Raw genomic sequence first — 72,089 nt, 5'->3', positions numbered from 1 at the left:
TCCACACCCACAACACCAGAGGGAGTGCAACGAACCATGTACAACCCAGATTCGGCACAAACAAGGGACTAAATTATTTTCGCTCCTATGCCACCAAAATGTGGAACGCCCTACCAACTGTCATTAAGACATGCGAATCCCTTGACTCCTTCAAAACCGCTCTCAAAGGGCACCTACGGATGGCTGCAATTCGAAACTGGCCCCCGTAAAATCTGAATCCCCCCCCCCCGCCCCCCCCCTTTTTTCCCCTCACTGTATATATTTCTTTTCCCTTTTTACCTCCTTTTTGATGAATTCCTGTTCTGTCTATAGAAGTGTCTATTTGTACGTCTCTAAATGTTTTGATGATTTGAACATGGTGGACCCTGTTGGAAACAAGTGTAATGCTTAATTGGGTCGTCCACTCACAGTTAACAGCCTTTGTATTGAGTTTGTGCTTGAAATGTACTGTAATTCTGCAAACTGTTAATAAATTCTTCAATCAATCAATCAATCAATCAAAACGTGTACTGTAAACAGAGCAGCATGAGGCCTGACTATCTTCCTTTTTAAACAGTTCTACTGCATAACCCGCGTTCCCCGCTATTTAATCCAATATTCTACGCTGCCGAGATTGTTACCTTTAGAGCATACGCCGAAGTATTTGCAGCTTTTAACCACAAAAATCAGGCGAAAAATAGTCAGATGGTTTGTTGTTGATCAGAAGAACCAGCGGCCATGACGATGCGAAACGAAACCACCCTGCACAGCATGTTGTAGTCTAAACAAACGGCCCGTTCACATGCATTGGGCTCAATTTCCCAGAAGCCCTTGCAGCCCAGAGGATGACTTGATTTCCGGTTTTGTCATCATAACGCGACGGCCTCGTCACCAGGTCCGGGACAAATCCGCTATTTATTTTTAATTATTTTAAAACGGCACAACCTCACCTGGCCTGGTGGAGAACTGTGCCCTGGGGGGCACTTTTTTCTAGTTTGTGATGTAATTCCATTAGAAAGTATGATTACATGGTCTTTTTAGACCACACAAATCACTGTGTGTATTATACTGTAGCTGATTTAGACCTGCAGTAAACACCACACCTTGTGTGTACACACACACACACACACACACACACACACACACACACACACACACACACACACACACACACACACACACACACACACACACACACACACACGCAACAAACTAGGGCTGGGCGATATGGATGAAAACAAACAATAATTAAGGCCAAACCGACATTTGGCATTTTGTGACGATAATATCGAATACATTTTTAAAGAGGGAGTGCCACAATTTTTGTATTTTTCCAGTTTTTCATGTGTCTATGAGGTGACAGTACTTCATTAGACACCCTGGAGTCGTTTTTATGTGCAATGGTGTATTAACTTTGTATTTAGGGTTTCTTCCTGGAGGCTGAACCCTTGACAGTCAAACGGGCCAATGAAATAAACAGTAATATAGTGACATCACACTATCAGCTCCTCCCCTAACCCCTCCCCCTTTATCATACAACTACAGCTGTGGGTGCGGCTTCAGTTCAGTTGGATCACCACCCACCAGGCAAACCAGGCAATGGCATACTTAATGAACTAGTGGGCGTGCCCACATAAAAACAACATTTTGACAAATACTGTACCCTTTTTTGAAAAAAATATACCTCCTTATATAACAATAAGACCTGATGATCATGTTTTAGGGTGGAAGAAAATCACGGCACTCCATCTTTAAGTTTTTGTTTTTCCGAAAATAGCCTAATCAAAAATCCGTTCTCCGTATCTTATACGTTTTTATAATGACACCAGCAATCTAATGGGCCCATGAGAGGGTAAGACACACTGTACTCTCACAGGTTGGATGAAGTGCACCCACGAGTAGGCTACAAATGATTTGGCAATGATGTCATTTGTTATTTTCCAGAGTGCTGCTGATGAGTCCAGTAGCCTTGTTAATTGTGATGCCACGTTTTTTTTTTTTTAAACGGCTTCATGCCTGATGCCCAGAATCTTCTCTATAGAGAATGAAGAAGAAGGTACATGAGTTTGTTTTTAGACTAGAAGCCTCAATTGACCCATCTCTGTGGGATGGTATTTGCAGCCGTGTAGAAACTGTTCAGACATTGGGTGTTCAGGTACTGCGGTAGATAGCTTGCCTGACAGTTAAGTGTAGTGGCGTTAACAGATTGTGGCTGGAGTGGAGTTTGTCCTCCTCGATGATGCTGATCTGATCTTTGACCAGGCACTGCTTCACGCATAATTCATGGAGGGAGGGAAGCGTGAAGCGATCACTTCCCACAATGCACTGGGATGTCCACACCACCCACAATGGGCACACAATGCCTTTCTTTAGTGAGATTTAGACTCCCGGCCGGCCAGACTGTTTGCTATGTGTCATCCCCATCCTCTCTGTTTGCCATTCTACCTCTCTCTCTTACTGTCACTATTGATATAAGGCAATATATCAAAAAAGAAAACAGTAAATTTACATCGCTCTACAGTATGTGTGTTATTTGACATACAACAATTGTTCATATACATTGGAGTGTCATGTACTACGTATGTTTGTAGAGAACAGGATTGACAGCGAATATTAAGAAAGGTGGGGTAAAGAAACCCCTGAAAGAATAAAATAAATAAAAATGTTCAGAAAGGAGAAGAGGAAGAAAAGACAGGAATGTTATAGAATGCAAGTGAGAAGAGAATGAGACTGAGGCTGTTAATTAAGAAAGAAGATAAAATGAGATTGACTTCCCGACGAACAGTGATGGATTGATGCTCAAATTCACTCTGACATGGCCTGTCTGATCTCCACGTGCTGTTATGAATCATTTGACCATCGACTAGTTAGTATATATGTTGCATACAGGGGTGAGATCGTTAATGCAACTAGAAAGGGCCATCCACGGAGCACATATCTGATAACCCAGTGCTGTGTAAAGCCCTATAACCACACCAAAGGGTCAAGACGGTTTTAGCGTTGTCCCTGCGGTGTGATATTGTCTTGTTGCACGTTGACCCATGTTGACCCTAGTGATTCAACGCGTGGAATTCAATGGCCCAAACCACACCAAAGGGTCGAGACGGTTTTAGCGTTGAGACTCAACGTTTGGACCCAAGGAGTTGCATAGTGACCCTTTGGTGTGGTTAGGGCTTTAGTCATCGGTTCTAGAGATCAGGACCTGAGGAAGCTGTGGAGGAAATATTGTTTTTTACGACATATGGTGCAACTATGCGTATTTGTGGAAAAAGTGGGTAAGTGGATATGCCTTTGGAGGTGCGCTTTGGTGCTGAAGTTGAGACACTCATTACTTGTTAGGTTATAGTTTCTGTTTGATCTGGATGAAAGAAAAAAAGGCATGATTGATGAAAAGGCATGAGAAAGGCATATAGTACATTCAAAGCGAATAATTTGAAATATTATCATGTTTCATGTTCAGTGTATTATTCCAAGCCACAACATCAATGAAACTCACCTAGGAGTGCAAAACCTGCCCACGCCAACATTTAATCTGCCTGGGGCAATATGCAGTACAGGCAGATGAAGTCTGGCTGCACCAGGCTAAGGCTACGATACAATGCCTTGATTGATTGATTGATTGATTGATTGATCATTTTCCATTCTTGATATAATGACCAATGACCTTCATTGCGAACTTGGCTTTTGATCTTTTCAACCCTATTATTTAGGGTTGAACCCTATACTTTGCAAATATTTTTTTGCAAAGATATTCAGCGTGTAATCCGGTGACATACTGTAAATGTAGGGTTTAAGTGGTTAAATAATCTCTTAGGGGCAGCCGACTGCTCAATGCCACAACGTTATTGCGTACACAGATGCAGGCAGGGTAAATATTATCATAATGGAGAACTGAGGAATGGAAAATCATCTGAAACTATAATACCATTAATGTAAATAAATTACGATTTACATTCCATCATAATTAGCTTCCAGGTTACATATTCCACTCTAATTGCCCACAGGAGAGATTGATTAGGTGATATAAGGCCATTACTTACAACAAATGATTCAGACACAGCAGAAGAAACATGAGCTCAAAGGAACCAATGCTTGTCCTTTTTATGGGAGAAAGTAAAGCTAAAAAAGAAGAATAAGAAAAAAAGCAAACTTCAGGGCATTAACCATGAATATTTGAACACGTTATAGGTTTTGATGGGAAATTATATTCACAAGAAAATGGCAGAAAAGACAAATATAATACGAATTGAAACAAATAAATGAGAAGGCTGACTGAGAGCAATCCCTGGAGCAACATATGGTGACAGTCAAAGGGAGAAAACAATAAGCAAATATTAAAGCTGGAATAAGTGGAATTACTTGTGGCCATTGAATAAACAAAAATATTTGATCAGGTAATGAGTGTGTACTCAGGTACAGGTGGAGGGATTATTATAGGAACTGTTGCCCAGGAATAGTAATGGCTAAAACCAACAAGAGACATGGAAGCAACCGTATAGTCTCGAGTAGTAGTGGCATAATTGTCCTTCAATCTAAATTCTGCTAAAAGTGGTCTCATTTAGCAATTTATTTTTTCTTCTTATCAGTTTCAGTATAATTGAAAAATAATACAAATGAACAGCCACTGTTACCACATGCTCTACTTACTGTACCTTGTTAATTGTATCCACTTACAGGTGTTGTTCTGCAGCAGAGGTTCTCTAGTTACTAGAGTCTAGTACCACTGGTGGTACTTGAGCCCCCCCTGGTGGTACACAGAGGAGTCCCCCCCCCCCCCCCCCCCCCAATAAAAGGAGAAAAAAGACAAAAGTGGAATGCAATATTTATATTACAGGTAGTCCTTCTGACCAAGCAATTGGTTGAAATAGGCTATCCAGCTGTGCTGAAATGAGCATGACGGCACACCTAGACGTTAATAGAAGATTTGAGAACGGATTCATCATATTAGAAATATCAATCAATCAATCAATCAATCAATCAATCAATCAATCAATACTTTATTTCAGACCCAGGGAGATCCATATCACAGAAATATATCATCAGTTATATCAATATATCATAATTCATCAGTTGTGCTGATTAGTGATTAGACAGAGTTTTGTCAGAGCAGCAGCATTATTGGTTTAGGAATGGAACCAAATGGGCAGGTATACGCTACTGTGTTTTAACATCAGTTATTATGGTGATACTTGGAGAGTCAAATATCTTTTGAGGTGGTACTTAAGAGGTTGGGAACCAATGTTCTACACATCAGAAGTGTGTTCCATGGCCTCTTTAAAACATTGCACTGCCTGCAGACTCCTTTTCTGCCAGATATATTGGCTAGATTGTACATTTATGCTATTTTATTTTGTTTGACTGTTATCTATATTCCTGTGCTTCATATACTTCTTGTGCTATGATACCAGAAATGTTTTCTCTTTGAGATTAAAAATGGTTTATCTTGTCTTGTCTTGTCTGTCTTGTCTTATTTTAAATGTATACTGTAGATGCTGTATATGCTGTTCCTGCATGGGCCAAACGTTGTTCGTCCTTTGAGACCTAATAACTTGCACTATATGCCCTAAAATAGGGCACAACTGCTCTGTGGCGTGCTGTGTTCATACACATTCATCGCCAACCTGTGCTGATCATTCTCTCTGACGACAGCTTGGACTGAATTAACTACTCACAGACAGAAACCCCATACTGTATGTTGTTGAGCGGAGTCCCTCAGGGCTCTATTTATGTATCTTTATATCACTGAAAATAGCGGTGATGAACACAAGCAGTGTGTGTTTGTAGATCTGCTATTGTCTGCTAGGTTTCCCCCAAAATACAGATGCTGGGGTTTAAGTGTTTAAGTCTCTTGCAATTTCTTTGTTTTTTTGTCTGTCACCATATACGAATACAAAGATATTGTAGGCCGATATGTTAATCAAAGGTGGGCACCTGACCTACATCTATTTTTTTTATCCTTTCCACTACATCTCAGAGGGAACTACTGCACTTTTTTACTCCACTACAAATATTCGATGGCTTTAGTTACTAGTTATTTTTCTGATTTAGATTATTAATAAAAAATCACACCCATGTGAAGTGAGTGGTGCAACTCTGTGTGGGGGTCCCCGGAAGTTACCATGTGGGGGTCCCCGGAACGTCTAGACCCCCAGAAACGCATCCAGGGGGCCGGGCCGATTCAGGCGAGCCGCCCCACGTCCGAAACGGTTGAGAAATGACAGTTACCGTGTGGGGGTCCCTCTACTGTACCCTGTACTGTCACTGTACTGTACTGGCACACCAGACATCATCATATATACAGTTAATATGTGCATGTGTGTCTGTGTGTGTTAGGTTGCGCACAGGTGGTGAAAAACAACCATGCGGTTTTCGTGCTCATACCCACCCAGCCACCCACTCAGCCACACACACAGCTCCGTAAGGGAGTGGTTGCACCACTCAATAATAATAATAATAATAATAATGATGATGTATAGGTTACACAAAGTAATTAAAATCAGTCCCACCTATAGCCTACCATCTGCAAGATTAAAGTAATTCCATCTATAATGATTGTGAAATTGGCTATATTCTGCATACTTTTTAGTAGGTTTAGTACTGAAATATGTTGATGCCAATACCACACTACTGTGCCTTTATTTGAGTAAAATTAGAAGGGCTTTTATGAAGTTTTTCTACACGGTATATCAACTTTTAGCAAAAAAAGTAAAAACAAAACAACAAACGAGAAATGACTCCAGCACTGGCAGAGTGTTACCAGTTTCCCTTTGGAGGAAAAAAAGACACCACTAAATATGGAGTTCCAGCTTCCCCCTTTTGGTCTGTCTTTTAAAATGTTGCAGAGCTAGAAAAGGCTTTTGTTGAATCAAAAGCAACTCATCTCCATTTCTCTTAAAATGTAGGTCAATGTGTTTCTGTATTCATGATTAAAAAAAAAAATGTCTTCCCAGAATCCTATTAACATTGAATGGAATCTGTAAAGTGAGTGACAAAACATGGCATAGTCCCAATCTGTTTTTAAATGTGTGGCATTGTGCCTGCCTTTTCCCCCCAAACCCCCAAAGTCTGATATTAAGTTGACCTATGGTAAATTAGTTTTCAGTGCCAGACTAAAGTCTGTCTTCTTGGCCGTGGCTTGTTTGCCCGACAGGTAGAGCGTGAGAATCTGGTTAATTTATTGATGTGTGACATTAATGAGATGAAGAGGCATGCCAACCTCTTCAACTAACATGTTGGCATTCCCAAAGGCCTCGGAGATACTGGCATGTCAGGCTGATTGTCATTATACGAAAAGTTTTCTTTATTTGTTCAGCACTGTAGAAGTTTTGTTTTTTTAAATGGTTCTCAAAGTGGAGCCCAGGGACATCATGATGGGGTTCCAGAAATAGCTAGAATAGCCAATCTGCAGCTCAACAACGTGTGGGTTATGAAATTCCACAAACATAATTGATCAGCTTGTGTTGCAGTTCCAGTTTGTCTGTTCATTTATGTGTTTCATCACTTACAGTTTCCCTTGCTTATCCTGTTTTGTACCTGTATGAGTTTTCTCTCCTAATGAAATTAATATCCCGACCTGAAAATGTATTTTCTGTTCACTACACTCACTCCTTTTAACAATGAAATAAATAGAAAGTGATAAACTGAGACGTACCCAAATCAAACCAATGCATATTGTTGAGGGGCGCTAGCCCCTTCTATAAACAGCTTTTGTCCCCACACGTCTCAAGATTTGCCATTGACCACGGTAAGAGAATTCCGGTCAAATGTCCGCTAAATTTTGTCCCCGTCCGTCTCAAGTTTTGCCATTGACGATGAACGGAGAAATGATGATGGTTTTCTTTTTTTTACATTTTCACAGCCAGAGACTCTGGCTATTTCATTTACATGAGTATGAGAACTACTGTGCTAACATACCATTTCTGTCAAAGGTTGAATCATGGCCTTCATTTCCATATGGCCTGCATAGATGAACATAAATTATGTACATGTTAAAGGTTATTCCCACCCAGCCTTTGTCCTCCACTGACTCATGACGAATGAACAAGGAAAAAAATACTTTTGGTAAAGTAATTTAAAATGTGAAGGCATAGATGGGGAGAAGATGGGGGCATTTTGTCTATGCAGACATGCCTCTGGGACATATTTAGTTACTGTTATCTCATATGCACTTTGAAGCTGTAAAGCTGTCTGATTGCCATGGGAGAAAAATGGAAACAAAGCTGCCTGTGCCCTTAACCACTTCAAAAGGGTCTCTATTGTGGACATGGTTTCCTTTTCTTTTTGAGTGGTGCAAACCACTCCAACAACTGGCTTTGTTAGTACCCGTGTGTGTGTGTTTGTGTACCTGTCCCTCAAAAGAATGAGCATGGTTACTATGGTCACTGACATTACATCAGACCACAGCTGATCAGGCTATATAAGACCTTGCACCACTCAGTTCACACAGGTGTGATTTTACATGCAGCAGATCTACATGTTCACCCTTACTACCAGCTCAGTGGGATTGTGGTTTGAGTGTCCGCACTGAGACTGGCGGGTCATACCAAAACAATATCAAATGGTACTCAGTGCCTCCCGGTCTGCATGGCTTTCAGCATCAAGGGTTGGATTGGGGGTAAATCCCTGGCTCCCTGCATACTATAGCATCATGTGACTGTCCATAGGATGTCCCTGGCTCCCTGCATACTATAGCATCATGTGACTGTCCATAGGATGTCCCTGGCTCCCTGCATACTATAGCATCATGTGACTGTCCATAGGATGTCCCTGGCTCCCTGCATACTATAGCATCATGTGACTGTCCATAGGATGTCCCTGGCTCCCTGCATACTATAGCATCATGTGACTGTCCATAGGATGTCCCTGGCTCCCTGCATACTATAGCATCATGTGACTGTCCATAGGATGTCCCTGGCTCCCTGCATACTATAGCATCATGTGACTGTCCATAGGATGTCCCTGGCTCCCTGCATACTATAGCATCATGTGAATGTCCATAGGATGTCCCTGGCTCCCTGCATACTATAGCATCATGTGACTGTCCATAGGATGTCCCTGGCTCCCTGCATACTATAGCATCATGTGACTGTCCATCCTGGCTCCCTGCATACTATAGCATCATGTGACTGTCCATCCTGGCTCCCTGCATACTATAGCATCATGTGACTGTCCATCCTGGCTCCCTGCATACTATAGCATCATGTGACTGTCCATCCTGGCTCCCTGCATACTATAGCATCATGTGACTGTCCATAGGATGTTGTCCCTGGCTCCCTGCATACTATAGCATCATGTGACTGTCCATAGGATGTTGTCCCTGGCTCCCTGCATACTATAGCATCATGTGACTGTCCATAGGATGTTGTCCCTGGCTCCCTGCATACTATAGCATCATGTGACTGTCCATAGGATGTCCCTGGCTCCCTGCATACTATAGCATCATGTGACTGTCCATAGGATGTCCCTGGCTCCCTGCATACTATAGCATCATGTGACTGTCCATAGGATGTCCCTGGCTCCCTGCATACTATAGCATCATGTGACTGTCCATAGGATGTCCCTGGCTCCTTGCATACTATAGCATCATGTGACTGTCCATAGGATGTCCCTGGCTCCTTGCATACTATAGCATCATGTGACTGTCCATAGGATGTCCCTGGCTCCCTGCATACTATAGCATCATGTGACTGTCCATAGGATGTCCCTGGCTCCCTGCATACTATAGCATCATGTGACTGTCCATAGGATGTCCCTGGCTCCCTGCATACTATAGCATCATGTGACTGTCCATAGGATGTCCCTGGCTCCCTGCATACTATAGCATCATGTGACTGTCCATAGGATGTCCCTGGCTCCCTGCATACTATAGCATCATGTGACTGTCCATAGGATGTCCCTGGCTCCCTGCATACTATAGCATCATGTGACTGTCCATAGGATGTCCCTGGCTCCCTGCATACTATAGCATCATGTGACTGTCCATAGGATGTCCCTGGCTCCCTGCATACTATAGCATCATGTGACTGTCCATAGGATGTCCCTGGCTCCCTGCATACTATAGCATCATGTGACTGTCCATAGGATGTCCCTGGCTCCCTGCATACTATAGCATCATGTGACTGTCCATAGGATGTCCCTGGCTCCTTGCATACTATAGCATCATGTGACTGTCCATAGGATGTCCCTGGCTCCTTGCATACTATAGCATCATGTGACTGTCCATAGGATGTCCCTGGCTCCCTGCATACTATAGCATCATGTGACTGTCCATAGGATGTCCCTGGCTCCCTGCATACTATAGCATCATGTGACTGTCCATAGGATGTCCCTGGCTCCCTGCATACTATAGCATCATGTGACTGTCCATAGGATGTCCCTGGCTCCCTGCATACTATAGCATCATGTGACTGTCCATAGGATGTCCCTGGCTCCCTGCATACTATAGCATCATGTGACTGTCCATAGGATGTCCCTGGCTCCTTGCATACTATAGCATCATGTGACTGTCCATAGGATGTCCCTGGCTCCCTGCATACTATAGCATCATGTGACTGTCCATAGGATGTCCCTGGCTTACAGAAAAGATAATACAATACAATACAATACAATACAATACAATACAATACAATACAATACAATACAATACAATACAATACAATACAATACAATACAATACAATAGGCACAGTATTAAGAGCACAGTGGTTAACAAAACATTCTTTGGGACTTTTGTGTCCACAAACAAACAAACCAAAAAATCTGTCTTTGTGACTTATGTGTCCACGATTCAGTGGTATGACAACATAGTCATAGAGCATGTCTGAACTGTATTTTATTTTTATTTTTTTGTTTTATTTAAATTTTATTTTGAGTGCGCACGATGCCACTAAAAAAACTCTCAAAAAATGCGTCTGAATAACTCCATAAGAGATGGGCCCTGGTGGAATGGCCAGACACGAAAATGTATCATTCATTTCATTTGGAAATAAAATAAATCATTCATTCTGTAGCCGTGTAGTGAAACTCATCTGCATATCTTAAAAGTGTGGACGTGGGTGTGAAACCGATGTGAGCACAGTTGACACGAACCAATTCAACCAAAGTGAAAGGATGGAATTAAATATTCATGCCAGAAACACTGTCTTGTTCACTTGTGTGATTTGAAGCACTCAAAAGAGCATATTCCCGATGAACAAAGAGAGTGTTTGGTTTTATAGCACATTTCCCTCTCTGCCCTTTACACTGCACACCATAGCTTACATAAGCGACACAGTCTCACTCCCAACTTGTCACATAATATAGGCAGCACAAGAGATGCTCAACTCCACCTCTGAGGACATCTCCAGGGATGCTTGGTTGGCAGCAGCGTGGAAGCAGGAGTGGGAGTCAGTCGGGCCCTGCTGCATGCATCGCTACATCTGGGAACTAAGAGATGGCGCCATAGGAGGAGACAACCTACCTCGCCAGCGATATGGACCACATTGAACCGCTTATGAACTGGGGTTGGGCGCTTCAATGCATCAATGGGGATTGGCGGACAGTGCGGCATGCGAGTGCGGTGAGCCTGAGCAGACTGCCGACCATATCATCAACACCTGCCACTTATACAGACCACCCTCGGAAGCCAGCCTCTTCAACCTGGGACCAGAGATCCGGGCATGGCACCACGACACCGAGTTGGACCTCTGACGTTACACAAAAGAAGAAGACATAATATAGAGAGTCACTGGGTCAATGCACTTGGTAAAAAAGGGTAAAATCACTTTAAGATCGGGTGATCGGAAATTGTCTCCAATCACATGATTTTCAAAAGAAAAGATCGGATTGTCTAATGTAAATCTCAAAGAAAGATGTATAAGCAATGTGATTTTGTAAAAACGGTTGTTTATGCTAGTTGTGTTCCTTCTGGTCCCAGTCAGAGATCATCAAACAAAGACTAGTCACACTCAGAGGTGTGAAAGACACCTATGATGAAAACAAATGAAATGCAACCCCCGCTATGCATGATGGCATAGGTGTCTGTAGTACTCTCTCTGAATAACAGATACTTTTTAAGAGTTTTAACTTGACTTCAGTTCTATAAGCAGTAGAACTGTATTCCTCCTTCCCCACCGCCCCCCCCTTTTTCCCCTCACTGTATATGTCTCTTTTCCCTTTTTACCTCCTTTATGATGAATTCATGTTCTGTTCTTTGACTATATAGTAGTGTCTATCTGTACGTCTCTAAATGTTTTGATGAATTGAACATGGTGGACATTCTTGTAAACAAGTGTAATGCTTAATTGGGTCGTCCACTCACAGTTAACAGTCTTTGTATTGAGTTTGTGCTTGAAATTGTACTTGTACTGTAATTCTGCAAACTGTTAATACATATTTCAATCAATCAATCAATCAAACTCTAATTCACCAATATATAATTATTTTTCTATGATTCCATGCTTTCATAGAAAAGAAAAAAACCACAATGACAGTCATTCTAATAAAAGTAGCCTATAGTCACATTTTGCCTTTCAATAATTGAAAGGCAACACAACAGACTAGACTAGACTGACATACATTAAGTTATTTGCTATTGTGATATGGCATAAGTGTTATATAAAAATATAAAGATCGGATCGGGAAAGATCAGTATGTCTCAAAATCACTATGTCTCAAAATCAAATGATCGGAATCGGATCGGGAGCAACAAAAACGTGATCGGGACATCCCTATTGATTAGTAATCACCTAATGGTCCTAATTGGTAATCTGTTGCAGTTGCAGGTTTGGATCTGCTGGGTTTGGGGGAATCCATGCCTCTGCTGTATCTGTCATTCATTTTTCATTACGCTCGCTCGCTCGCACGCACGCACGCACGCACGCACGCACGCACGCACGCACGCACGCACGCACGCACGCACACTCTTGGAGTCTCCATCACTGTCAGAAAGAACATACATTCAGAGAGAGAGAGAGAAGCGCTCCTGACAAGTCTGATGGTAATGCTTGTGGGGGGGCAGAGTTAGCCAGCTGACATTCAGTATTCAAGATTACACACTTTATTAACCATATCAATGGTTGGTTGGAATGTTCCTTATAGTGAGCTCACTTCAACAAAGGCAGAAACGGTAAGAAAACAATAAAGAATATAATATGCATAAAACAGGAAAATACAACCCATGTAATAATCATAAAAGCATAAAACAAATGGGTAGAGTAAAATAAAAATCCAACACCTATACTGTATAGGTTCTCCTTAGATTAAACACTATCAGGAAATTTGGCAGGAACATGAAATGGTCCACAAGATAAAATGCTGCATGTGCTTTGAAAAGCTGTTATTTATACCCATGGTTCCCAAAGTGGGGTCCGGGGACCCCCAGGGGTACTTGAGGGAGTTCCAGGGGGTCCCCAGCTAAATGATTGTTAGGAACCAAATTGACCCTCTGTTTAGATGAATGGGCTGTCACTGGGAAATTGCACCTAATAGCACCTTGCTGGCAAGATGGCCAGGGTCTGAATATCATCAATGATGTCTTTCCTTTGTATTTAGGGTTTCTTCCTGGAGGATGAACAGTGACATAGTGACATCACATTATCATCCCCTCCCATAGCCCCTCCCCAGTTCACGTGGATCACCACCACCCACCAGGCAAACCAGGCAATGAACAGGAGGGCATATGTCCACATAAAAACTACATTTTAACAAAATTCTGTACACTTTTTTTGAAAACCAAAACAAAATGTTCCTCCTTATAAATAAAATTATTATAATAATACCCGATGATCATGTTTTAGGGTTGAAAGAAATCATGGAACTCCATCTTTAACATCAGACCTGGAAAGCCTATACATTGTTATAGGCCTATACCTTTCAATCCGAGAAAGCATCTAATGTAATTTTCAATTCAAACAAATACATCTAATAATTCAGAAAACTTAGGATTTAGAAGGCGTTTTCTTTTTTAATCGCGGTCTAACCGGGTTAATATTCTCTTCTTGATGGTAAAATATCAAACCCCTGGACTGAAATAATAATGAATAATTGATGTGTCCTGAAGGAACATGAGTCACTGAAGGCTAACCCTGGTGGTCAGCGTTCAGTGGCTCGTGTCTGAAATACTTATGATGTGTCAGGCATAGAATTCTGGTTTATTTAGCCTAAATATAAATGCAGGGTTCCCTGCAGATCTTTGCGTCCAAGGCAGGCCACCTTAGGAAGATGTGCTGTCCGCTTCGGGCGAATACATTCACACACAAAAAAACGAATATGTCATGGTATTCATGAACACAGCAGCTATCCGTGACTTCTCCAGGCCAAAAGTGGATGGTGGGTCAGAGGAGGATGTGAAGTCACGGATAGGGAAAGCAAGAACAACATTCAACATATTAACACAACCAGCGCCGGGATTCCTTCAAAATAGAAGCTCTGGGGTGCCGGGAAGACATGGCCGCTTTTACTCTGTAAAGGCCGCCCCCTTCTGTTCCGGAAAAAAACTGATATTTTTTTGCTTGCTTACCTCGCTAATAATCCGATAAAAGTCGCTGATGAGCCCTCGCGTTCATATTTTTAAATGAGAGGCAGGTGAGAAGTCAAAAATGAAGAGCTTAGTATATCCATCAGATCAAAACCACGGAGAGCGCCCTAGATTAGGAGAGACAAGGCATTTTTTCTGCAGCGCTAAACAGGGAAGTGACCGGACCACGCATAAACGAAGAGCGAAGCGTACGGTGGCCTTGGAGTCCAACTCAAAAAATAAAAAAGGAAAAAATTCAGAATATTCTTCTCTCGTTTGATATCATTGAAGATGCACTAGGACGTGTACACACGTCATAGCAACCCGTCGGTTGGATTGCTTATGACGCGTGGGCACGTCGGATGGACGGAACCTGTTAAATAAGATCTGGAAAACTAAAAACATCTCACCCAATACAAAGCTGAAAATCTTCAACTCCAATGTTAAATCCATACTTCTGTATGGATCAGAAACCGGAGTGGAGGACCGCCAACTACATCACCAATAAACTGCAGACATTCATCAACCACTGCCTAAGACGCATCCTCTGGATCTTCTGGCCAAACCGCATCAACAACATCAACCTATGGGAACGCACCAAACAAGAAACAGTAGAGATATACAGCTGATGAGGAGAAAGTGGAGCTGGATTGGTCACACATTAAGAAAAATCACACCCGTGTGAACTGAGTGGTGTAAGGTCTTATATAGCCGGTCTGACGTAATGAAATCATGTCTGACGTAATGAAATCACACCCGGGTGAACAGGATGAACATAGCAACCATGCTCATTTTTTCTGCACAGACTAACAAAGCCAGTAAGACGTAATGAAAACACACCCGGGTGAACAGGGTGAACATAGCAACCATGCTCATTTTTTCTGCACAACAAAGCCAGTTGTAGGAGTGGTTTACACCACTCAAAAAAACAAAACGGCAATAACCAAACAGGCACTAACATGGAACCCACAAGGAAAACGGAGCAGAGGGAGACCCAAAAACACCTGGAGGAGGAGCACGGAGCTAGATGTCAAACAGAAGGGACTGACGTGGAAATAGCTGGAGAGGATGGCACAAGACAGACGAGGGTGGAAACTGGAAGCGACTCATGAATGGCCTCTGTTCCGAAAGGAATACAAAGCCCTAAGTAAAGTAAGTAAAACCGTGTGATACACAGCCGCCACATGTACTCCAACTACCTCCAAAGTAAAATAATATCGTATAATACCCTATTCACATGTACAGTATTGTACAGTACACTTCCCTGGGGAAACATTTCTTCTCTTAAACTGGTCACACTTCACTCCTTTTTGCTGTAACTACAGAAAGAGGCATTATAGGCAGTGGGTTTATCACCGGTTCATTTCATTTTTTTAGCCATCGAGAGAGAGAGAGAGAGAGAGAGAGAGACTATAACTATTGATCATGATGGCTCATTTGGGGACAGTAGCTCAGAACTTAGAAGGTCACACTTCTTAATTAACTCGGGGGAACTCTTGTGCCGCTCCCAATATCTACCTGTTGACAGGCAGACAAATGAATAGGGCAATTTAGAAGATGATGTTTTTTTCGTGCAGGAAAGGACACTAGACGTCAATAAAAAATAAATGACGAAGTTACACTATGGACTGAGACATGAGTAATACGAAACATTCCAGTCATCAAAGGGAAGATGGCATTATCTGTCTTAGAGGATATGGATTATTTTATAATGTCAGGATTAGGTTTGGGAGTGAATCGTTCGTGACATAATAATCCACACAGTACATTGTGAAAGAAATGTTGTTTTTTGCACTAGCTCACCAAAAATGACCTACTTACCAAAAATGTCCAAGCTGTTTATCAGTAAAATGTCAGTGCACCTGGGTGAGCCATCAGCACACCCAGTTTTAGGATAGAGTTTTATTTTTGAAGTCATATAATAGACAGTTCTGCTTCTGCTGACATGAGCGACTATACCCGGTAAGCCATGCAGAAAAATAACTTACATGTTAAAGTAACTGCATGGTAGATGTCTTATTAGACATGACAGGGTTTCCACTCCTCTCTGTAAAGTGAATTATATCAGTGGCTCTCATGCAGTGTTAGAACTTTGTCAATTGATCTTCATTTCAGAGACAGGAATGTCTCCTCGACTCTCTCGGATGTGTGTCTCCTTCGAGTCCTTCGGCCTCTGCCCAGCGCAACGCTGACAGTGAGAAAGATGGAAACACTCTTGACAGCCATTGGATAGATGGAGTATGACACCATGACAGTTTAGCCGGCCGTAAAACTGTGACAACGTTGACGTCTCTTGCAGGGCTGCCTGTGCGACCACATTACCGCAGCACCCGCTGCACCGCCCATACCTCTCTCTGCCTTATCAGGTTTGACAGATGCTGTTTTCTTAAATCGGTTTTGCTTTTGCAATGCACATTAATGACCTGTGTTTGCTTTTCTGACATAAACCAGTGCGTCAAAGGGTCTATTTAAAGGGCATGAGTCATCCTGTAGCCTTTGCTGAGCATAATGGTGCCTCCCACAGGGAGCAGGCATACAGTATGTGCCACATAAGTAGCATGAGGCTGATGTCATGGCTTTGAACCTTGTTCAAAGATTGACAGAAGTAGAATGGGTCGCCTGGGTATCTGAAGGCCCTCGGAAGCTGAACACTGCTACCAATCATTGGATTAGTTCGTTAACCACTTACACCTTATATACAATACTTCATTGACCAGGGTACTCCAGGGGTATGTACTTCATCCACCCAAAATCTACATGCTCTCAACGCATTTGTGTCCTGACCTGAACATGAATGTTCTAGCCTATGTAATAAAGAGAGAGATATGGGACACCTCAGTTACTGAACAAACACATCAAGAGCAATGATTACTATCTATTGATATTCGTCTTTTTGACAAAATACTTTCTTTCTTTCTTTCTTTTAAAATACCTTTCTTTCTTTATTTAAAAAAAATAAATGCCACTTAGGCCTACAGCAACTTTAAACTTCCCTTCCTTGTCCTTCCCGAACAGGTCATACAAAGACAAATTGGCCTTGTCCAGTGAATCCAGCCTGTCAGGGTCACAGAGTGGGATAATCTTTCCGCCTAATGGATCTCTCTAATTGCTATTACCATTCACACAAATGTTAAAGGAAAGCAGTTTTCCAGCTAATTACTGGTTCCATTGTAGTGGAATTGTCCGTGTCCGCGTGCCGACTGCCGAGATCACTCTGCAATGAAACAAAAAAAAAGAAAATAAATGAATCATGTTTTCCAAGATGCAGAGAGAGAATGAATTAACTCCTCCATTATAGGAACGATATCTTCAGAATGTGGTTACAGCCATTAGTGGGCGAGGATCCCACTGCTGTGCGAAGCATTTAACAAAGCACTGCAACCACACAGAATCCCAAATGCATGCATGTTGCAATTGCACGCTATTTGAGTGCTACTGGAATCAGTGGAATGGTAAAATTCACCTGGCTCCAAAACCTAGTTGCTGAATTGCCCCCAGAATCCCGGATTCTGGGGGCAACATTTGCCGAAAATAGCAGATCTACAAGCTCACAATTGGTGTCACACCCACCCCACAACAATATATACATTGTATTTTGTATATAAGAAGGTAATAAGTATAACACAATCATTTCTATTTGATTTAATTTCTTCTTTCATGTTTAACATTACATGTTTTAAAGACGTATTTATGAGTGCCAGTGTTGCCTCACCGAAGATTGCATGCAATTAGATTAGCTGCGATTAGCTACTCAAGTGTCGGTTTTTCACCATGAATAAGAACCAATTAAAATAATAAAAATAACCTTTGGTTATGCGTCCGTGACCAATCAATCCAACTGTCAATCTGCAACAATGGACAATTTGAAACTGATGAGGTTAGGTGTTAACAAGGGGTTGTACTGTACACTTCTTAGTTTGAAGCCATAGCCATACCATAGCCACCACCGTAGCTATGGTAACTAAACATGATGGCACCTATAGTATATCTGTCTGGGTGACCTCGGAGGTTTCTGTCACTCATGTAAGTACATAATGTATGGCTGCCATCAATGTCACAGTACTGAAACAAAGGCTGTTTTATTTCTATTTTGCGTTTGTGAACGACAGTCGTTTCTGAATTCACTGTATCTAAAGCTACCTGTGATTAACACAACTCACATTTTGATTATAGCCACGGCGAGATATAATGACGCACGCACGCACGCACGCACGCACGCACGCACACACACACACACACACACACACACACACAGACACACACACACACACACACACACACACACACACACACACACACACACACTTGTAGATCTGCTACTTTTGAATTTGAATCCTGAAAAGTAAAACCTTTTGGACATCATGAGGTTTCCACCTGTACGCGTGTGTGTGTGTGTGTGTGTGTGTGTGTGTGTGTGTGTGCGCACGCGCGCGCGCGTGTGCGACACGCACGCACGCGCTTGCTCGTGATGATTTGATTAATCTGAACCCCAGAATAATTGGTAATGCGACAATCGATAATCGCAGCTCTGTTCACATATGCACGCATCGTGGCTGTACGAGGACCAATATACACCCGGCCGTCACATTCTCACAGATATGGTACGGTATATGAGTCACTAGCACAGTAATGAGACATTCACAGACTCTCCACCGTTGTGTGTGATAAGAGATAAGCTTCGCTGATCCACAAAGACCTCGTCGAGTGAACTGAAGCACATCTGAAGTACCACCAACCACCCCCCCCCCCCCCCCCCCCCCCAACCCCCCCACCCCGCCACGACTTTGACGTAGTATCTTCCAAGAGAATGGCTCCATACAGTATTAACCCATTCAGGACGGGAAGAGCATTTAACCACATCAACCATTATTTTAAACGTTAGCTGTTGAAAAATAGCAGCTCTACAAGCTCGTAGCATGGCACTCAGTGCCGCGCTACGGGCTTGTAGATCTGCTATTGTGAAATCATGTGCAAATCTTTGAATATATATTCTTTCACAGCGAACGTTTTTAACTCATATCTTTGCTTCTGAGGGGGGGGGGGTCTGGTCTGGAACTGGAACTAAGTATTTTGAGATGGAGGTCAATTACATAAAATGCTAGGCGGGTTTCTTGACATGAAATAGATTGAGAATCAGAATCACTGACACAGGTTTTTCAGAAAAGTGTCATGATTTAGAAGACATTTTGTAGAATCTGGTCTCAGTTCTAAATGCGTTAATGAAGTGTGTGAGTGTAGAACACACCAAGAGGACCTCTCTCTCCCTCTGAAGGCTTATGAAGCGTGGCTGGGTCACATGCATGCAGCTCTCTTTTTCACACTCACATATATACAGGTCCATCCCAACGAATTAGAATCTGAAAAAGTTCATTATTTGCCATAATGTAATAAAAATAAATAAACTTGCATATATTTTAGATTCATTACATTCATACACATTATCAATATTAAAACAATAAAAGGCTTGAATTATTTCAGTTTTTCAGATTATTCTAATTCGTTGGGATGGACCTGTATATGCACAGCACATGCACACGCACGTGTGTGTTAATATTAATATGTGTGCACGCACGCACGCACGCACGCACGCACGCACGCACGCACGCACGCACGCACGCACGCACGCACGCACACTAACTAATAAACTGTATGCAACAACTATGTTCATTTAAACACCCATGCTCTCTACTTATAGGAGTATAGGCTATATTTTAGCAGGATATTCCATTTAATTTCATACTCTACTTGTAATTGAGTATAGGATACATGATTTTCCCTCCTTTCCAATAGCTCTTTCTTCTTAATTGTCTCCACCAGGCCGAAGGCATGGGGAGAGAGTATGTTTTGCACTCCGTCCGTGTGTGTGTGTGTGTGTGTCCGTGTGTGTGTGTGTGTGTGTCCGTCCTTCCGTCCGTCTGTTACCAGCTAATCTCCGGCACCGTTAACCCGGTCGATGCCAAACTTTGCACACACACTCCCTGGATGCCAACGATGAACCTCTGCCCCACATTTTCCAGAACGGCCTGTTATAGCGCCACCATGAGGCAGCTTTTCACATTTTTTACCTAAAACTGCACAGATCTGCGTGAAACGTTGCATGCACACTCCCTAGAGGCCAAGGACAAACCGTTGACCTGCATTTTCCGCATCTGCCTTTTATAGTGCCACCAGGAGGCCCACATTTGTAAAACAAATTTTTTGATATTACTCCTCCAGATTCTGTCCAAAAATCTCACGAATCGTTAAACACTATCTCTATGGTCATGTGCTCAAGTCGGATCTGTCCGATATTTCATATTCCATCCTAATTGGCTATTATTAGCTTTCACAGTTTGCAAGATTGGCCCGTTTTGAACAAAAGCCTCAAATCATGAACGCAGCATGCAATTTACGTGAAATCTTTCACACATTTTCTTACTAGGCTGAGGAATATATCCCACCCTTTTCACATTGGCCTGTTATAGCGCCACCAACAGGTTGATTTTTGCAAAACACATTTTTGGAACAAAATGCCTCAAAAACATGTTTATATTAATCCTAAACATTTTGCCAAACATCTCACACAGTCCTATCCTCCTGGTGGAGACCTGTGCCCAGAAGGGCACTTTTTCTAGTTCTTAAATGTTTTACAATGTTTTTGTTGAGTTTCAGATACACACACGGGTATGTGTGTTTCCACAATGGGTCTTATGTGCATTCTGAACCTATACTTAACAATTAAGTTGCCTTAGCTTAACCATTATTTTAAACTTTAGCTGTTGGAAAATAGCAGCTCTACAATCTCATAGCGCTCCGAGTGTCGCACTATGAGCTTGTAGATCTGCAATTTTTTGAAAAATCGTGAACATTTCGCGTAAATCTTTGAATATATATTCTTTCACAGCAATTATTTTTAACTCATATCTCTGTTTCTGGGGGTCCCTGGAAGAAGATATTTTCAGATGGGGGTCGGCAGCCGATTACATATATTTTTGGGGCTCCTTGACATGAAATTGTTTGAGAACCACTGATATAGAAAGGTTTTTTTTTGTTTTGTTATGATTTAGAAGACATTCGTAGAATCTGGTTTCAATCAGGTCTAAACGAGTTAAAGTGTCTCCTTGTTATCGGACTTGTTTCCTTTGTTTCTTTACCCTTAAAACTCTTTCTTGGATTAAACGTTGGGAACATGTTGGGAGTTTCACCCATTATTTTACTCCGGTGTGACAATAAAGTTGAAGTTGAAATGAAAGTGTCTGTCTCGAAACAGCTATAGATGGAAACAGCTAGGCTCTAACTCTGAAATGACTGATGTTGCGTTCACACCAGCAGTAACATGAAGCTATAACCTACAAACTGATGCCCGACACTACAAAAAAAAAAATTAAAAGTTGAGCTGGCTACAACGTCTTTCAACGCTCCAATGACACAGTGAACCATCAATCAATCATTATGTTTTTGTTTCACCTGCTCCATCCATTCCCCTGCTGGCTCTCCACAAATGTCTGCTTGTGATGGGGAAGGGAAAAGGACGAAAATCCATTTCATAGCCGAATCATAAAATGGGCATTTAATTGTATTAGGGTTTTGGTAATTATTGTTGTCAGAAAAAAGATATGTTAGGCTACTCTCCCCTTCTGACATTTTCCTAACGTCAAAAGACTTTTCTATTCATTCAATTGATCAAAAAAAAAGAAAATACAAGCAGCTGTCAGAAGTGCGTTTCTGAAGCGAGGTGCGGTCGGAGGAACGTTGTGGAGATGAGACGTGGATCCAATTTGCCACTCTGCCTCTCTCTCTCCGCTGATGGAATTCTAAAGCGGTGTGATATGTTATGAAATCCTTATGAATAAGTCATGCTGCTTTTGAAACCATAATCCTCAGAAGTGACAACACTCCGCAAGTTTGTTCTAAATGATGAAGAGGAGCTGCCGGTATTCAATCAGCTTTGCTAAAAGAAAATATTTCCGTCTGTTGGCAAATTTTTATTCAGAATTAATAAATAATTTACTCCCAAGTGTGTGAGGCTATAGAGCGTCGCAGTCCCGCCTCCTACCCGGGACCAGGAAATGAAATCCAATGCATTATTCTCATAGACATTTCGTAAAGTATTTATTTAAAGACGGTTACGCCGCGGACAAAGCCAACTCGAGTCGTGACAACTCATGACAATACAAACAATATTTTGGACCAAACAAATAATTAGAAAGAAGAAAAAAACGGCAGGTTACAACACTTTTTTTGTTGTTTTTCTTCTTTCTAATTATTTGTTTGGTCCAAAATATTGTTTGTGTTGTCATGAGTTGTCACGACTCGAGTTGGCTTTGTCCGCGGCGTAACCGTCTTTAAATAAATACTTTACGAAATGTCTATGAGAATAATGCATTGGATTTCATTTCCTGGTCCCGGGTAGGAGGCGGGACTGCGACGCTCTATACTCTGTAATGACTGCACCTTATTGTGAGGATAGCCGGAGCTAATGTAGTAGCTGTGAATGATTGCACCTTAACATCCTGAGTAGGCCTATTCATTTAAGAGAATAATCTATTGCATTCCTTCCTGGTCTGGTGCTTGTCATCTTCTTCTTCTTCTTCTTCTTCTTCTTCTTCTTCTTCTTCCTCTTCCTCTTCCTCTTCCTCTTCTTCTTCTTCTTCTTCCTCTTCCTCTTCCTCTTCCTCTTCCTCTTCTTCTTCTTCTTCTTCTTCTTCCTCGTCGTCCTCGTCCTCGTCCCCGTCCTCTTCCTCTTCCTCCTCCTTTCCCCAGTAACAGGGGTCTCCCACCTGTCCAGCTATAGGAGAGATAACTCAGGATAAACAGGTGAAATTGGAAATTATGAGCAGACACAATTGCAATTGCAACACTATAAATTTGAAGCTGATGAGCTCTCCCTCTCCTGGTTAGATTAAATTGGTGACCCACCGGAAAATGTAGTGCTTGAGAGACAGAGCGAGCCCTGTTAAAAAGCCTCTAAAAGCATTGGTGGGCCCTATTCACCAAGCGCGCATATATATATTGGACTTTCAGGGCGACTCCACGATGTTAACTTTTAATATTGACCACATCACATGAATGCAGTCTTACTCCGTTCCACAGATAAATCAAATCAAATCAAATCAAATCAAACTTTATTTGTATAGCACATTTATAACGAGCGAGGTTGAACCAAAGTGCTTCACATTACAGAGCATAATAACACACCGAGGCAAACCGAGAAAAAAAGAGGATAGAATATAGAAAAAAGCAAAGAGGAAGGACAGACAGACAGACAGACAGACAGACAGACAGACAGACAGACAGACAGACAGACAGACAGACAGACAGACAGACAGACAGACAGACAGACAGACAGACAGACAGACAGACAGACAGACAGACGGTTCATTTATAGATAGATTTCCTCTTATTTACTATTTGACAACTTGGTATTAAAAAAAGGTCTTTAAAGTCATTAAATTGGAACTTCAGAAATGGGCAGATACCCTGTGTACATAAATACCTATAGCCTTTATGTCTACAGTATGTTGTATGTTGGTTTGTTTACTGTTGAGTGAGGACAAAAAACATGTGACTATGGATATGACTATGGATTTGATTTGACCTCCCAGACAGCTCAACAGCATAATCACTGGAGATGCAGCATACGGCACATGGGTTACCAGAGGGGAATTCTTTCGACATAAAATGCTGCAGTCATGTTCAGGAGGAGAGTAAAGAAAGAGGGCAATTCTCTTAAATGCTGCCTTCGAGTACGTCAGTACGACATGGTGAGGGGGCATTTGTGTGTTTTTTCTTTCTTCCATATAGTAAATGCTGCATCCACATGGTCTGGTGGAGAGGAGAGGGCACTTTTTACCAATGGGTAACAGGGCAGGGGCTCGAGCGCACTTTCATGACTACTGCATGTGTGCACGTGCCTCATGGGATGCAGGTGAGAGCGACACCGATGTTCTGTGGACTTCTTTGGACCAAACATATGACTATAATGAAATAACATATAGTGTAAGAGACCGCAGAGTAATTGTTTTCCAGAGCAAACAGCAGTCTGCAGTTTACTCCTCACCATCTCATTAGTAAAGTGCTGCAACATTAAGTGTGAATTAATGAGCCATCATTTTGTGTGGTTGCCCACACTCTCTTCTCAAAGGCTGTAGACTACATGGAGGGCACCTTAAATTAAGCATCAGATGTACATTACACTAAGTGGGCCACTGAGCTCCTTTTTCATTATGAGTATTTAATACACACACACACACACACACACACACACACACACACACACACACACACACACACACACACACACACACACACACACACACAGACACACACACACACACACACACACACACACACACACACACACACACACACACACACACACACACACACACACATACACACACTTTTCACTTTTCAGGATTCAAATTCAAAAGTAGCAGATCTACCAGTGTGTGTGTGTGTGTGTGTGTGCGTGCGTGCGTGCGTGCGTGCGTGCGTGCGTGCGTGCGTGCGTGCGTGCGTGCGTGCGTGCGTGCGTGCGTGCGTGCGTGCGTGTGTGTGTGTATACATAGAAAAAGGTCCCCAGGACTTTTTGTGTAATCATTTTAGCCTTAACGCCTGACGTCTGTAAGTTGTGCTGTTTACATTTATGACTAATAAAGTATTCAATCAATCAATCAATCAATCAATCAATCAATACCCGCTATATAGCTACAGTACAACTACAAGTATTGTGACACAGATGCTGTCCCGGATTGAAAAGTATGAGTAAAAGTATCATGCCTATGCTTTAACAAAAAAAAATGCATCGCATGGATGCACCTGGGTCGTATCCTCAGTGATGTATCCCAAGGTCATCAGGGTTTCGGGTCTTCCAGCATCATACCCCTCACTCAAGTCCCGACTTACGTCCCAGTAGCTACCCTCGATCAGTCCCACTAGGGCAAGACAAGGCCACACAATCCGTTGCTCCGGAACTACTCTACCGGGACTCGGAGGATCAGCAATCTGGTGCATGGAAAGACTAGGCTCTGTGGGTTGACTCCTGTCCGGGCCCCTCCTACGTCTCACCAGGTCCACTCCTTCTCTCACCAGGCCCAGGACCTGTGCGTTGCACCAGGCACTTAATTCAGGAGTGGTGGATTATAATGGCCCTCCTAAAGGCCTCACCGAGGGTTTGTTGGGCTTCCTCCTCACAGAGGACACAGGCTGGGGCGCTAACCCATACTGCCCACCCGGGTACCGTCTACATTCTGGCTGTCACCCATCTCTCCGGGTGTCACCAGACTATACCTGGTTGTCTATTCCTATGAGTCATTATAAATAGAATAACTATAACGAAAAATGCATCGCATGGATGCACCCGAGACGTATCCTCAGTGATGTATCCCAAGGTCATCGGGGGTTTCGGTGCTTAGTACTTTCATCCTACCATCCATGGTGTCGTGTCTCAATTTATAATAAGTCCAAAGGATTGGCCTGCTCAACTCACATAACTTAGATTTATGTCGGGTGCATATTCTTAAACACACATCATCACAAAGAGAACTTTAACACTCATAAAATAAGTTTCAAGCATATTATAATGCATTGCCAGCAGTCACAGAACATCCACATTCATTTAATACGTTTCAAGCTTAGAATGCAGCAGCAGTCAGTCACAGAAACAAGCTCATTTCAGTCTGTCTGGCCTTCTGTCAAGCTAAGAAACATTGGCACATATACGTGATCCTGTAGTGTAGGGGGACAGTGCCTTTTCCTCTCCTCTTAATGTTGCTAATAAATCTCAGATGGACAATGTCAATGCCGTATAGAATAGAAACAAACTTTCGGAAGAATAGGACAGAACTATACAGATAAAATGAATGGTCACCCCAGATCACAAGGTGATGGCTTATCCAGGAGGACAGAACTATACAGATAAAATGAATGGTCACCCCAGATCACAAGGTGATGGATTATCCAGGAGGATACGCCATCCCTAGAGCAGTGGTTCCAGTGGCGTGCACAGATAGACACTAGGTGGTGCTAGAGGCTAGAGCACCTGCCCTTTTCCATCTGGACAGGAATACATGTATAATGTATTATTTATGTTATTTATGCCCCAAAATCTATAAATCTCAACCGGCCGGTTCCACGCGCTGCACAAGGTGCCCTTTTTCACTTGAGCACCTGCCATGTCAAGGACCCCCAAAATGATACTCATTAGCCCACAGACCCCCATTTGAAAATATATTCCAAGGACCCCCATAAGAGAAGATTTTTACGGCTCTAGCAGTTATTATCAACCATTTTCATTTCAAGGGCCCCCGGTTTGACCTGAATTAGGCTACGGAGGCCTATTTAATGGAATTTCTATCTCTGGGACCCGAATGTATATTGTAAAATCAAAGTTAATTTAACTCTGAGAGTGTACAAATGGAACCAAATGGAACAATTATACACTCTCTGAGTTACAGACCCATATCTATTTATTTGGGTCTATTTGGTTCCTAATTATCATTTAGCTGGGGACCCCCTGGAACTCTCTCAAGGACCCCCTGGGGGTACCCGGATCCCACTTTGGGAACCACTGCCCTAGAGAATCAGAATCAGAAACAACCAGTGAAAAAAATAAATAAGCACATGTACTTAAGTGTACTTAAATACAATGTTAAGGTATTTTTACTTTATTGTAGTGGGCTAATTTTCAGTACTTTTCAATTGTTTGAATATGTTAGTCAGGCCTATTTGTTATATTGTAGATTTTTGATTATTTTTACCAAACGTGCATTGACCACTTCAACACTTTGGCTATTTGAAAATAGCCGATGTACAAGATCGCTACGGGTCGCGATGTGACGTGTTGTGAGCTTGTAGTTCTGCTATTTTCAAAGCATTTGGAAATTTGTGAAATGGGACATTCTGCAAAAATGATTACTTTTACTTTCAGTACTTCAGTATATTGTAATGCAAATACCTTTGCAATTTTACTCAAGTAAACACCAGACTTGTATTTGAAATTTCTACATTCTAGGAAAAAAATAATAATATTAATAATAATGCAAAGCGAACCAGTGGATGCTATAGCTTCCAGAGAGAAACTAACATTTAGCAGAACCATCCTGAAACTGTACTCTGACCAAGGGCAGAGTGTGATATAAGGGGCAGCAAATACAAACCGGATTATGAGGCTGTAAATAAATACAAGACAGTTTTCACTACTGTCATGGTCCACATTAGAGGAGACGTGGTTCAGACAGCCTCATAATGCCCCTCACCAGTGCAGTCACCTATAGGCATCTATCATGACTGACTGACTGACTGGCTGACTGACTGACTGACTGACTGGCTGGCTGACTGACTGACTGACTGACTGGCTGGCTGACTGACTGACTGGCTGGCTGGCTGGCTGGCTGACTGACTGACTGACTGGCTGGCTGACTGACTGACTGGCTGGCTGGCTGGCTGACTGACTGACTGACTGACTGACTGGCTGGCTGGCTGGCTGACTGACTGGCTGGCTGGCTGGCTGGCTGGCTGACTGACTGACTGACTGACTGACTGACAGATACACTTATTTATTATTTCATTTTACAGAAGTAATTTTAATTTGGCATGCTGCTACCATGCATTTAGCCACTTCGCTTGAATACAACAATATACTATTGTGACAAACCCCTGTTTTTGAGGGGCGCTATCCCCTATACTATGCCCGGTTTCGTGTGTGTGTGTGTGTGTGTGTGTGTGTGTGAGTGAGCGTTTGCACGTGTGTGTGTGTGTGTGTGTGTGTGTGTGTGTGTGTGTGTGTGTGTGTGCACACCTGTGTGTGTGCATGTGTGTGCACGTGTGTGTGTGTGTGTGTGTGCGTGTATGTGTGTGTGTGTGTGTGTGCACGCGTGAGTGTGTGCACGCGTGTGTGAGTGTGTGCACGCGTGTGTGTGTGTGTGTGTGTGTGTGTGTGTGTGTGTGTGTGTGTGTGTGTGTGTGTGTGATGACTGATACCATGCGCTCAGTAGGCTAGAACCTGCATGTGAACCATGAAATAAGAATTGCCTAAGAATTGCCTAAGAATTGCCGAAGAATTTTAAATGTTTTGCCATTGACAATGAAAGGAGAATTTACGTCATATGTAGATGAGCATATCGGCTAACCATTAACATAAATTCAGTTATATCTTACATAATCATGGTGAAAAGATGAGGGGGTTTTTCAAACATTGTATCATGGTTAAAATATAATAACATAAGTTGACAAATGAATTCATGAAGAAGTATATTCATTTTTTGAGTGGTGTAAACCACTCCTACGACTGGCTTTGTTAGTTTACGTGTCTGTCTGTCTGTGCAGACAAAATGAGCATGGTTGCTACGGTCACTCAGTTCACACGGGTGTGATTTTTTATTGAATGATGTACGACAACAAGAGCACCCCTCACTTGACACAGGTGTGATCTTTGAATAGCAGATCATCTAAAATGAGACAGATGCTTTCCCGGTTTTATTGGGCTAAGAAAATAGATGTTTCAGTATAGGCACATAGATATAAAAAAATATATATAGATGCCTCATTGGCCGCTGCAGTTCGTTGGAGCCACGTGTGTCGACAAAGCTCCTTGTTTGACCATGTCCACTAACCACACCTCCAGTGTATTTATGGTCTCTCGTTGTTTATAAAAGAGACACTTGTATGGAGCTCAGGAGGCTGCTCGGAACAGCGGCCCGTCGGAATTATGGGTGGACCCTGTCCCGGGCCTGGTCTTTGTGAGAAAAGTATTATTGGCATGGAGGCAGACTAGCAAGGTGAAGTGTACATGTTCGTATGAATGGAAGGTTTTTGTATTTTTTGTCTGAGCAACCACCTGATAAAAGCACAAGCTCTTATGATGTGTTTAACGAACCATTCGTTGAGAGCTCTACCATCTTTCAGCCCAGCAGGACGCTATATTTAGGATGAAAGAAACATGAAGATGAAAGGATGGACAACATCCACTCAAAACTAAAACATATGAGCTTATGGCTACCGATGGAGAATTCTGTCTTTGATGTAACGAGAACACAGAAATACAGTAGCTATAAAATGTCTGGATTGTAACCAATCACTATAGCTTTCATTCCCAAATGTTTTTCATTGTCAAGTGAATAATAGCTTAGTAGGAAATAATGTTCCAAAAATATACCTGCCCACCACCAGCTTCCATCACCATGGCACAGAGCACACAACTGTCAAATCCAAGGGACAAATAAAAGGGATATTGGATTTGTCGTTTCAACACTCGTCCACTGATAATATCAGGCATATATAGGGCCGTGAATGGCTGTGAAGAAGAGCATTACTTAACATTGCCACATGAAATATAATTCACAGTGGTGGAAAGTAAAGCACTTTTACGTACGTTTTTAAGTAGGCCTACTGTACTTAACAAGTTGACTGCCACCTGGTGGACGCAGAGCCAACCGCAGACTGCCGAGCCGGTTGTAATGTGACACACGCTGGATTCACATCCTGTTTGGGCGGCCATCTTAGATGCTAAATAAATAGCGTCAATGCTAGCGAGCTAAAATGAAGCCATCCTTGCTCTAGAATGCGCCAATGTTCCAATCGGGATCACCGGATAATCAACAAAGACCTCCGAACATTGCACGTTTTATCCGAACCATGGAGAGCTCTGTAGATTTAGAGTTATTCAGCTTTTTAGTCCGCCTCTATACAAGAAGTGAACGGCGCTGCGGATGCGCAAACCTGTCTACCTGTCTAAATCAGCAATCCAGTTTGATATCATTAATAAAGCTTATCTGACGGAAACGTTGCGCCAATAGCAGTTTCCGGTTGGATTCTAACTGGCGGAACGTTCCGTCACGAGCAGTTAATTGGTTAAGAAACAGTGCTGTACATCAGGGTTTAGGCAACCTTAGGCACCAGTGCCAACACTGGCACAAAGGAGGGTGATCACTGGCACACTGGCAAGTGTGTGAGAGAGTATTTTTGGTTTTAAATAAACTATTTTAAAAATTAGTCAAATCCCTCACATCTGTGTGTAAATTACATCCTCCATTCCACATTCATTAAAACTGAATTCTGTTATTACCCTGGGTATAATGATCATTATAACAACGTGAAAGAAAATATTTAAAAAGAAGGAAAACGTTTATATTTGTGGTCAAGCAAAATATGTTTTTCACGTGGTGTCATTAAAATTAATGAATGTTGATATGGCACACTGACGATCTAGAAAATAAAAACATGGCACTTCATTTAGAAAAGGTTGCAGACCCCTGCTGTACATCATTTATTTATTCCGAGCACATTTGGAAATCATCTCTCATAGAGAAACCGAGAAGGTGTAGGCCACATGTAAGAGGGAGATAGATAAAAGAGGAAAATCAGTAATATTTTTAAATTAATCTGAGACCTGCGTGTACAGCCGAATCCAATCAAGCTGAACAGATGATTTGGTAAATTGAATAAAGGATTAGTGTGTGCACACATATGGATGAGGGAGATGCAAATGAGCAGCAGAGGGTCCAGGATGAGACACATGCATGACTCAGTAGCTCCTCTTGTCTCCATATAAGGCCAGGAACCGGCAGGGCTGTCAGATGGAAAGGAGAGGGAAAAACTAACTCAAAACTAAAGCTACTACTTTTCGTGTAACTCATTATTGGGAGGGAAGCTGTACAATCAATCAACTTGTGTAACTCGTGAATGGGGGGAAAGTGTTAAGACTACTTGTTTGTTGCCGGTATTTGTGACAGTGACTGGCAGGCAGGCAGGCAGGCAGGCAGGTACGCACGCACACACGCACACACGCACGCATGCACGTCAAGAAATTGTGATAGGCCTAATTGTCTTCCATTATGACATATTTCACCCGATGCCCTCAGTGCCCTCATACATGACTAACTACCTCAAAAAAGTGAGCGACACCCACAGCCACAATACTAGAGGGAGCGAGAACAACGATCTGGTACCGCCCACTTTCAAACCAAATTATGGGTAAATAAATTCTCCTTCTACAGCACTGCCACGCAAGCGTGGAAATGCAGATCGTAACTATGTATGTTTATGTAAAAACGGTGGTGCCGGGGGACAACACCGACATATGTGAATGACGTAACCAATTGTAACCCATTGAACCCGCATTGTAGTGGTGAGAGATAAGTTGCACGCTCTGCTAGACCAAATAGCCAACTTGTGTGCAAAGCGCAAGTTGGCAGCTCGACAGAGTGCATTTCTAGTTTTTAGTGTGATGATATTGCATTTTGTTTTGGTGCTATCCTTTTGGACTAAGTGTTTGACTGTACTCTGTTGCTGTTTTTAGTACATTTCTGTCTAATACACTATTCAATGAAACAATCAATGGGACGGGCTGTGGGGTTCAAATGGGCTGCTTTGTCCAGACTGAATCAACATTTTGCCATGGAAGAAGAGAAGAGACTGCGAGGAGACGGAGAGAATAAGACCATGCTACTACCTCATGCTAATTGGCAGCACAGCCTCATCGAACACAAATCAAGACATATAAATGTCACAACACAAACTTGGACTGCTATTGAATTCCGCCTGCAGGATTAGTAAAGGTCTCTATCTCTCTCTCTCTCTCTCTCTCTTTCTCTCTCTCTCTCGTTCGTTCCATCTGAGCATAATTCATATTTTTAACCACATCACTTCATAATAGGCTAGCTAATGTCAATGGTGGAAGTTAAACCAACACAAGTCATGGGTCGCTAGCTAAAAGCTTCAAGTGCCCTATAGTGACTCACCATCACAGTACATCATTTCCCCCACACAGTCATGAAGTATACACCAACAAATAACCTTGTGGACAAAATGATGTCTGTGATACAAAACAACACACTCTATATGTTTTTGTTTTGGAATAATACAGCACAACGTACAGTGCAATAAAACGGAGCACAAAGATGGAGAATTGGTAAATAATTCTGCCTACTCTGTCTGTAGCAGTTAGAGATGTCCCGATACTGTATCGGATCGGCCCTTATTTGTCATATCACGTCATATCGGTATCTGTGAATATGCCAGTCTAACCACCGATCCGACACAGGGGTAAGGGGTTGACACTATGGCAGGTAAATACAATGTTGGGGCATGTGGAGTTTGCTTTGGAGTTGCCAGAACTGCAAGTGCACATTTGAGTGAGGAGTCTGCTATAAACACAACACAAGATATCTATCTAGACAGCTATAAACACAACATGAGATCACGACACTATAGTATCGGTATTCGGTATCGGTATCAGCTAAGGCTGTACCTTAGCCCTTTTTTTAGGACTCGAACTTCGGCAGGAATTTTCGAGCGAACATCCGGACCATTTGTTTCTAATTAATTTAAAAAATAACCTTTGAGATATCCGTCTCGATCAGAGCGCAGCGCGTCTCCCCTGCTCTTTATCAATCTCTCTCGTCTCTCCCAACACACACATACACACACACACACACACACACACACACACACACACACACACACACACCGTCAAGTGGCTCCGCAAAAACAGCTAATCTGCAAGCTCATGTGAGCTTGCTGGCAGGCAGCTAAGACAGCGTATATTGCGTATAAAAGCAGAACCTCCGTGACCGTTTTGCTTAACAATGATCAGAGTTCCCTGCTTTTTGTGATGTGATGCTAGAGAGCATATGCTAATATATCATGGCTGCTAAGAACGGTTCCCCCTGTCAGCGATCATGCTGGTGTGTGTGTGTGTGTGTGTGTGTGTGTGTGTGTGAGAGAGACGCGTCAGACATTCCATTCAATGGAACTCTTTTGTTCTCACAGAACAAGGTGAGAAAGGTCAATCACCTCAGCTGCAGGCCAATCACCAAATGAATGTACACGGGAGATGGGACAGCAGAACTAGGAGATATTTCTTTAAAAAATCATAACTTCTGACAAGAATGCACTAGAAACTTACTTTTTTTGACATGCTCATATCGCATTCTCGCCGAGATATATTTTCGAGTTAATAAAAAAAGGGAAAAAATAATAATATTTTTTATTTTAAAAAAAAGCCCATTAATTAAGATTCGAGTGCCAACCCTAACGAGCGAACATTCGAACCTTGACTGTTTGGGGACAGCCTTAGTGTCGGCTAACACAGAAATTGAGATATCGGGATCGGATCAGGAGTGAAAAAAGTGTATCGGGACATCCCTAGTAGCAGTGGTGGATAAAGTACTCCAATGTTTTACTGAAGCAAAAGTATCAATACTGCAATATAGAACTACAGCGTTATAAGGCCTGACTCACACCTTTAAAACATTGATGCATGCTTGTTGTATGAATGTTGTAAGTGTCATGGCCGCCCCAATGCATTTCCAATGGAAGTCACATGGTTTGATACAACATTTTGGACTACAAGCTGTTGTATGGCTTTCGGCTGTGTTTCGACTGCCCCCCTCCCCCTCATACAACACAAATGTTGTGTCAAACCATGTGACTCCCATTGGAAATTCATTGGGGCAAGATGTACCACACCCTTTGTATACAACAAGCATACATCAGTCTGTTGCGAAGGTGTGAGTCGCCCCTAAGTCCGGAATTCAAAATGAACTTGAGTAAACGTACAAAAGTATCAACATGTACTTAAAGTACTCATTATGCAGTAAAAATAGCAGATCTACAAGCTCACCATGCGCCGCAATGTGACACATTATGAGCTTGTAGATCTGCTATTTTCAAATGGACAGAAAAGTATAGTGGTTACTGTATTTTAATCTACAGAGTAACTAGTAACTAAAGATTTCAAATAATTGTAGTGGAGTAAAAGTACAATATTTGGATCCTAAATGTAGTGAAGTAGAAGTAAAAGTATTGGAAATTGGAAATACTCAAGTAAAGTACAAATACCTCAAAATTATAAGGCCTGACTCACACGGTCGCAACAGATTGATGTATGCTTGTTGTATGCAAAGGGTGTGATACAGCTTGCCCCAATGCATTTCCAATGGGAGTCACATGGTTTGACACAACATTTGTGTTGTATGAGGGGGAGGGGCGCAGTCGAAACACAGCCGAAAGCCATACAACAGCTTGTAGTCCAAAATGTGGACTACAAACCATGTGACTTCCATTGGAAATGCATTATGCATACATTCAAACAACAAGCATGCATCAATGTTGTATGCTAGATCGAAAGGTGTGAGTGAGGCCTAAGTCTTAAGTAAAATGTATACAGTGACTTTCCACCACTGATGTGTAGCAGTGTCTTTGACATTTACATTCGTCCCAAAGTGTGATTCTTATAGTTTGCAACTACTTTGCAACCACATACAAAATAAATTCCCCATTTAATTTTAAACCACCTCCACATAGTGCTAGACTGCTAGTCAATGAAATGAGGCTATGTTGACATTTTAAGAGCATGGAAATAACATTTTTTATTGGAAATGTGCTGACCTATGGTGGTGAAATGTCATTACATGTAGGAGTAGGAACAAAACAGCCCAGACCTACACTCTCTCTCTCTCTCTCTCTCTCTCTCTCTCTCTCTCTCTCTCTCTGGGTGCAGGCACATAATACAATAATACGCATCAAGAGGTTGTACTGTTTGATATCTTTCTTACATCTGCTCTATATTGTGTATTTATAGTCGAAATGCACACCTTCATTTTCATCTAGACAATTATCTACTTAAATGTGAAAAATATATATGAACCAATTATTGCTGGCTGTGTGACATTTGTTAATTGAAGGGCCTGCCCCCTGTACCATGTGTTACTGTACGTGTTGCCCCCTCGGGCTATGACCTGACGAAGATGTGACTGATACATCGAAACGTTGTACATTTGTACCTGCACCCTGTGAATTGAAAAGGGCTCGAACTGTCTGTGATGCTCCAGTGTCTTCCTTCCTATTCATCAGTCCTGCCTCTGAGAGGCACCAGGCGATAAGCTACCTCAGGCTTGAGGCGCGGTGGAGCTACAGTATATTTTGGGGCATCAAGAAAACGCCTATAGGCCAAGCGTCTCAACAGCTGGTGGATGGAAATGACGCTTGATCGCGTAGGGATTGATTAGTCATTATTTGAGTATATTTCCTCTAATATTCCTTGGTGATGAGTTCCAGAAACCTAATTTAAAAGTTGAGACGAAGAACACTAATAATTATCTAACTAATAATTTTAGATGTTGTATCCTCCATTATATTTAATGGTCACTGATTGGTTTCCAAATTCCACAGCCGTAGGGAGTTTATTATAGAGTGACATTTATGAGACAATTTGTAGACGAAATTTAATTCTGTCATTCTGCACTGTGAGTGGCTGAGCATCGCATAATGGGTGTGCCACATGAGTCAATATAAGTGGCAGAGAGAGAGAGAGAGTGGGTGTAGAGAGAGTGAGATAGAGTGAGAAGGGGGGAGCTGAGAGATTGGGGGAGAGACTCGAGAGAAGTAGGGAGAAAACTCTGCACATGCTTTGGTTATAATTCACAATTATAATTATTAATTATTATATCCCCGAATGGTATGGACTATAGTAATTTGTAAATTTTAGGGTAAGGGTTCAGGATTTGTGGATTGTGCAGTCCGGGTAGGTAATGAGGCATTACCCCAGGTGAAGGAGTTGAAGTATCTCAGGGTCTTGTTCACGAGTGAGGGGAGGACGGAGAAGGAGATCAGCCGGAGAATCGGAGTGGCAGGGGCGGTATTGCAGTTGCTGTACCACACTGTTGTGACGAAACGAGAGTTGAGCCAGAAGGCAAAGCTCTCTGTCTACCGAGCAATCTTCGTTCCTACTCTCACCTATGGTCATGAAGTGTGGGTCATGACCGAAAGAATAAGGTTGCAAATACAAGCGGCTGCAAATTCTTTGACGGGTGGCTGGCTCCCTTAGAGATAGGGTGAGAAGTTCAGTCACGCGAGAGAGACTCGGAGTAGAGTCGTTGCTTCTTCGCTTGGAAAGGAGCATGGTGGTTCGGGCATCTGGTTAGGATACCTCTCGGGCGTCTCCCTAGGGAGGTCCTCGAGGCACGTCCCACTGGGAGGAGACGCCAGGGCAGACCAAGGCGCAGTTGGAGGAAACAAATCGACTCACTGGCCTTGGAACATCTCGGGATCCCCCAGGAGGAAGTCACTAATGTTGCCCTGGAGAGGGAAGTCTGGAGCTCTCTGGTGGAGTTGTTGCCTCCGCGACCCGACTACGGATAAGCGGTTGAAGATGGATGGATGGATGGTTCAGGATTTGACTTTTGGGGTAGTCCACTACCTGGCCTGTAGAAGACCTGCTCGCAATTTGGTGTTGGGAACATTTCTCACTGGAACTGAGTCAGTGGGTCCCTAGACATAAAACAATCACAGAGGTGCTTGTCCACCATAGTGCCACGAATGGCGCAATTAAGGCCAAATAAAAAAATGGCCACCATATCGGCTATGATGAAAATCCAACTTTTTTGTTTTGTTTCTGAGTGTATATCGACATGCAGGGGAGACCGGTTGTCACACAGGTATAGGTTGTTGTCACAGTGCTTATTACAGCCAAACTAGAGGGCGCTGTTTCACCATGCTGATATCAGCCATGTGACACGACACCGTGGTCATTTCTACCTTGACATTGTTTGGGAAGACACCAAACACATTAATGTGAGAAGATATTTTGTATTTTCTTAAGGTGACATTTCAAAACCAATCACTTGTTAAAAATAAAGTAGATTTAATTGGATACGATATGCTTCAGTTCGGGTGACCTGTCACTTGTTTAAATGCCATTGTTCCAAGAGGATATCGCACCAGAGGAGTCAGATTGCGGTGGTAACAAAAGGTTTAGGCGAAATGAGTGACGATAGCAATCTACAAGCTAAAAGAGGGAAACAAATTGCACTATATTTTTGCACCACACTTGTTGTGTGATTAAATATAAAATAGGGCTTAAAGATGTGCTGAAACGCAGGACATCGAATGTTCATCCAATGACTTTATGACCATGAGCATGAACGACAGCCTCTATTGTAGGAGGAACACCAGTTGTCAGGGCAACAGGAATCAATTAAAGACCCTGTTTATCGCCTTCTCTCCTGTGTATTTGTGTCTTTGTTTACAGGTTGACAATCTCAACACGTTAGCCGAGTGGAAAGAGCAAGGCTGTGGTATAATGGTACAATGACACAATACCTGTTTTTCCTATAACACAAATTGGCATGAATTATATTTTTGTCACTGTACTGTGCAGTGGTCCTGTTTACAGTTAAGCAGTCATCATGGAAGGCATATTATCTATCTATCTATCTATCTATCTATCTATCTATCTATCTATCTATCTATCTATCTATCTATCTATCTATCTATCTATCTATCTATCAATCATAATGTGTGCTACAATATTGTTTTGGGGGTCCTGGATAGAGAAAGGCGTGAAAAGCGTGCTAAGGCCATGGATAATACAGAAGCTAATGGCTATGTGGAAACAGAAACAGTGCAGACGATGCCCTATAGCAAGCGTCCCTAGTAGCGACCAGAGCGAGCGATTCCAAAAATGGAAAATAGCGAGGCTACCTGTGCATAATCAAATCAATATCGCTATCCCGTTTATGGCATCAAACCTGTTAATTATGGAATATATTAGGCAATAGAAACCCTAAAGAAATAAAGAAATTCCAGCAACGTTTATGTATAAGTGGTAGACTAGCTGAGCTCCTATATGCAAAGTGAAGTCCAGCCTCTTAGGGGAACAATCTCATTGATTTGATGTGCTGCTAATCTCCCTTGGCTGAGAGAGGGGGAGTTGGGCCACGGCTAATAATGCTCTGCTCAGAACGGAACCCTCCGGAAGTAGCAGTCGTGGAAGAAGTTTGAGATATTTGTAATTTACTTGAGTATGTTACATTTTCAGTACTTTTACTTCTAGGCCTACTTCACTACATTTCAGAGCCAACATTTTTACTTTTACTCCACTAGAACAATTTGAGAACTTTAACCACCTCACAATGTGTCGCAGATCGGCTATTTTCAAAAGATTTTGTACACATTTTGAACTTGTAAATAAATGAAATGAAATGAAATACGGGACATTTTGAGTACCTTTACTTTTAGCACTTTAAGTACATTTTGATGCAGATACTTTCGTACTTTTACTTGAGTACATTTTGAATACAGGACTTCTATTGTAACGGAGTACATCTACATTGTAGTATTGGTACTTTTACTTAAGTAAAACATTTGAGTACTTTTCCCACCACTGCATGAGACAAGTAGAAGTTGCAATACCACAATGTAGAAATACTCTGTTACAAGTTAACAGGGCCTACATTTTTACTTGAGTAAAAGCTCAAAAGTATCTACAAGCTCCTAGCAGACACAGAAGCTTGCTGTGAGATTGTCTATTATATAGGTCTTTAAGTAGCAACTCAAGTTTTCAAATAATTGAAGTGGAAGCAATATTTTTTCTCTGAGACACAAAAACAATTAAAGCACTCAAATTCAAGGAAAAATTGCACTTAAATGCAAGACCTGAATAAATGTTACTTTCCAATATACTGGGGATAAGACAGCTGGCTTTAAAGCTGCTATAAGCAATAATATGTCAACATTTTAATGACCTTTTTTTATTTAATTTTTGGTATTGAGACAGCCAGCAATGAGTAAAACGCTCCCAAAATAAATCTGCATTCAAAGATTTTCCTAGAAGCTTAGTCATTGGTCGATTTGCCTGTCTACTTCCTGATTGGTTAGTCATTTCGACGGGTTTTTTTCGACCAATGACAAAGCTTCTAGGAACATCTTTGAATGCAGATTGTGGCCCCTAGATGTGTCACAGAGACTACATTTTTGGGAGCGTTTTAGTCATTCATGCTGGCTGTCTGAATACCAAAAGAAAAGGAAAAAAAGTCATTAAAATGTTGACATATTATTGCTTATATCAGCTTTAAGGGAAATGCCATGGCTCTCTAAGCGGAGCAAACCATCATTAAGCTCTATATTAGCTGTGATGACTTCCACCCTACACTTTAACATAAAACTTTGAAAGTATATGCACCAGCTGCTCTGTGTTATATGTCTCCTCAATTAGGTCAAATGGAAACGTATTTCCTTTCAACCTTTAAAGCTAAATTAATAGAGTGATCTGGCATAAGCAATCAAAATATGCTTGAGTGCAGGGTTTGATATATTTATATATAAAAGATGAGTTTTTTTCTTAATATAGCCTACTTCTTCAGACGACAAATAGCGAAAATAGAATACCCCGCCAGCACATTGAACTCTGACAGAAATAACATACAGAGTTTTGCCATAGTGAGCTTGAGCTGTTATTTCCTGAATATTATTTCCTAGCTAGTATTTGACACATTCTATCTTCTTTTCGTCTCAGGAAAGGTATAGGGTAAAAAGAAAAAGTGGCCACGAAGAAGAAGGGGAGGAAAAAAGAAAAGAAAGAAAAAAAAAACTGGCAGTTTTCCATTGTTGGTTTAGTTTGATTGCTTCTCTTCACACTTGAGTGCCCTTGGAGAGTGGGCAAACAGAAGCTGTGCTTCAATTGGCTGACAAATAGAGGCTTTAATAGAAATGGGAAGGGGAGAGAAGCAAAGCAGACTCCCCAGGGCTTCTCCCAGAAAACACGGTGCACAGAAGAAAGACACACAACAACAATTAACAAATTTACGAAAACACAAGTATAGGAATTATTATTAGAATTCCTTTGGCAGAAACTGGTGCCAAGCTGAGTCGGCAGTCGGCATGCAGTCCTTGTCACCAGAGTTCACCTTTAGGACAGGAGGTGCTCTCTAGATTATCCACATGATCTTAGATAGCTTCAGTTCATATCATAATAGGCAAACCTTCTGTGAAAATGTTACAAATACAATGCGATGAGCTTGTGAGAATTTGTGAAAGGGGGGAAAGGGAGCCCTGTCATAGGTATGTCATTTTTTTTTTAACTGGGCAATCCAACTGAAACCTAGGATAGGATTAAATCCACTCCTCATTCCATTAACCTATACGCGTGCGTGCGTGCGTGCGTGCGTGTGTGTGTGCGTGCGTCAACAACAACATAGCACTCCCTTAATGTGTTGGTGAACAGTACTGTACACCGCAGTGTTGGAGGGATTCACATTTCAAAATCAGATTCCAAGTCACATATTTACTGACATGTTTGAAAGGAATTTCAAACATATTCTGCATACAGGGGGAAAAAATAAGTAGAGATAACACTTGAGCCTCTACAGACCTAGGCATTACGCGGCCTGGGGGCCAAATACGGCCCTTTGGCTGACTCTTACCAGCCCGTAAATGGTTACCTGGACATTTCCGTAGAAAGTAATTCTAATTTTACCTTATGTGTAGACTAAAACCGCATCGCTTTTATTTTGAAGCATGTTTATTCACGTGCATGCAATCTGTTTCCTGCCGTGAATTGCGTGTGATTGACAATCTGTTCCCTTCCTTGTCACCCCTCAATAATGACAAAAATAATGTCCGCTCATGACAAAAAAAGAAAGGTGGATGCCAAATGCAGAGGTTTCAACAAAATATACTAAGTATTTATTTACTGAAGTCAGAGGTAATAATAATATAATATACTCTTACCAGCTTGTCAAAACAATGCTATCCTACTGCTTTTTATATATTAATAAAAATATTATACAGAATTGAGTTCAGCCTTTTGGCCCGGCCCTCCACAATAATTTCTGTTTCTCATTTGGCCCCTTTGGAAAAAATAATTGTCCGCTAGTGAATAAACCACTGACTCCAGGCAATGTACGGTATTGTAATTAGAAAATAAATGTGTCTCTGCACTTGACGTTTGAAAGCCAACATCCAAAACAATAATTGAAGTGCTTGTAGTAAGTAACGCTACTTACTACAAGCACTTCAATGCTTCAACTATGCTATGAGAACAAATGTTTCTAAGAACTTGAGGTTTAAGTCTTTCTGCTCTTGTAGAAAGCGTAAATAAAAGGCACATATGAGCCCAAACTCAATTAAGGCTAAACTATGCTCTTAAACTGAAAGGAAAGTAATCAGAGACTTGTTACAAGGATGTTTGATGGAAAGAACAAAACAAATCATGAATACCGCTAAGAACGGAATTAAAATGACATCAATAAGATTAATTGAATCACATTTTTAACTTTTTCTTCTTCTTTTTTTACCTGACAAAGTGACAAAGGTTACCTCCCTCTCTTTTCATGAACAGCCACAGCAATCTGGAATATATAAACTTTCATATTTTCCTAACAATGAAAACAGCAAGAGGACTTATAACCGATTATAAATGTATGATTGACCAACTGTGAAATAGCATGGCAGGGCCTACTGGCTAAAGAGAAGCAGTTTCTTCAATAGGCTTCCTGTAATTGCAACACAACTCATTCTTTTCATATTAAAATAATTGCGGAATCAAATGTATTATCTGCATGAGAGGCCTTTGAGTGTGTGCTGCATTGTATTGTATTCAAACACAATCGTCTGAGCAACGACGTACAGCGGAGAAGGAAGGAATGTCCTGCAGCAATCACCACTAAATAAACCCTGGGAGACGTTTCCTAATAAGAGGCATTCATTTTCCACCAGCAGAGTAGAATCAAATGGAAATGACATGAAAGCCCGGGGGACACAAATCCCTGTTGTAAATGAGAAAATGAAATAAGAGTCACAGTGCATGCCTTCACATACTGTACAGGCACCAACTCACTGTCGCTGCAGCAAGATAGGAGGCAGGGTTAAGGGCCAACCTAATAATAATAATGCCCAGGATTCAAAACCCAGGTTGTATCCCATGCAGGATACAACCTGGAGCCAAACACCACTAGCCTAAAGGGGAATTCTCCCTTTGAGGGGGTCGGGGGAGATAGGTTTTTGGTCTTCATGACATCACGGGCACTTTGAAATACTACAATATCTAAAAACACATATTACTTACATAAAAACCCAAACATCATTAAAATAAGATCTGGTTGCAAAAGGGGTGAAGTGTAGTCCCTTTAACTTTTGTCTCCCGTCCCGTATTCACATCCAGAATATGAAGAGATTGTGACAGCACACACGCACGCACGCACGCACGCACGCACGCACGCACGCACGCACACACACACACACACACACACACACACGCGCATGCACGCACGCACAAACACACGCACAGTGCGAAGGAATGAAGCACACTCATCACTTCTTCTGTCCACTCTATGTTTTCCACACAGCTAATATTGACTGATCCAGCCATCCATCGGTATGAGTGAACACAGCCGCCCAGCTATAGAGATCCATGCATGCGGTGGGATTAAAAAAGCCCCACAGGCTCCACGGCAACAGCAGCAGCAACATCATCATCAGAGCTGCCTTTCAGACCAGGTGTGAAATGGTCCCCGTGTAGCTGCAGCACCTCTGGGAAATCTACTGCCCTTTTATATGAGTTAATGGCAATGTTTGTACTGTCAAATTACAATCCTATATTAAAATTGGTTTAAGGCGGGCGGATATCGACCTCTGGCGTGACGCTCATGACACCATGACTCAGCCATAACCATATAAGGAGTTCCCAATGGAGTGTGTAACCTCAATGTGTCGTCATGGCATCAGGTGGAAACAAATTGAGTCAGCTCCATATATGGCACAAAAAGAAGCATGCCCATGTATGGGCATACTGATGACATCAGCGATCTGCATATATGGGCATAAAAGGTTGAGGCCTCACAAATACAGAGATCTGGTTGTCCAGAGCCACAGCTCATGTGTGTTGCCCACTGACTTTCAACAACCCTGTAGTAAATTGTTTGGATTGTTTATTGTAATTCCTTCAATTGCTGTAACCACCTGAGGACTTTTTATTTTTTTGTAGGATAGGCATTTATAAGCTTTCAGCTTCAGCCTATTCCTTTTGATCACCTTTTTTTGTTATTGTAACAAATACGTTGTATTGTTACTGTGAAGATGATCAAATAAACTAAACTAAACTAAATTATATTCCGTTCAGGACACCACTGACCGCTGTTTGACAAATTCTTAACATTATTTTTTGTAATAAATTCACAAACCTAAAATGCTGATCCTGGTCTCATTTTCCCAGGATTGAGGCTTTTTATCAAAAGATACTCCACGGAGAAGAACGTGAGCCGCAGACAGTCCTGGGGATGACGGCTCGATGCAGTCTTCAACAAACAGTCAGTCTTCAACAGACAGTCAGTCTTCAGACAGTCCTGGGGATGACGGCTCGATGCAGTCTTCAACAAACAGTCCTGGGGATGACGGCTCGATGCAGTCTTCAACAAACAGTCCTGGGGATGACGGCTCGATGCAGTCCTCAACAAACAGTCCTGGGGATGACAGCTTGATGCAGTCTTCAACAAACAGTCCTGGGGATGACGGCTTGATGCAGTCTTCAACAAACAGTCCTGGGGATGACGGCTTGATGCAGTCTTCAACAAACGGTCCTGGGGATGACGGCTCGATGCAGTCTTCAACAAACAGTCCTGGGGATGACGGCTCGATGCAGTCTTCAACAAACAGTCCTAGGGATGACGGCTTGATGCAGTCTTCAACAGACAGTCAGTCTTCAACAGACAGTCCTGGGGGCGACGGCTTGATGCAGTCTTCAACAGACAGTCAGTCTTCAACAGACAGTCAGTCTTCAACAAACAGTCATGGGGATGACGGCTTGATGCAGTCTTCAACAGACAGTCAGTCTTCAACAGACAGTCAGTCTTCAACAGACAGTCCTGGGGATGACGGCTTGATGCAGTCTTCAACAGACAGTCAGTCTTCAACAGACAGTCAGTCTTCAACAGACAGTCAGTCTTCAACAGACAGTCAGTCTTCAACAGACAGTCCTGGGGATGACGGCTTGATGCAGTCTTCAACAAACAGTCAGTCTTCAACAGACAGTCAGTCTTCAACAGACAGTCCTGGGGATGACGGCTTGATGCAGTCTTCAACAGACAGTCCGTCTTCAGCAGACAGTCAGTCTTCAACAAACAGTCCTGGGGATGACGGCTTGATGCAGTCTTCAACAGACAGTCAGTCTTCAACAGACAGTCCTGGGGATGACGGCTTGATGCAGTCTTCAACAAACAGTCCTGGGGATGACGGCTCGATGCAGTCTTCAACAAACAGTCCTGGGGATGACGGCTCGATGCAGTCTTCAACAAACAGTCCTGGGGATGACGGCTTGATGCAGTCTTCAACAAACAGTCCTGGGGATGACGGCTTGATGCAGTCTTCAACAGACAGTCAGTCTTCAACAAACAGTCCTGGGGATGACGGCTTGAAGAGAGAAAGAGAAGATGGTAGGGAGAAAGAGAAGAGAAAGAGAGAGAAAGAGAAGATGGTAGGGAGAAAGAGAAGATGGTAGGGAGGCTACAGAAAGAACATCCACGCTTGGCCATAACACTGGACTGAACTGCCAATAACTAAAGAACGGAAGTGACACAGACACTCCATTCTCCCCCACTGGAAGTAGAGACTTTTTCTTGTTCATCACAGAAAAGAAATATTCTGTTTTTTTAGCGTAAAAACGCTCAAAACCGCTATCAGTGGCTGCAGACTGTTCTAGAGAAACTCCCGCAGACGGCAGTAAATCAGTTAATATCTTCAACAAACAGTCCTGGGGATGACGGCTTGATGCAGTCTTCAACAAACAGTCCTGGGGATGACGGCTCGATGCAGTCTTCAACAAACAGTCCTGGGGATGACGGCTCGATGCAGTCTTCAACAAACAGTCCTGGGGATGACGGCTTGATGCAGTCTTCAACAGACAGTCAGTCTTCAACAAACAGTCCTAGGGGTGACGGCTTGATGCAGTCTTCAACAGACAGTCAGTCTTCAACAGACAGTCAGTCTTCAACAGACAGTCCTGGGGATGACGGCTTGATGCAGTCTTCAACAGACAGTCAGTCTTCAACAGACAGTCAGTCTTCAACAGACAGTCCTGGGGATGACGGCTTGATGCAGTCTTCAACAGACAGTCAGTCTTCAACAGACAGTCAGTCTTCAACAGACAGTCCTGGGGATGACGGCTTGATGCAGTCTTCAACAGACAGTCAGTCTTCAACAGACAGTCAGTCTTCAACAGACAGTCCTGGGGATGACGGTTTGATGCAGTCTTCAACAGACAGTCAGTCTTCAACAGACAGTCCTGGGGATGACGGCTTGATGCAGTCTTCAACAGACAGTCAGTCTTCAACAGACAGTCAGTCTTCAACAGACAGTCCTGGGGATGACGGCTTGATGCAATCTTCAACAGACAGTCAGTCTTCAAGCCGTCCAAGCCGTCCTGATGACGGCTTGATGCAGTCAACAAACAGTCCTGGGGATGGCGGCTCAATGCAGTCTTCAACAGACAGTCAGTCTTCAACAGACAGTCAGTCTTCAACAGACAGAGAGAGAAGATGGTAGGGAGGCTACAGAAAGAACATCCACGCTTGGCCATAACACTGGACTGAACTGCCAATAACTAAAGAACGGAAGTGACACAGACACTCCATTCTCCCCCACTGGAAGTAGAGACTTTTTCTTGTTCATCACAGAAAATAAATATTCTGTTTTGAGCGTAAAAACGCTCAAAACCGCTAACAGTGGCTGCAGACTGTTCTAGAGAAACTCCCGTAGACGGCAGTAAATCAGTTAATATTACAACTTTCATCCCAGGGCAAATTCAATCCTGTTTAGGACCATGGGGATGGACGTTTTCAACCTGGGCTAAAATAATGTAGCATCCAGGGTTATATACTGTAGTCCTGCATTGGCCTGCATGCTTGCAACAACAGCTGGGATGTTATTATAACACACAACACAAATCCACCAGTCTTCTCCCTGGCTACTTGGCTAATTAATCATGGTTGGTTAAATAAACACGTCGAGAGCAATTAGGTATGATGGTGAAATTCACCAACCAATTAACATCTGCGGAGAAAGGGAATTGATACAACAGCTTGATGGAACGTGTGTGTGTGTGTGTGTGTGTGTGTGTGTGTGTGTGTGTGTGTGTGTGTGTGTGTGTGTGTGTGTGTGTGTGTGTGTGTGTGTGTGTGTGTGTCCATTAACCTATACCTCAAATTAGCCCACATTTTTGTTGTCCTGTGAAGCATTGTGAGTGAGTTTTGCTGTCTGATAGGCATATGATTAGTGTGTGTGCATGCGTGCGTGCGTGTGTGCTTTTTTACTTGACCATTGAACATATAAATAAAACCGTTTTTGGCCACCAGATCCATGGATTATTGAACTGATGGCCAACGACCACAACCTCAGTATTGTCATCAATGTGGGCAGGAGTGAGTGAATGAGTGAGCGAGTGTGAGTCAGTAAGTGAGTCAGGAGTGAGTGAATGAGTGAGCGAGTGTGAGTCAGTAAGTGAGTCAGGAGTGAGTGAATGAGTGAGCGAGTGTGAGTCAATAAGTGAGTCAGGAGTGAGTGAATGAGTGAGCGAGTGTGAGTCAGTAAGTGAGTGGCATTTGCTTTTCCAAGCCGGTCCCCAGCTTCACCGGTTTGTTTGTTTGTTAGTTTTTTTTGTTATCAACCCCCAAATTAATATTGATTTATGTAGGGTAGGCCATGCATAGGCCCCCATATCAAATGACTGTCCTATAAGGGCAACTGCTTTGAAAAGATGTCTTGGCTTTTATCTAAATGTCATAACTGTAGCCTACATGAGAAATAAATTCATACTGTTGAAACATATTATTAGAACCACTGTATAGACACTTTTTTTTAAATACAGTAATTCCAATCTGTATCGTTTGGTGTTATTGTACAGTTTCATCCTATATTTTTGAGTAGGCCTGCCGTATTTATTTTGTAAGCTGATTGCTGCGTGAAACGCTTCATGATCTGTCAGGGATTAGATATTGCCAAGGAATCCAAAATCACTCCTCAAATATGCTTGATATACTCAGTTCAATTCTGGTACCAATCAATTGACAATTACAGAGAAAACATCCACAAGAAAACCTATCTTTTCTGGACATGATTCCATTATTTGGTTGACCATCAGGCACTGGTGGTTCATCAATTTTCCTTTTGAGTTGCCTTTGTCATGTCTGATTACTAGTGGCATTCCTTTGGTTTTGAACAGGTCATATCATATGCAGGCCTGCAACATAGTATTTGAAAAATGCCACAGCAGCTGACAGGTGTGTGCTTACTTATTAAAAATGCTGAAGCACACAGCTCGAAACTGTGCACAGGAATGCCGTCTCCAAAAGTGACATTACTGTATTAATAATAATCATTATTGTCCCGAAGGATATTCGTCTTCGCAGTCTGTTCAACACCCACATCAAAAACAACACAGAGCACATAACACCAAGACAATACAAAAACGTAGCCACATGACCTGATGAAGATCAAATAGATCAAAACGTTGTCAGAATTCTCAATAACGAACGTCTTTCTCATACCTGTGGTGTGCGGACTCCATCCATTAATTACTGTAGCCTATTTGTCACAGAGCGTTGATGAAGCCTCATTATGTGTTGTATGTATTTGTATGTATGTTTTGTAAATTGTTGTCACTGATTGCATGTAAAGGATAATGTATGGCTGAGTGGTCATTGTGTATTGTGTCATTGTGTATTGTGATGAACAAAAAAAGTAAAGGGACTGAAAGAACAAAGAAAATACCTCATTGGTCTCCAGGCAGCAGTTAAATGTATTCACATAAATGTAATGTATGGACTGCACATGGGACCCATTCTGTGAGCCAGTTAAATGAATATACTGTACATGATTGCACTCCTTTATTCGCGCCTGACATGTTACTGGCGTTGTCGTAGCATTGTCACCTGTACAATTCTGTAGATCAATGCCTGTCCTTTACAATACTGATGTAACTATGTGAAACAAGGTTCCACCTACATGTGTGACTTGTAGGAATTGGAAGAGATTCCAAGAAGCGCTCCTCAATGGCCCCTTCAGTGGATATGTAGGTAATCTCTTGGAGCAATTCATTCACACTGAGAACTAGAACTATAAAAACCTAGTTTTAAAAATCGTAAGTCAAGTGGATGGCATACAATGGCGAACAATATAGTTATTATAGTTATCTGTATCGTTAGTGCTCAGTGTGAACGGCACGTTAATCACAGTAATGATACCAATAATTGCGTTCCTGTTTAAATCACTGCCTCAGTCCATAGTCCACACATGATCCTTCTCTGCTGTTCTTGTGATTCAAGTGACACAAACGTTTTCTGTAAGGATGTATGTTCTATAACAGTATCAGAGCTGGAGGACATTGTGAAAGGCGTCTGTGAGCGCGCTGGTTGCATTGGCGAGAGCAACGTCCCCAGTTATTGTAACTGTTACAGTCTGTGGATTTGTGTTTGGGACAAGATAACTACACACCCCAAGCTTCTACCAAAGTCCTTAAAAAATGTCAGCCACTGGCCCGTTTGATCTTAATTATATCAGCCTCCAATGGTCAGTTAAAGGATCTGCAGGGGGACGTTTGATGAAGTGTCCCACTTCATCAAAGTGGGACAAAGTGTCCCACTGAAGTGTCCCACTTCATCAAACTTTGTTTTGAGGGTACATCACACCCGCTTTGCCAGCCAATAGCACATAGACTGTCAATCCTTACTCCACCCCCCAGAACTGTCCAATTACAGTCTTTGGGGAAGGATACTACCATAGACAAATAAACGTAGACGCATCTTCCGGCTCTGGGGCGTCTGTATCTCAACGGAAGGCGATGGTGATGCGTGATTGGATTGCATTGGCAAGCTTTCCCGAGATTCCTTGCGAATAGCCGAAGCAAAACGGAAGAATGAAAGAGGACGTTCGGTAGGCCAATCAGAGTGGGACTCGCTATTTCCCAGCAGCACTTGCCTTCCGAGATTCCGCTTGATTTCCTCCTGCCGTTGGAGACAGATCTCTCCAACGAAAGTGCAGCGACCACTGAGGCGTCTATATTTTTTAATATCTATGGATACTACAGTATATGTATCTGCGGGTGCCATGTTGGAAAGTATAGCAGAGGCAGCCATGCAGCAACTAGTTAGTTAGTTGGAACTTGCCAAACTCCACACTCGGATTTGTGAAGTACATCGGTTGTTACTGCAGTTTTAACAGGGCACTAGAGACATGGTCAGTTAGTGTGCAGCTTGGGGCTGTACAAACAAACGTCTGCGCGCGCGTACAGCTTGGGACTGGGACTGGTTCAGAACGAAGATGTGTTCAACAGCCATCATTTTATATTATGGTCAATAGTTGTGTCTTTATTTTACAATTTTAAAAAAGTGGCTTCATTACATCACCAGACTATAAATTGCAAAGTGGCAACATGGCAAAAGTTGTGCAAAATAGTCATCTTCAAGGGATTCTTTATTATTTTACCTTATTTATATTTTTGTTTGTTAATTTATTTACTTACTAATATATTATAATGCTCTGTGACTAATATGTTATAACTTATAATTGCTTGTCTTGGAGTGTTATGTGTTATGGTTTCAGTTCCATTACAATATAACACAGACTGTCAGTGTGTCTCAAACTGTTTTAATTCGTATTTGCTGTTTTCTGTAAAAATGGTGATTATTTCAGTCTTTCAAGGTTGATAGTAAATAGTAATAGAAGTTTTTGGTTAAAACATAAAATAAAAAAGTCTGTGTTCTGACCTGAATAGCATGATGATGATGTTGGATATCATATAGCAATAAAAGGCCATGTGGCCTGCATATTTCATGTATATTGTCTCTTTCAGTGACTGGACTGACAGAAATACTTTGTGACTATTGTTACTTCGATTTAACCATGTAAGGCTATACTGGATCCGTAACTCCCTGTCTGGCATTTGTTAAGTCGATTTAGAAAATTCAGGGAGTTATCATGATTTTAATAGTGGAGAGACCACCTGCTTCAATGCACATACATGCATTAGTAGGCTCGGCTTGCACTTCCAATATGGCGGCCACGGAGACAGGTCGCTCCAATGAACTGCGGCGGCCAATGCGGTATCTAGGCATTCATATTTATATAGCCCTCTCTGCCTGCTGTGCCCCAGACAAGAACACGGCCACAACAGTTCTGCCGATCGAGCTCAGCTCTGGGAGACGAGGGGGTTTGATCCCAGCTTGGGTCTAGATCACTACACTGCCTTTCAATCAGCAGTAGAACATTCTCTGAAAGCTTTTAGGCCACTGTGACTCTATTTCTATCCCTTTCATCATTCTACAGTTGGGTACATTTTCCAGTTGGAGCATGAAATGATGTTCCCGTGCATCCATTACACTCAATCATATTAATTGGGAAACTCAGTTGAAAAAAAAAGAAAAGAAAAAAGGTTATTGAACATCCATTCATCTCTTCAAGGACAACCTGTAGTGACTGTGTACTCATTATACCAGAACTGTATCGTTCATCGGGTGTGAGGTCATACATTGGTTTAAGCTTAATACCAATACCTTGCATAGCTGACACACACACACACACACACACACACACACACACACACACACACACACACACACACACACACACACACACACACACACACACACACACACACACGAAAGGTTCAGACTTTTCTGCATTTCTAAAAGGAGTATACCCCTTTGGTTTCAAAATGTTCCATCAACAGGATACACGTCCAGCTAAAATAAATGTGACCACGATTGTTAAAAGGTTGGTTACTTAATATGAGTTTTTTACGTGTCACTGTCAACTAAGCACAAACATCTCCTCCACTGGCAACACGCTCGACAAGCTAAAGTGCATGTACAATTTCCATTATATTATACTGTGGATAAATGCAAATACTACCCTCAGTGAACTGAAATGGGGCTTCTTCTGTATAAGGATGTAATGGGTGTAATACTGAAAAAGAAACCCTTGGATGGATTAAAATTGCTCAGGAGAAACTAATACAGCTTATGTAAAGTATACTACTTATACTATATGTACTACAGCTTACTGGCTATATCACTGCATGGAGAGAGAGAGAGAGAGAGAGAGAGGCCTCATTCACATACAGTATAAGACGCACGGCTCGCAATGCATTTCCAATGGGATAGTCACGTGGTTTGATGACACAACCTTGTTGCATGGCTGTCTTCTGCCCTCCCTCCATGCAACAAGGTTGTGTCAATGAAATTGTGATGACAATTTCTCTGTCACTTATAATTGCACTACAGTCTTAAGTCAATAAATTACTCATATTACTGTAACCATTGTAATAATTTTGTAGGTGAAACAAACTGCATTATCATGATCCTATATTTGTTTCCTTACACTGTAAGGTCTGTGTCCACGGAAGTCTCTGCTGATCTGATTCTTCTTCCTCCTTTGTATGGGTCTTTGCAAATGCACAAACAGAATGGAAAGAAAAGGTTATATTATAGTGTGACAGAGTGACAAGCATTCTACATATTGTAATGTGCACTGTACATAGCCTACATTTCTCAGGAGGCCTGAATGACTTCCATTCCATTTTCTATAAAACAGCCACATGGTTGTCATTTTGTAAAGCAGAACCCCCTGAATTTATGTTGTTAACCTGATCGTCTAGCTAAAACCTGGCATCCAGCCTGCAGTGGAACTTATTACCTACACTCATTAAACAAATAAGAGGCAAATACCTTGACGTTCACTCAATGACTAAATGCGACCACATAACAGGAATTCTGCCACCTGTCATGATGGTTGTTTGGGGGGGGGGGGGGGGGGGGGATTTCAACAAATCAGTTTTTGATAACATTTGCCTCTGTCGTGTGACTTAGTTTCATTTAAATGAAGTAACCCGGAGAATATCTATGTTGATTTTGGTATGTCTGTATGCTGTCCAAGTTAGTATGATTTTATGTGGACCCCAGGAAGTATTATAATAGTAACCAAGGGAGCTGAAGTGTAGTGGGGATCAGGAGTATTTGTAAAGGGAAGTAGTAATACTAGAGCTGTAGTAATCCTGGAAGTATAGTGGTAGTACTGGTAACCACAGTATTGTTAGTAGTAAATGGAGAAAAATAAGCATCATGACAGTTTCTCTCACCCTTCTGCTCATGCATGGCAACATGTCTTCTACACACTTGCCGGGGATCTCTGGGCCTGTTGAACATCTTTGGATTGTGGACGCTGAGCTTGGCTTGTTCTCATCTGTCCAACATGTCGGCGAGTCGTTGGTCATAACCACAGCCAGAAAGGAGTCCATGTTAACAGACCTGGAAGTCAGCTACAGCTGATATTCCAGAGTACAGTTTCATAGCGAAGCAGGAAAAAGGTGCTGGATGACACGTGGCATCTACACAAGAATGCTATGAATGGCACTTAATGTTACGTGGGAGGACCGCGTCAGCAATGTGGACCTGTACAGGGGCTTTCCGCAGGTCACGGACGAAGTCCGGGAGAGAAGGATGAGGCTGGCGGGGTAGTACGCCAGGGACCTGGAAGTGATGACGAGCAAACTGACGTGGTGGGAGCCGACCCGAGGCACAGCTGGGAAGGGAAGGAGGCGCATCACCTACGTCGACACACTGCGGCGCGACAGTGGAGCTAGCAGCACCGCAGAGCTCCAGACCTTGATGCTGGACAGGAGAGGGGGGGAGTGGAGGGCGGCAACCCAGGAGTCCCGCGTCGGTGTCAGCTCGTCCGTGCATTGCACCATCATCAGACACGATCTCCTGATAGCTTTGATAAACTTTTTCCAAGCAGCTTAACCTTGGCTTTGAGCTCTGAAGCGTTGGGACAACGGGGCGGCTATCCAGGAGTCCCGAGTCGGTGTCAGCTCGTCCGTGCATTGCACCATCATCAGACAGGATCTCCTGACAGCCTTTGTAAACTTTTCCCAAGCAGCTTAACCTTGGCTTTGAGCTCTGAAACAGTGGGACGACGCCCGCCACTCCACTGGGGTCTGCAGGGTCCTTCAGCAATATGCACAGATAGTAGATGATTCGATGCATGTAAATGGCTTCATTGATGACGATGTCCTTGATCTTGCTCATCTCAACGAAAGTGACGCTCTCCCGTCCACAGACGTAGCTGTGTGAAAGCTGAACGCCCAGCGAGCCGATTAGCAGCACGGACTCACGGTCAATCTTCACAAAGTGGAAGTAAACCATCAATCCCGCCAGGGCGATCAGGGTGGCACTGGGCAGCACCGCAGTGATTTGTGTGAAGAACACCGCACATGCCAGGAATGCCAGAAGCCACACAGAACATGTGGAGACCATCGCCCTTGTGATGGACTTTTTGGGGTAACTCACAGTGAACTCCCTGCAGAAAGTGGAGTGACTCCGACAGTCCAGAGAGATCCTTTTACCATGAATGTTGGTGAAATTCTGCTCGTCCATCGTGAACCGCGGTGCAGGGGGCTGTCTGGAGCATATGATGATGTTTTAAGATGTTATCACCATTAGGGAAAAGTTCCGCAATCATCATCAACACTACACGCATTGCGAGGCAAAGAACCATCGTCCGGCTCTCCTTTTTGTACTCACAACGATGCAGACAATTACGACACAATGATGTAATATTTATTTGCAATTCTATTTATCTATTCAAAAACCTGACAAATGTAAAAATAAATTATTGTCACATACCCACTATATTGTGTCAACACGGACCTCACTGGATTATACAATTTAGGCATTTTAATAGCAGACGCTCTTAATCCAAAGCGATTTACAGTAAGCAAGAAGAACACGTGGTAGTACATTATATTTATGCATTTATAGGGCCATATGTAGTAGTAGCCGACTGTATAGTAGGTGACACTGGACACCAACCACACTTTTCTCGTGTGGAGCAAAGGCCAATAAAGGGAAACTGAAATCCGCTAGGTGTGCGTCCAATGCATCACCTGATGTTAAGTGGAAAACTTTGTGAGATGAAAACTTCTCTGGCAAACAGATAAATATAACACTGCGTGAAAAGAGGAGTTAACGGGCAATTATGGGCACTGTATTTTGCCCATAAACCTCACGTTTAGCGGGCATATACAGTTAATATATGGTAATATACAGGTGTGATTGTGATGGTACAATTCGGCAGTTTACCAGAGTCTGCTGGAAAGTTTTACGGTAGTGTCCCGTAATATACACATCCGTATTCCATGCTTTTTGCGCAGTGTAAACTGACTGGAAACCTTGTCTATCAATACCACGTACCTACCATCACATTGATATTAGAATCTAATCGTGTCACTCAAAGAATGTCTCCTATGGGTCGCCATGCAACTCAGAGTAGACACATGTAGACGCATGTAGTTGCAAGCAACCATTGAATTGAACCAATTTAATTGCTTGGGTCGACTTGCGTCGACATGCGCCATGTGTGGACGTGCAACAGGACATATCACACCGCTGGGACGGACGCTAAAACCGCGTTGTTGCGTCTCGACCTGTTGGTGTGGTTTGGGCTTAAGGAAACAACTGGAAATGTATAGTGGAGAGAAGGTGACACTTCTTGATAAGCTTTGTAATGTACACCTAAAACTTACGCCTTGGTAAATCGATCCCAACCCCATCCCAATATGACAGACCACCCTCAACATAGTCATATGACACTTGCGGGGTGGTCCTTCATATTGGGATGGTATTTAGTCATGCCTTACAAGTATAATCTTCACTTTGCGTGATTCCACTTGAGTGGGTTTTGGCGGAGAGAGTGTCACACATTGCTCTTCCACATGTTCAGCTGTCTAGCATCATCATCATCATCCACCAGGACTATCTTGCCGTCTTTCTCCAGTTTCTTCAAGTGATGGATAAGGTTGACCTCCGCCGCTCCGTGGAGATGTTCGGGGGTGTCCTCGTAGACCGCTTTGACCAGCTCCATGGACGAGAAGGCCCGCCGTCCACCTCCGGCCCGGATGACCGACAGAATCTGCTGCTCTCGGAGGGTCCGGTGGCCGATGTACCCTCTGATCGCAGCGTCTGCGTTCTCGATCGTGGGACCGTGCCCCGGGTACACTCGCTCGGCCCCGGCGTCCAGCAGGACCTGCAGTGACGCCATGTAGTCATGCAGGTCCTCGAACACGGCCGTCCCCTCCCCCAGGACGCAGTCCCCAGAGAACACCGCCCGCTCCTCCTCCAACACCAGGGACATGTGGTCGTCCGTGTGCCCCGGCGTGGACAGCACCTTGAGCGTGGCTCCCTCCGTGCGGATCACGTCTCCGTCCTTCAAGTAGGCGTACTCCTCGTCGTCTCCGTACTTCTCCACGGTGGCGGCGGCGGCGGGAGGACGGCGGCGAGGCAGTTTGCTGACTCGTACCCGGGAGCAGCCGGCGATGTCCCTGCAGATGTCGGTGACGCCTCCCGCGTGGTCGTGGTGCCAGTGGGTCACGATGACCTCCTGGATGGTCGCGCTGAACTGGCTCAGGGCCAGTTTCAGGTTGCTGATGTACTCTGGGGTGGCGGGTTCTCCCGCGTCGATCAACACCCGGGTGTCCCCGGTGCCCACCAGATAGGTGTTGGTTCCCTGGAGGGTCATTGGACCCGGATTGCAGCCCAGCACCCTGACCACTCGAGAGGACAACTGCTGGATGCGTGGAATGATTGCACTCATAGTTGTTGTTAATTCAAGTATAATTTACACGGTAGATGTCCAACCTTATTATACTAGAAGGAACCTGAACGTATGTTCTGACCACGAGTAAAAACGTGTATTTAGCTTTGCTTTCCTTACGTGAGTTGACGTTGTTATAAATGTACTTCTAGGAAGGCATATAAATGGTAACTTTACTCTCCACGCCACAGCTCGCCTCAACTGAAAACAAAAAGGGGCCACGATTAGCCAGTAAAATACCAGTCCAAATGCCTTCAGGTCTCATAATGAAAGCACTTTTAAGTGGCTATACGGTGTGAAAATCCTTTCTTTGTAGAGGACAGAGGAGCTATGACAGTGTTAGTGTACCTGGCCAATGGCTGAAATTAAAAAAGAAAAGTTTGGTTAGGTAATTTAGTTAGGTAATTATGCTTGTCTGAAGCCAGTTCTTGTACCCACTATAGTGCTAGTATACACAATTGTGCAAGTAATAATGACAATGTGCAAATAATTTAACACAATTATTATTGTTTTGTTTGTTAATTTGAATCAGCAATTGTATTTTTGTTTATTTTACACATATAGGACTACACATTGAATCATATACAAGTATTTGTTATTGCTGTCCTCACTCAATTTAGTTGTCTTTCTATCTTGCGGATATATCCCCTAAGCTAGTGTTGCAGATCCACTGATGTTAACAACATTTATGACATACAAGCAGACACTGTGTGTTTTCAGCTGTGATGACAGTATTGTGACATATCGCGCATGTCCATATGTGGGCGTATAGGCTGATGTTGAGGATTTCCATATGGGCCTTGTCTATCAACATTGATTTGCTCTGATGGCAGGGATCTCCATATATGGCTATAATATGGGCACGCACACACGCACGCACGCACGCACGCACGCACGCACGCACGCACGCACGCACGCACGCACGCACGCACGCACGCACGCACGCACGCACACACACACACACACACACACACACACACACACACACACACACACACACACACACACACACACACACACACACACACACACACACACACACATGCTTATGGTAGTCCATCGTATCCGATGATGGCTTCTACTTCTTCTTCTGGTGAGTTTTGAGGTGACTGTGATGTCCAATTCGAGAACCACATGGTTTATTGCAGTGAGGGCATATGAAGTCAGTATTAGTTGTGACCATGGCTGCAGTGATCATCTTTCTCTTCTGGCGTTTCTTCTCCCTCGCCTCACTCCTCTCCTCTTCAAAACGCTGCAGTCCAGAATGGCAAAGTTGCCTCCATGAAGGACGTTAACTTCTGAGGCAGAGCTTTCCAGCTGGGTGTGCTGTATTCCACATTCCGACATTGTTATCAGCCCGTTATTTGTATATAACATTCCGAGTTCACAGGTTTTTTCATATGCACATAATCTGAGGGATCTGTTTCAGACGCGGCACAGACCTTGAAGCCATTTATGTAGAATTCTTATGGGATTTACAATAGGAAGATACTTTTTTAATCTCCCATTTCCCTGCTGCTGTGTCTCTGCTCCCACACGCACGCACGCACGCACGCACGCACGCACGCGCGCACGCACCACTTACCACCAGCAAGCATTGAAATGTATACAAAAGGCAGTTTAATTACACTAATTAAACATTTGTGGATATAATATGCTCTGTAAGATATGTGAAACGTATGCATATGCTATACCGTACAGCCACAGTTACAATCACATTTTTTGCAGATCTGTAGGCTGACACCTACACCACCTTCAACCTGGCTTTTCTAATTTGGGCATGTCATTATATAAGGCAAGAATTTCCAAAAACGTTACATAACAGCAAAATATAGCGATGCAGGGTGTAGATCGACTAATAGAAATTGTCTGGAGAAGATGAAGGAGAGTGAGAGAGGCCATCTTCACTGCTGTCAGTGAAGATGAAAGACAGTAACAGAGGCCATCTTCACTGCTGTCAGTGAAGATGAAGGACAGTAACAGAGGCCATCTTCACTGCTGTCAGTGAAGATGAAGGACAGTAACGGAGGCCATCTTCACTGCTGTCAGTGAAGATGAAGGACAGTAACGGAGGCCATCTTCACTGCTGTCAGTGAAGATGAAGGACAGTAACGGAGGCCATCTTCACTGCTGTCAGTGAAGATGAAGGACAGTAACGGAGGCCATCTTCACTGCTGTCAGTGAAGATGAAGGACAGTAACAGAGGCCATCTTCACTGCTGTCAGTGGACGTGAGAGAAAGAGGACCCCAAGCAGGGACGTGCACACATAGACATCAAAGACCACAAATGCAGCATTTACTGTGGCGAAATAACTGCAAATGCCACACCTTTCCATGCCAATGATGCCATGCCGGAAGGCAGCATTCAGGTCAGGAGAATTTTTTTTTCTTCTCCGAAGTCTCCTGAACTTGAACAAATATGTTTAGAAATCCATGTCATATACCACACCTCGACTAGCTAAAGAGTGCTGGGTTGCGCCCCGAAAATAGCTGATCTACAAGCTCTCAACGAGTCGTGCTGCGACGCGTTGAGAGCTTTTATATCTGCTATTTTCGCTATTTTTGTCCAAAAGTGCCCACTTACGGGATTTCAGCCCCTGCCTCTCTGCATGTCCTTGCCATGCTGACTTGTGGTGGACATTTTTTGTCAAAATTAGACAATACATAATAGTCTGACCATAATATTACCATAAACACATGACGAGCTATCTTATAAATAACAAAGAAAATAAGGAAAAAAATCACACCTGTGTGAAATGAGGGGCGCTCTAATCATCGTACTGTACATCATCATCAAGAATGGTGGTCCCTTATTGGCCAAGGGTTCCACCGACATACATGATGCCGATTTGCTCAGACACACATGGTGTAAATTCTCTGTTCATTGTCAATGGCATTTTTAATGTTTGTTCATACAACACAAACATTAAAGCTGTATATAGGAGGGGCTAGCCCTGGTCCAGTGCTTATGATGGATATTTTAGCCTCATATGTACTATGATTATTTGAGACACATCTAACCAAGAGGCAGTTTTAAGTTGGGACTTGTGAAACCCCAACCCATTGTAAACTAAAAGATAACATCTGTTAGTTCCTTTTAGAAGTCCTTTCTCGAGTCGTATAACTTTAGAAGCTCTATTTTGGAGCTATATGACTCTCCAAAAACAACCTAGGGGTGTCTTTCTATATGGGGTGAAACTCAGGCCTTCTGTTGGAAACAGTGGGTGGTAAGCTGTAAATTCCTCAAACAGTGGGGATACCTGTTGAAAGTAGCTACTATCTTTAAACTGGTCCAATGTAAGCTGACACTCCCTTTGTCAATTGTGTCCCATGTCTTAAAAATCCTGAGGTAAAAGTAACATGGTAACATACATTTCACTAAATAGGCCCTGCAGTATTTTAATCATTAACAGACCATTAGGCCCTGTAGTATTTTAATCATTAACAAACCATTCAGTAAGTTTCAGTTTAATTATAAATACATTAACTAGTCTTTTGTTTTCTGTCACTTAGTTCCATATTTAGTTTGTATTAAGGTTTGAATCATAATGATATTTGAAGACAGACATTGCATAGTTACTTTCATTTTCTTTGTAGCTGTGTATCCTATTTTGAATTAGTCTTAAAGCAAGACTCAGTTAACATGTACCTTATTTCTTAATTACTAAAGTTTTGTCTTGGATTACGAATTCAGTAAAATGTAATCTCTTGTGTGGGTTGACAAATGGGTCTGGTTGAATCCGCCCTCCACACCGGAACTTCCTCTGTCTCAGCTGTTTACATTGGCTGAGCCCGGAGGAAGGGTTCTGTGTGCAGGATCAGAGAGGCGGGTCTAACCACACTTATAAACCCTGGCACGCAGGAGAAAAGTTTTGTGCTCACTCGTACCAGCTGATTTGAATTTGCGCGGGCGGTGACTCCATGCGTGGGCCATTGTCCCCGAAACTGCCTTGTATGCTGAGTGTCTCTTTTTCAATAAAACTTTGATACAACATTAAGACGAAGAAAACTCTCCGGTTTGGATTCCTTGACACTGTCGACACCACTGCAAACTGCACAGAGCCGTTTATTGTTCTACAAAGAGAGAGCTGCTTTTCCTCTCCCTATAGAGCATAAACAGACGTAAAGACTTAGACTAAAAAATACTCAGGATGGAGAATGAAGTCAACAGCAGAGACAGGCAGATGAAAGTTGTTCCGGAGTTCCATTTTATTTGCAGAGTTCAGAATATAGCATCAGCCATGGGGGCAGGCCCCATGGATCCTCCATCAGCCTCTCGGCGTCCGGAGACAACTACCACAGTTACAATCATTTTCAGTAGACTTTATACAACTCAAAGACAGAGACATCAAAGGGAAATGCAAAGGTGGTCCCAACCCCCCTGTACCAAATGGTCAAACATGTCTAAATAAGGTAGTGGTCACCAGGAAGGAAGCACAGTGCTGGGAGGCACAATATGTGTCCTGGCCTGCTATCAGCGAGCTGATCTATTAGCATACAGGGTCCCCCTTCAGCTGCCCATGCATGCATCCTGTCTAAACATGTCATGTCACTCTCTCAGGCCATGAGAGACAAAGATCCACTTTAGTTTAAAACATGGTTATTTAGGCTATATTAATGTAAATTGTGGTTTCCAGATTCCACACTTACAACGAGTCTCTCTCACTGACGCCCTGCCGGACACCCATCCACTGCTCACTAGCAGCTTTTCCCACTGCATGCGAGGGTTTACAATTCCCCGAAAATAAACAAAACAACGTAACTACTCACCAACACAAAGCCTGCTAGACCCAAATGTTAAAAGTATATTGTCGAAGCTGGGAAGCGTCTCAGGTCCCCAGCTTCTCTCTAAAATGCACTTTGTGCCATTTTAATAAAGCAATGTACCGGACAGAGTCATTTCTTCTACTACGGCATTTCCGGGTTTTGCCTGCGCCGATCTTGTTTGGATTCATTTTATTTAATGACTAAAATAGTGCATTTTAGAGAGAAGCTGGGGACCCGAGACACTTCCCAGCTTCGACAATAGACTTTTACTAAGGTCTAGCAGGCTTTGTGTTGGTGAGTATAGTTACGTCTTTTTGTTTATTTTTGGGGAATTGTAAACCCTCGCACGCAGTGGGAAAAGCTACTAGTGAGCAGTGGATGGGACTCCAGCAGGGTGTCAGTGAGAGAGACTCGCTGTAAGCACTGGACCAGGGCTAAGGAGGGGCTAGCACCCCTCAAAAAAGGGCAGGGTACAACTTTTTTTTGTTGAGTTTTTCTTATTTCTAATTAATGAGCATTTGTGCCTGTCGTAGACATGCACAGAGCAAGTTCAGTCAGGGAACCTCAGTACCGCCTCAGCATCACGCTCCCATTCACATGATTCACTCAGCCAATCACACACTCACTCCATCTTCATACCGGCTACTTTAACCGGAGGTTTGCATTCATCCTCCTGCTTGCTTGCTCGCTGCTGCTACCGTATACCTGCACGCTGCAGTATACAACCTTGCTTGCTGCTGCTGTATCAGCGCGCCGCTGTATACAAACCTGCTGCGCACCCACCTCCACCCCAGCTACCACCTGTCGTTTTGGATCTACTGTTTATGTACGGGGGATTCGGAGTCCCTATGGTCGGGACTGATGCGCTTGATCTAAGTACCTAAAAAGCAGATCCAATACATCGCCAAACCATAATAAATATATTGTATTGCTCATCTATATTCAATAAATATATATTACATCCTTCTTGAGTTGTCTGACTGAATTTGTTCTGCCCAAAAAATTGTGCTCATTGTCATGATTTGTCAGCTGCCGAGTTGGCTTTGTCCGAGGCTTAAAGATCATTAAATAGATACTTTCTGAAACGTCTATGGGACAAATTAAATGAATGGGGAATTCTCTCCCGGGCCGCTCGTCGTTATGGCGGGAGAGCGACGCTCTATAGAGGAGCAGTCAGTGGCAGCACTGGAGAAAAGTTAAAGGAGAGTTCCACAGTAGCTGTTTTTTTAATCGGATCATAATGTACAGTATGTATGAACTGTATGTTACTTACTCTTACTCATCCCATGCCCTAGGGGGACGTAGGGCATGTATCTCCAGCACTCTCGGTCTTCAGCTGTGCGTAGCAGGGTCTGGAAGCTGCAGCCAGTCCATTCCTTGATGTTGTCCATCCAGGACTTTCTCTGCCTGCCTCTTCTCCGCTTCCCTGGACTGTAGAAGGGATTTATGGAGGGGGGTGTGACGGCCCTGCCCCCTCTGCCTCACTGTAGGCTAGAATGCAGCCTCTGTGATTCGCAGAGTGGAGCAGGCCGTCAGCCCAAATTGTGCTCACCTGAGGTGGATGGGGCTAAGGGGAGTATAGGGAGCTCTCCTGGCTCCAGCTCACACTCTCTCTGTTCTCCCTGCAAGCAGGACCTGCCTGGGTTGCCACCTGGCCCAAGGGCCTAACCAACCTTTTGTTTAAGTTTACACTTGGATGGTGTAAATGACTGTTCGCCACTGTTAGTGGCGAAAAAACTTGATAAAATGATATAGGGCGCTATGGCTTTAAGAAGGTAGGCGAGGTGAAAGCGGTTAAACGGCGTGCTGCGTAAGCAGGAAGCGACAGAGTGACAACATTCTTTTCCCACAACATCTGCAACAGATGGAAACAATAATTGCGCGATTTAAGAAGATATTTAGCGTTTCACCAGCCATGTGGCGGTGCGGGTAATACGCTGAGGAACGCTCAGCATATGGAGTTTTTATTTTTATTTTATTTTTATTTACTGGCCATACGTCCAGTGGTCAATGCATATATCGTCATCTTATGGTCTCTCTCTCTCTCTCTCTCTCTCTCTCGCTCTCTCGCTCTCTCGCTCTCTCTCTCTCTCTCTCTCCAGCAGTTGGAGGTGACATCCATTGAGACAGGCCGGCTCAGAGGAAACAGTATTGACCGGGTGGGCAGAAAGCATCGACTCCATAGTTTGACTCTCATATATAATTCAAGGCCCCTCCAGGCCGGTGAAGGCACACCTCACCGCCAGCACACACTTATATCAGCTAAACACCCTCCAAGTAGTGGATCACATGAACACCAACATACTAAATTGTAATTATTAAGATCATCAAATTAAAGGTGCTGAAAGTGATACTAAAAAAAATAAAAATAATGTTTTGTATTTCAATTCCAATTCTGTATCCTGAGTGGATGAAATTGGTATAGGTATCACGTACTAATAAGGTGAAGAGACAGGGAGACCCCTGTTACTGAACAAACAACTTTGCTTTCTCATGCCTGATACCCTTTCCAGGTTATAGGTAAGTAAAAGTAGTCATTGTGCAGCATGTCTCATTTCAAGTTTTCAAAGTTATAACAATCTTTTCAAAATAGCCGATCTACAAGCTCACAATGTGTCGCACAGTGACGCATTGTGAGCTTGTAGATCGGCTATTTTCAAATGGTCGAAATGTATACAGAGCGAGAGATGGTTACTGTATGTCTTGTAATATTAATCCAAATGTACAGTACAAACTAACTAGTATAACTAAAGCTTTCAAATAATTGTAGGGGAGTCAATATGAGTACAATATTTGCCTCTGATATACAAGTAGAAGTAAAAGTACTGGAAATTGGAAACACTCCAGCAGCGTTGTTTTTGGCAGCAAATTTTGACGTTTGTCGTAGTCTCTTGAATAGCTTTCATGTAGTTTCAGTCACATTTTAGTCACCTGGAATGTTTTAGTGTTAGTCTAGTTTTAGTCGACTAAATATCATAAGATTTTAGTCGAGTAAATCTACAGTTGATTTAGTCGACTAAAATGTATTTTGTCGGGCCTTGATGCCATCGTAATGACTGATTTTACACTTTAGTTGACGAAAACAACACTGCACTCCAGTAAAAATACATCAAAAGTGTACTTACGTGCAGTATTTAAGTAAATGTACTTAGATTCCTTTCCACCACAGTCAGTGGTAACAACAGGCAGCCACCTGAGCAGACCCTCCATGGTGACACGCCAGCCTAGTGTTAGTTTAATACTCTGAACACACAGGCTGCACATTCCACCAGGGAGATGAGCAGCAGCATCCACAATAGCATAGCAAGTCACTGAGCTCCTTTTTATTATTCTGTGTGTGTGTGTGTGTGTGTGTGTGTGTGTGTGTGTGTGTGTGTGTGTGTGTGTGTGTGTGTGTGTGTGTGTGTGTGTGTGTGTGTGTGTGTGTGCGTGTGTGCGTGTGTGCGTGCGTGCGTGCGTGCGTGCGTGCGTGCGTGCGTGCGTGCGTGCGTGCGTGCGTGCGTGCGAGGTGTGCGAAAGCATAGCAAGTCAGTGAGCTCCTTTTTATTCTGCGTGTGTGTGTGTGTGTGCGTGCGTGCGTGCGTGCGTGCGCGCGTGTCTTCTAAGGTAATGCATCCAGCCAAACAGAGCAGAATGTTTGCAGCAGGCTGACAGTCTATTGTTATACCTGAGATGAAACCAACACAATATGCAAGTATTGCTGATCCTAGTAGTTTACAGTCTGCTGATCAGGCACTGGCCATTATTCTACATTACTACAGAGCAGGACAATAACCAAACAAACTCTCTGACACCGTGCGGAATGACAAAACTGCTCATTGTAATTATAATTCAGCGTTTATTAAAGTCCAAGTGCATTCATAGTATGTTTTGTGGAGATGTTGCATCACGGTGTGGCCTGGGCTTTAAACATATACCGTAAAAAACAACTACAAACAGTAGGAAGGTTATTGCCTAGTGTGGGTATTCTGGTGTGTCTTCAGGATTCTATAACAGAGAATTCCTTATCACAACGTTTGCAGTGGAAATGTTTTTCTGCAGTGTGGATATATGCCGCGGGGTGTCGTCCAAGGTATTTAACTGATTGAATCTCGTGTCTCACTGTTTACAGTGGTAAGGGTTTTCTGCAGTGTGGATATATGCCGCGGTGTGTCGTCCAAGGTATTTAACTGATTGAATCTCCTGTCGCACTGTTTACAGTGGAAAGGTTTTTCTCCAGTGTAGATATGCCACAGTGTGTCGTCCAAGGTATTTAACTGATTGAATCTCGTGTCTCACTGTTTACAGTGGAAAGGTTTTTCTCCAGTGTAGATATGCCACAGTGTGTCGTCCAAGGTATTTAACTGATTGAATCTCGTGTCGCACTGTTTACAGTGGTAAGGTTTTTCTCCAGTGTGGAGCCAATGTTGTTTCTTCAGGTTACTTAAAGTGCCACTTCACCCCTTTTGCAACCCGAGCATATTTTAATGATGTTTAGGACACAAGAAACACTTTCCTGGGGTTTTTATGTGTGTAAATAGAGGGTATGCACATGCATGAAGTGAATGGCAGATCGAGTGGCAAATCGAGTGACAAAGTGAATTTAGAGACAGCCGGGAGAGCAGCTAGGAAGACTGAAACTCACAGCATGTTGGAACTAAGCATATCATTAATTGAGCCTATCTATCTTTTACAAGCGTTTATAAAGACATAAAAAGAAGAAAAAAAGAATCTCGTGTTTCTCGTGTTTGGCACACTGTGGTAAAGCTCTAAACATGAGATATCTTGTGAATGGCACAGAATCTACCCCATAACAAAAAGTGACATTGTAATTGGCTGACAATATTAGTGGAAGGGGCCTATGTAAGCGACTGCGGCAACCACACTTTGCAATTTTTATTATTATTTTCACAAATGTAAATGTTGGGCCCACTCAATATGAAAGCAACAGTTTTAGGATAACTAATTACGTACAACAACAGCTATGTTTTAATGTGGCTTAGTTGAAAAGCTTACACATGACCATGCCCGTGCTTGAGGAGCACACTTACCAGCTGTTATCACATATGCATGCTGTCACTAACTGATCTAGGATCTGTGCATCAATGCACAAGCTGCGGTGGCTTTAATAGCCAGGGTGAATTGAATGAAAGATAATTGCTCGCCCAAAACGCCTGGGGAGAGGAAACCTCGATCATCACCACCCATGGATATTTTCCTTTAGCTTGAACTTTAGCAGTTCCAGAAACAGACACAATTATTGTAACAACACAACAAAGAGCTTCTGGTTCATACTTTTTGTATACATACGTATGTTGTTTTCTCGCTTCTTATAGGATGTCTGACAATAAATAAAAAGGGTTCAGGTGGATTTGATCTGATATCCAGAAGATGTACATGTAGTTTGATCTACAGATCTCGGGGAAGGTCTATGGATAGATAAGACCTGGAGATGTGCTAAAGGTTCTGCAGATCTATGAAAGCTGAAATACCTTACTTTGGTTCATGGTTCTCTCTCTCTCTCTCTCTCCTCATTTTTTGCTCTCTTCCTCTATCTCTTTCCTCAATCTCTCCGTTCTTTCCATTAACCTCTCCTTCTCCCCCTTGCCCCCCTCTCTCATTTTATTTTAAGTGTCACCAATCAAAAGCATCTAGGAGAAAATGTGTGCAAAGACAATATTGTCAAGCTTCCCTTAAAGTACATCCACTTGTCAATGTAAATCATCTATAAATCTATTCAGCTTTGTGGGTCTTCTATGTCTAGAGAAGACCTATTTCATTTATTCTAATGTATTATATCAGGGGTTCTCAACCCGTGGGCCGCGACCCCTAGAGGGGGGGGGGGGGGGGGGGGGGGGTCACCAAATGATTTTGGGGGGTCCCCAAATTATTTAATTTGCAACTGAATTGCTGGAAAATGGAAATGAAGAGTTTACATAGTACACATAGTACATGCATAAACCTTCCTTAATGATTATGTCTGGTTTCAGTATTAATCTTTGATATATTATGTTATTTTTGCAGTCAGTTTGTATTGGGGGTGGTCGCGAGACATGGCCAAAGCATTTCCGCTGCAGGTCCCCAGACAAAAACGTTGAGAACCCCTGCATTATATTACTGAGGGATAAACATAACTCCATAAAAAAATATTAATAAAGATAATAGTTTATATGTTATTTATTAGTAGTCTATTGGCTGATTGAATTGACTGTATATTTTAATAGTTTCACCATAAAACACTCACATGTGCTAACTAAATGTGTAGTAGGCCTACGTTTATACCACTTACACATTTTATTGTGGCCTTGTCATGTCCAAGGTCAGATAAATGGAAATATGCCAGGCAGAATACGCTGATGAAACCCCTTTAAATTTGACATAAATATTCTTGACACCTTCATTAGCACGATATTATATACATAAGTGCAGCGTGCACGCACGCACGCACGCACACACGCACGCATGCACACACACAGAGACAGACACACACACAGAGACAGACACACACACACCACAGGGTGTCAGGATAAGATCTATACACCGTTAGAATTTGGTGGCTTTGATTAGATGGGGGAAGCAGCCATATTTAAAATGTGTCAGGAGTCAGGACCATGTGCCGCACACGTACGGCTCTGACAAGGTGACCTTCATCTCCAGATTACATCTGACTTCATTTTTGTTTTGAATAGAAAGTATTTAAATAATTATTTAAAAAACAGAAACATGCCCCTTATACCAAAGGGAAATGACCGCTGTGGTCATTGTAATAACACTACCACATTAACACACTTTGGGCATATCTACCACTGCGAAAAAAGCATGGAATACGGATGTGTATATTACAGGAAACTTTCCAACAAACTCATGGTAAACTCCCGAATTGTACCATCACACCTGTATATTACCGTTACTGTATATGCCTGCTAAACTTGAGGTTTACGGGCAAATCTAGTGCCCATAATTGATGATTGACATGATCCAACCCATCTGTGGCCTTGCGTATGTTGTTAAAACAACTAGAACATTAAAACAACACATCCGTGAGTACACAGGAATGATCGTGAGGCCCATAGGAGGCCTTTGCTAGATTTCACAACTACAACTAAGGCAGCACCCCCATGCAGACTCAAGTCCCGCCACCCCTTCAACCGGACAGTACAGGAGATGCTTGCTTCCATTCATGAGGACCTGTCGACAAGGGCATGGCTGGTCCATTCCTGATGATATGGGTCTACAAGGGCATGGTTGGTCCATCCATGAGGGCCTGGGTCTACAAGGACATGGCTGGTCCATTCCTGAGGACCTGGGTCTACAAGGGCATGGCTGGTCCATCCCTGAGGACCTGTCTACAAGGGCATGGCTGGTCCATCCATGAGGACATGGGTCTACAAGGACATGGCTGGTCCATTCCTGAGGACCTGTCTTCAAGGACATAGCTGGTCCATCCATGAGGACCTGTCTTCAAGGACATAGCTGGTCCATCCATGAGGACCTGTCTTCAAGGACATAGCTGGTCCATCCATGAGGACCTGTCTACAAGGACATGGCTGGTCCATTCCTGAGGACCTGGGTCTACAAGGGCATGGCTGGTCCATTCCTGAGGACCTGTCTACAAGGGCATGGCTGGTCCATCCATGAGGACCTGTCTTCAAGGACATAGCTGGTCCATCCATGAGGACCTGTCTACAAGGGCATGGCTGGTCCATCCATGATGACCTGGGTCTACAAGGGCATGGCTGGTCCATCCATGAGGACCTGTCTACAAGGGCATGGCTGGTCCATCCATGAGGACCTGTCTACAAGGGCATGGCTGGTCCATCCATGAGGACCTGTCGACAAGGGCATGGCTGGTCCATCCATGAGGACCTGTCGACAAGGGCATGGCTGGCAACTACCTGGAAGCGGGAATGGGAGTCGGCTGAGCCGCCCACACGTCTGCAGCGCTATATCCAAGACCCGGGACATGGAGTCGAAGGAGAACATCTACCACTCTGGCATTGGACCCTGCTGAACCGCCTCCATCCTGGGGCTGGTCGCTTCAAATCGTCCATGAAGGAGTGGGGCCTGGCAGACAGCGCAGCATGCGAGTGTGGCGAGCTGACCACATAATCACCCACCTGTTCTCTGTACAGACCTCCTTCAGAAGCTGGCCTCTTCCACGTGGGACCAGAGACAAGAGCGTGGCTTTGTGACATACGAATATTCATACGAATATGAAAGAAGAAGAAGCTACGTTACGGTTTCACCAGTTTCAATTGAAACGGGCCTCCACCCCCAGGGGGGCCTCCGAGCTCTGACAGTCAGGCATCAGTCAATACCCCCCACCACCCTTAGCCCTCTCTCGCTCACTCACTGCCTTGCTCTCTGCCACGATGTTAAGTTAAAGCTATTTCCTGTTAACCTCAATGTGCAGCATTGAGGTAAATGACGAGAGGTGTTGTTGAAACGGAAAGCTGTGTTTTTTAACCAATTAGAACGTTGCATCCCTCCAGGGTATGGGGCATAGCTCCGTTACATGCGCGACACGTGCACGTGCGTGCCATTTGTTTGTTTACAAAGTCACAGAGAGACAGGCAGCAAAGCCCGTCTACCTTCATTGTTCAATGTGTTCCTCACGCACACACGCACGCATGCACACACACACACACACACACACACACACACACACACACACACACACACACACACACACACACACACACACACACACACACACTCACACACACACACAGACTTACGCACTTCATGGAGATTATGGACAGAAAGTTGCTCATAACGGGGGATTTTTGCGAAACAGAGTCTTTACAAAGAGGATAACAATGCTATCGATTGAATAATCACTAGAACATAATACAGGTACATAGTTGCAGCCCTATATTATAGTTTTTCCCGATTGTTAACGCACAAAAAAATGTGGCACAATTTGTACAACCTTCACTTCATGTATGGATCGACACAATTTGCACGACTTCACACTCCCGTATCTGCATTAGACTCTGACTTCCCTTCTTTACACTCTGATGTCAGTTACACATCACCATCACCCACGGAAGGGCAAAGGGGCCTACATATCAAGAGCAGCACCAGCAGGCTAAGGAATAGTTTCCACCCGACAGCTGCCAGGCTGCTGAAGCATCAGTGGTCAGGAGGTGCACGCACATCCCAGGCTAATTCAACGGGTGCTCGAACAAAAATAACAAACTGCAAAAGAAGGAATACGTCTGCACACCGTTTTGAAAGCTCCCCAAAAACTTAATTTACCAAGGCGGGGAAAAAAACACATTAGTCTTTCTTTTGCAGGCTGCTGAAGCATGGCATGAGGCAAGCAATGCTTTGCTCGGCGGTCTGCTGATAGGCTGATCTTTAGACCTTTTGTGTTGCTCTTCCTGATCTACTGTGGATTATACCAGGGACCAGTTTGACTTGGGAGATTAGCTCTTCTTGAACCACCCGTGGACTATACGCACCTTGAACAATGTTGCACCTTGAATAACGTATAGCACCTTGAATAACGTCCTGAACCTGAAAATGTCCTGCACCACATATATATATATATATATATATTATATATATATTTATATATATACTGTATATATATATATATATATACTGTATAGAGAGAGAGAGAGAGAGAGAGTTCCCACCGAGACAGGACCTTTGATAAAGTGACGGCGGCACGGCACTTTCTTCAAACACAGTCTGTTTTCATTATACGGCTAATCTAAAATCAATCAAGCAAAACACAGAATTACTGCCTGCAACAGGGGACTGTACGTGCACAAGTGCATGTGGGTGTGTGGACAAGCAACGCGTGCGTGCGTGCGGAGTGTACTTAATGGATATTGCCCAGCTACCTTTTTGCATTAGGTTTTCTACAGTACCGGTATGTCTTATCATGTAATATCACTGCCCACATGCATGGATGCTCTGCTTGTGTGTCTGGATTCATAATTCATTCACATTGCCTGTAGCAGGCATGATGATAGGCCTATACGGCTTGCATTCATAGAGCACAGAAGAAACAGAATGACGCAAATAAAACTAAAGCGTGTTTCAGAAGAGATGACGTGGCATTGATGATGGGATGTCATAAAATAGGACTTGCTGATGAGTATTACTATTGATTTATTGATTTGATTGATGGAAAATTGTATTCACAGTTTGTCAGGGGTTATCGGGGTCCTCCATTTTCAATTCATCAGAACATATAAAGACGTACTTCTATGAAAAAAAGAAATCATCATAGTTAAAGAAAGTAAAAAAGTACAGTATGGAAAAGAAGGGTTTGCCTTTTTAACAAGTCTGGAGCCTCGTTTTAAGGGCCTTTTAGGTGCTGAGGTACCATGAGGTGCATGCATAGTCAAAGAATCCTTGCACGAGGGCTCCTGTTATAGGGTCTTCAAGGTGTTTTTGTTGACCGGTGAGAAGATCCAGTACAGGAATCTTGTTCTTCGGTTGACTTGTTTTGATTACATTTGGTGGCCATTTTATCACAGGAAAGATTTGCCTCCAGGATGGAACCTAGGTAGTTAATTTCATCTTTTCGTGTGATAATAATTGTCACCCACTTTAACTGAGAAGCCGTCTGCCTTCATGAGATTACTATTTGATCCAAAGAGAATGGATTCAGTTTTTCCCAGGTGTAAAGATAGTTTGTTATCAGCGAGCCAGGTGAATACCGAGTTCAGAGCTGAGAGCTTTTTCAACCTGCAGTTTGTTCCTGTCTGCAGATGGACCGAGTGCATTCTCCGGCAGCGGCAATGAGATGCGGTGCTGCCGGGGGGAGGGGCGGCACGTGCTGGGGAAGGTGGGGGCATTATGACACTCCACTGCCGCTCCGTTTCGCGGCCGCCGGTCCAGGCGCCGCATCTGCCGTTAACAGCCGTGGCGTTGCCGGGGAAGGTGGGTGGATTATGACAGCTCCGTTTCGCGGTAGTATCGGTATGTTTGGCGGCTGCGTTGCCAGGGAAGGTGGGGGGGATTATGACACTCCACTGCAGCTCTGTTCCGCGGAAGTGCGTCATGCTTGCGGTTAGGGTTTGGGGTAGAGTGTCAGACTGATGCCACCAAGAAACACTGCCGCCAACAATACTGATTTGCTCAGACACATATGACGTGAATTCTCCATTCATTGTCAATGGGCATTTAATGTTTTTTCATTTTTTTATATTAGTATAATGTTACCTATAATGTTTTAAGGCATATTTGTCTTATTAGCCAGAGATACTTTTAAGTCTTATAGTGCTGTGACGACACACGCAACAGACATTTGGCATATTCTGGATCAGAGGAGAGTATACGGGAAAAGTGGGTTGCATTGAGAATGATAATCAACTTTTTTGTCGCATCACGATTTGACATAATACAAAAAGTGTGATATTCGTTTTTGTGCATCATGTCATTTTGTCCAAGAAAAACAAAGAAAGGGAAGCAGAAGAAGGGGGTAAAGAGATGAAGGCAGGAAAAGAAAGAAAGTT

At 43.0% G+C, this 72,089-nt stretch overlaps 1 protein-coding gene across 1 annotated transcript; it reads right to left on the bottom strand.

The window, feature by feature from the left end:
* Positions 1–54,969: 54,969 nt before the first annotated feature.
* Positions 54,970–55,866, bottom strand: LOC306919707 (endoribonuclease LACTB2-like; the record flags this gene model as incomplete). The annotated part of the gene is made up of 1 exon (XM_079496261.1): positions 54,970–55,866. The coding sequence occupies one exon, from the start codon at positions 55,864–55,866 to the stop codon at positions 54,970–54,972; it is 897 nt and encodes a 298-aa protein (XP_079352387.1).
* Between the last annotated feature and the right edge of the window lie 16,223 nt (positions 55,867–72,089).

This window comes from Electrona antarctica, assembly GCF_951216825.1.
Source record: "Electrona antarctica genome assembly, chromosome: 3".
Taxonomy (NCBI): domain Eukaryota; kingdom Metazoa; phylum Chordata; class Actinopteri; order Myctophiformes; family Myctophidae; genus Electrona; species Electrona antarctica.
Note: the sequence above shows the minus strand (reverse complement) of the source record. Positions and strands in the feature narration are given on the sequence as shown.